The 72,089-nt window shown below is 43.7% G+C and overlaps 2 protein-coding genes and 1 long non-coding RNA gene across 13 annotated transcripts; 1 reads left to right on the top strand and 2 right to left on the bottom strand.

Annotated features, from left to right (window-relative positions):
• Positions 1-813: 813 nt before the first annotated feature.
• Positions 814-4,327, bottom strand: LOC146365096 (uncharacterized). Its single transcript, XR_014798833.1, has 3 exons — positions 3,664-4,327; positions 3,461-3,565; positions 814-3,378 (listed from the first exon to the last, which is right to left on the bottom strand). It is a non-coding gene; the product is annotated as an uncharacterized LOC146365096 (long non-coding RNA).
• An 8,520-nt stretch (positions 4,328-12,847) lies between these two features.
• On the top strand, positions 12,848-32,240 carry tcea2 (transcription elongation factor A (SII), 2). Of its 4 annotated transcripts, none has more exons than XM_084918364.1 (10): positions 12,848-13,054; positions 18,185-18,247; positions 18,513-18,618; positions 18,783-18,864; positions 18,974-19,125; positions 19,329-19,386; positions 19,612-19,765; positions 23,739-23,885; positions 23,957-24,028; positions 31,696-32,240. In XM_084918364.1, the coding sequence occupies exons 1-10, from the start codon at positions 12,986-12,988 to the stop codon at positions 31,834-31,836; spliced, it is 1,044 nt and encodes a 347-aa protein (XP_084774490.1). In that variant the 5' UTR covers positions 12,848-12,985; the 3' UTR covers positions 31,837-32,240. The 4 variants fall into 4 exon arrangements, with proteins under 4 accessions (XP_084774490.1, XP_084774488.1, XP_084774486.1 ...); XM_084918362.1 differs by lacking the exon at positions 31,696-32,240 and adding an exon at positions 17,919-17,959 and having other exon boundaries at positions 12,849-13,054; positions 23,957-25,140; XM_084918361.1 differs by lacking the exon at positions 31,696-32,240 and adding an exon at positions 24,843-25,140 and having other exon boundaries at positions 12,850-13,054.
• On the bottom strand, positions 28,609-64,694 carry LOC146365094 (regulator of G-protein signaling 17-like). Of its 8 annotated transcripts, none has more exons than XM_084918370.1 (7): positions 56,311-61,363; positions 55,696-56,194; positions 53,852-53,959; positions 33,120-33,292; positions 32,892-32,981; positions 32,267-32,501; positions 28,609-30,766 (listed from the first exon to the last, which is right to left on the bottom strand). In XM_084918370.1, exons 3-7 carry the CDS (start codon positions 53,864-53,866, stop codon positions 30,572-30,574), a joined length of 708 nt encoding a protein of 235 aa, XP_084774496.1. In that variant the 5' UTR covers positions 53,867-53,959; positions 55,696-56,194; positions 56,311-61,363; the 3' UTR covers positions 28,609-30,571. The 8 variants fall into 8 exon arrangements, with proteins under 8 accessions (XP_084774496.1, XP_084774497.1, XP_084774494.1 ...); XM_084918371.1 differs by having other exon boundaries at positions 56,315-61,363; XM_084918368.1 differs by lacking the exons at positions 55,696-56,194; positions 56,311-61,363 and adding an exon at positions 64,447-64,560 and having other exon boundaries at positions 53,852-53,962.
• Positions 64,695-72,089: the final 7,395 nt, after the last annotated feature.

Below are 72,089 nucleotides of genomic sequence, written 5' to 3'. Positions count from 1 at the left end.
CACAGACACACACAGACCCACGCACACACAGACACACACACGTACACAGACACACACACAGACACACACAGACCCACACACACACACACACAGACCCACGCACACACAGACACACACACAGACCCACGCACACACAGACACACACACACACACGTACACAGACACAGACACGCACACACACACACACACGTACACAGACACACACACACAGGCCCACGCACACAGACACACGTACACAGACACACACACACACGTACACAGACACACACACACAGACATACACACACACACACACGTACACAGACACACACACACAGACACACACAGACCCACACACACACACACACACACAGACCCACACACACACACACACAGACACACACACAGACCCACGCACACACAGACACGCACACACAGACACAAACACAGACCCACACAGACACACACACACACACAGACCCACGCACACACAGACACAAACACAGACCCACACACACACAGACACACACACACAGACACAAACACAGACCCACACACACACAGTTTAAAGTCGACAAGCTAAAAAATCTGAAAACAAAGCCACATTAAAGCTTCAGATTAATAATCTTTATCTGCAGTGTTTCACTGCACCAGGCTTCACGCCTCAGGTCAGCTTCTGCTTCCTGTTTCTGTTTCTTTGATGTTTCAAACCTATCACAGCTGGACTTCCCTGCTATAATGACATTATTGTCTTTCTGCAGTCATTTCAATAGAAGAGCTGCTCAAACACTGAATGAATCAGAATCAGAATACTTTATTGATCATTAGGGGAAATTATTTTTGTTACAGTGCTCCATTGTAAACAAACATTAACAAAGACAGACAATACACTAACTAAGAATAGCACAATATATACAGGCATATATATACATAAAAGTCACTTATTAATAAATAGCTGAAAAAGAACATGTGCAAGAAGGGTGTAGCTGTTGCAGTAAACAGTGTGTTAAGTGGAGGAGTTGTACAGGGAGCCACAGGCAGGAACGATTTCCTGTGTCATTCAGTGGTGCTTTTCGGTAATCTCAGTCTCTCACTGAACGAGCTCCTGTGACTGACCAGCATGTCATGGAGTGGGTGGGAGGTGTTATCCAACATTGTCTTTATCTTGGACAACATCTGCCTCTCCGACACCACCTTGAGGGAGTCCAGCTCCATCCCCACAACATTACTGGCCTTACGAATCGGTTTATCGACCAGCCTGCTCCCCCAGCATGCAACAGCATAGAGGATCGCACTGGCCACAACAGACTCGTAGAAAATCCTGAGCATTTTCTGGCAGATGTTGAAGGACCTCAGTCGCCTCAAAAAATAGAGACGACTCTGGCCCTTTCTGTAAAGTGCTGTGGTGTTTGTAGCCCAGTCCAGTTTATTGTCAATGTGTACTCCAAGGTATTTATAGTCCTCCACAATGTCAACACTGACCCCCTGGATTGAAACAGGGGTCAAGTGTTTCCTGGTCTTCCTGAAGTCCACGATCAGTTCCTTGGTCTTTGCCACGTTGAGCTGCAGATGATTCTGCTCACACCACGTGACAAAGGAGTCGACCACAGCCCGGTACTCTGTCTCATCATCCCTGCTGATGCATCCAACCACCGCAGAGTCATCAGAAAACTTCTGAAGATGGAGGTCTCTGTGCAGTGGCTGAAGTCTGTGGTGTAGAGGGTGAAGAGGAAGGGGGAGAGGACAGTCCCCTGTGGTGCCCCTGTGTTGCTGATTACCTTGTCAGACACACACTGTGGGAGACGTACATATTGTGGTCTTCCTGTCAGGTAATCAACAATCCAGGACACCAGAGAAGCATCCACCTGCATCGCTGCTAACTTATCACCCAGGAGGGTCGGCCTGATGGTGTTGAAAGCACTAGAAAAGTCAAAAAACATGACCCTCACAGTGCTCGCCGGCTGGTCCAGATGGGTGTAGACACGATTGAGCAGGTAGATGATGGCGTCCTCAGTTCCGAGACGAGGCTGATAATCAAATTGAAGGGGATCCAGATGTGGTCTTACTATGGGTCACAGCTGGTCCAGGATGAGCCTTTCCAGGGTCTTCATGATGTGGGAGGTCAGTGCCACGGGCCTGTAATCCTGGGGGCCACTGGGACGTAGCGTCTTTGGAATAGGGACGAGGCATGATGTCTTCCACATCACTGGGACCCTCTGCAGACTCAGACTCAGCATAAACAGTTTATGAAAGACTCCACACAGCTGGGGGGCACAGGTCTTGAGGACGAGGGGACTCACTCCGTCTGGTCCGCCTGAGTGAAGTCTCCTCATTTGCATCTCAACCTGGTATTGAGTGAAGGTGATGGGTGGGGGAGGGGTGTCAGGACTCTCCCAGGAGGCAACAGCGCCATGTGAAGAGAGAGGCTGGCACAGTGGTGTGGCTCTGGGTTCCAGGCTGACTACAGGTGAGGTTGTGGGGGTGGGAGCAGACACTGTGGTGTCGAATCTATTGAAAAAAAAGATTCAACTCGTTAGCTCTATTCTCAGCTCCCCTGCTGTTGGTTGGCCTGAATCCAGTGATGGTCTTCATGCCCCTCCACACCTCTCTCATGCTGTTCTGCTGGAGTTTCCACTCCAGCTTCCTCCTGTAATTGTCCTTAGCCTCTCTGATCTTGAAACACTTTTGTTATGGTTCTTGTGAATAAATGCAGCCTCTTACTGAAGATGAATCTGAATGTGTTTTTTTGGTTTTATTGTTTGGCAGAAATTAGCAAAGTGTTGCTTCAGTTTCAGCTCTACAGTTTGTGGGAGAGCATGAAGAGAATTTTCAGAACACATGGACATCCTTTTGCCTCTCTCTGTGTCACTAAGCACAAATTTTCTTTGGATTTAACTTGGGGTTTTTAGGTTGAGAGTAATCACATTAAAACTTGACTTCGTGTTAATTCTGAATTCAGCATTTAGGAAAAGAAAGCTCTCACCGTCATTAACGACAGCCCACCGTCTTCAGTGCAGACAGGGATTAAAGCATAGATTAGATTTATGTGAAGCCAAACCTGCCTGGGAATGACAGGTTTCCACTGGATGACCATCTGATGTCTGCAGCAGCTTTTCTTCCACATGATCAGCAGATGAAATGACACTCCTGAGACTTTACTTCATATTTGACCTCTGCAAAGTAAAATAATGCGCTCACACACGTGAGCTCGTTTCATATTTGAGGATCAGTTTTTCAAAATCTGATCATCTCTCTTTAAAGGAAGACATGTCAGGACTTCTTGGTTCTTCCTATTAACCCTCCACTGCCAGGACTCGGGAGGCAGACAGGTTATCTGCTGATCAGAAAGTTGGTGGTCCAATCCTCACCTCTGTTAGTCCACATTCTCATGTTCAAAATCTGAAAAGATGGAATGAAATGTGACTTGTAGTGTTAGCTATGGGTAGACGAGCTCAACATATATGCCAGTCTAAGTGAAAACCTGAATTCAGAAAGTGTCCTCTTCTCCTGATGTATGGACGTATACGAAATGACCTCTGACGCCAGGAAGTGTTTCTCTGCTCCAACCTGATCTATGAAGTGTCATCTGAAACAGGAAGTGAACACTTTCCTTCATTTGACCTTCGGCACCAGGAAGTAACATTTCTACTTAAAATCAATCTATGGAGTCACTGCTGTAATGACCTGAGACAGGAAGTGTCCTCTCAGCTGGATGGATGGAGCCATTCTCATTTCCTTCAGAAAGCTTGCCAAGTATTGTGTGGAGCTGGCTCCTTCATCCTTGCTGGTGGGAAACGGGTCTGCATCAGTAAAGACAAGAGATTTTTTCAGGATATCACATGTGAGTAACACACAGGGCTGGGCTGGTAATCTGGCACACCAGTCATTTTGACCAACGGACCGACATACTTTCGGGCTGATGGGTCAATTAAAGGGCCGCTGTGCACCGGCCCCACACGCACCGAGAACAGCCAGTTGGTTCATTTTCATGACAGCGTATTGCCAACAGAGCATTCTCATTCCCAACGCGTAACATAGCGACGATTTGTCACGTGCCGAGGCGTCTCATAGTAATGTGAAAGGTACCCGTCCTTATGAGGCGCTCCAGATTGTCAATTGAATCCAACAGAACACGCTCCAGTCCTCCATTCCAGCCCTAACCCTGTCAGAGAGTGTTTTCCAAAGTGATTCACGATCAGAACCTAAAACACATTTACATGTATAGATTCGTTCCAAACGGCTCTCGTGCCTCCGAACGCATAACATACCGATGATTTGTCACATGGTGTCGGTATGTGACGCGTTGGGATGAGAACGTGTTGATTGCCAAATTAAATTTCCTAATGTAACTGGGCCCTCTCCGACCTTCACTGTGCAGAACAAAGTTTGGAGTGGAAGAGTGGCAAAACGGTGCAGCTGAAAAGCTGAGACACCAAAAGAAAAAAGAAACTAAAAGCAAAACAGGAAATGTGTCAAATTAACAACATGTTGGCTGTTGGTGCTGCTGCTGCACCAACTGTGCACCAACGACAAGTAGTGACAAGCCCGGAGGACATAATGCAGTGCAACTAAGAACTAACCCAACAAAACGAAATATTTACATACGTAAAATATGTGTATGCCTGACATTTGATCTCTCTCTCTTTCTAGGTAAATACCAAACAGATGAATACGACTCACTGGAGAAAAACCTCAGAGACATCAGTGAAGAAGAAGAAGACAAGAACAAAGGCAGAAAAAACAGTGAAGAAAGAAAAGAAAAAAGAAAAGTCAAGAGAAAAATAAAGAAGAAGAGCGATTAAAGAAAGAAGCATCAAAGAGAGAAACTCTGGAGACAGCAGGGAGGAGTGATGAAGAATCAGGACAAGATTCTCTTCTTCAGCTTTTCCTGTACACACACACACACTTATTTATTCTCATGAGGATGTACACATCTTGGACAGGTAGGAACGCTGGTTTAAGCGTGGAGTCTTTCCCTTTTCACATTTACGTGAAAAGGGAAAGACCATCTCTGATTCGAGGAGGGGGTCTAAGGGTACATCTGTCACCATCTTACAATGCTGTGATTGCAGCCGTTCCCCAACTCTCTGTGAATGGGACTCATGACCATCAATCAATGATGAGTGGTTGCTGATCAATAGCCAAGACAATTTGCATATTAATGATCATAAAGTGAGCTCACAGCTCCCTGTTCCTTCAGTGCACTGGTGTCAGTCATCGTGCAAATGTGCTGTTTATAAGGTTGGAACCTGCAGTCAGCTGAGACTGAAGGAGTCACAACATGTTGTTTCAGCTGACTAACATAGCGCTGCACCTCTGAAGGGGATGGAGCGTCTGCACACAGGCTTTATGTTTAGGAAGACAGCGCCCCCCGGAGAAACCTCTTCACACCCACAATTTAAACAAAACAAAAAACAATCAGTCAGTCCTCTTTGTTTGTCTTTGAGCTGGTCAAAGCTGAAGGTGAGGTCACCTGTAGAAGTGCAGAACACATCATTACTATAAACATGAACATTAAATAAAAAACCTGAAAACACTTCAGTTAAACTGTCAGTTTAGTTAGTTTATTAGGGACAGCTGTGCTCAGCAGGTATATAAAAATAAACTTTAACGTCCTGGTGTATATTAATGAGTGGCCAAAATAATGCGAACACCTTTAAATACACCTGCATCTGTAAACTGATGCAGCAGAGGCGGAGGCAGACATTTGATACACCCGGGGCTTGGCCCTAAAGGATAGTATGCATGTGGGATTGTGGCTGAAAGATTAATAGGCTCTGTTTTGAGTTTTGTTCAAAAAAGAATGACTTCATATAGGAAAAATATACATCACTTATGCAGGACACCTTAAACTAGTTTTTTAATTAAGCAGCAAGGCAGAACAAAGTCGGGACTGTATCAAGACACGAGGACTAAACCCCAATTCAACCAGACCCAGAACTGATCCGGAATTAAAACAGGACTACAACAGTTCAAAATCAGGACTATTTAGAACTTAACCAAGACAGAACCAGAATCAAAACTAGATGATAGTAGCACTAAAAATCATCATAGACCTGCACTACACTCATTTTTTAATTCTACCAAAGTCCACTATTTAGATTCAGAAAAGTTTATATAATTATTTAGCCTTGTTGTGCAAACAAGCCTGCAGAACTTAATAAATATAGAATTTGAAAAATAACAAACCTAAAAAGAAACACTAGCTACGAGATACATGAGGACCTATGATACGGGGATACTTTTGGTAAACAACCATTTGACTAACATGTGTGTCTCACCTGCTCTTGTTCCTCTCTCTCTCCCTCTGTTCCTCTCTCTCTCTCTGTTCCTCTCTCTCCCTCTGTTCCTCTCTCTCTCTCTCTGTTCCTCTCCCTCTCTATTCCTCTCTCTCCCTCTGTTCCTCTCTCTCTCTCTGTTCCTCTCTCTCCCTCTGTTCCTCTCTCTCTCTCTCTGTTCCTCTCCCTCTCTATTCCTCTCTCTCCCTCTGTTCCTCTCTCTCTCTCTCTGTTCCTCTCTCTCTCTCTGTTCCTCTCCCTCTCTATTCCTCTCTCTCCCTCTGTTCCTCTCTCTCTCTCTCTGTTCCTCTCCCTCTCTGTTCCTCTCTCTCCCTCTCTGTTCCTCTCTCTCTCCCTCTGTTCCTCTCTCTCTCTCTGTTCCTCTCTCTCTCTCTGTTCCTCTCTCTCTCTCCCTCTGTTCCTCTCTCTCTCTCTGTTCCTCTCCCTCTCTGTTCCTCTCTCTCCCTCTCTGATCCTCTCTCTCTCCCTCTGTTCCTCTCCCTCTCTGTTCCTCTCTCTCCCTCTCTGTTCCTCTCTCTCTCTCTCTCTGTTCCTCTCTCTCTCTCGCTCTCTGTTCCTCTCTCTCTCTTTGTGCTGACAATCAAGCCAAACACCAACATCATCAAATATACAGTCGAAACCAGATATTTACTCTTCAGATAAAAACACTTTTTTAATTGTAACATCAAATCAGACTAAATGTTTAATTTTATTAGATTGATAAATATAAAGACATATTTGTTAACTTTAAGAGTAAAGAGATAAATTGTCTGTATTTCTTAATTGTAAATGGCACCAAATTGTATTCAAAATTGAGCCACACTTATGGAGCTCCACAATTCTCTTCCAGGTGTTTTGGTTGACATCTCTTGATTTTCCCATGTCACAGAAACAGGCTCTGTGTTTTGCCTTATATGCATCCACAGCTGTGCCACCAGTTTACTCACATGGACTCTACTAACCAATCAGAAGCTTCTTCAGCTCAGAATGGAATCGTCTGGAGTTTCTTATTAATTAACAATACACTTAGTGTACATGTACTCCTACATTTGATGAAAGTGATAAAAATAGAAGCTCTGTCTCTCTTTATTCTGACATTTAACTAATTCAAAAGATATTTCAATATTTATTTATCCAAAACAAAACAAGTTTACTCTAAATTGATGTTTAACAGTAAAAGAATGTTTTTATGTTTTCTCCCTAAAGTGTAAATATCTGGTTTCAGCTGTGAATATACTGCTGTGTATTGAAATTCCTCGTTTTGCATAGAAATATACTGAACAACATACAAAGCATAATATATCAAATAACATTACCAGAGTTTTTTCTTTGAAAGAAGCTCCTTATGTCCATTCTTGTATATCAGTGCATTACTGAAACCGGTTTGTTTAGCCGTGGAGGGAAACAACTGAAAATATGAAATAAACACACATGTAAGCTGAGACTCTCTAAAGAAACAGCTTTGTTGTTGTTCGGCTTTTCATTTCGCCATTTGTTGATTCACTCGAAGAACAAGTAACGTAATATGGGTCAAGTGATCAGTTTGATATCAATCTTTTGTGATTCACCGTCATATTTACATTATTTGTACAGTACCAATGATTTGCTTTAGTACCTGGTCGAACTTAAGTTCTCCTCTGTCTGCCTGGCTGCGTTTCTCTAACAGCGCACTCACAGGCAGCAGCTGCCCCGCCCCCTCACTCAGTTGATTAGTGTCTGAGCTCGGATCATACCAATATTAGGGGGGATTTACGCACAGTCGTTAATTCCCACAGTGTGCACTATGTGCTTCGAATATTGTGTGTAGTTTTGTTTTATACAGTTGTCAGCCAGGCATCTAACTATGAAAAAATTACACTCCAAAAGACCCCGGGCTTCTGAAAAAACAACCCGAGCTTAAGCCCCCCCCGCTCCGCCATTGTTCTGCTGTAACTCGGAACAAAGGTTCAGCTAAGAAATAAAATGTTGTATTTACTTAATCAAGTTATACCAACCAGTCCCACAACACTCGCTGTTTACATGGGAACAGTAATTACATTTAATTGTAATCATATATTTTAAGTAAATGTAAGCTGTGTTAATTAAATACTAAAGAGAATATAGATAAATTACATTAGCTAAAATCATCTTCTTGGATCTACTGACAACAGGTTCAATTAACTTGATTAATGATTAAGTTTAACTCACTAAATACAAATGATGAGTATTAATATTAGAAGCTTATGTTCATTGTACAGCGTAGCTGCGCCGTTTAAGTTTTCAGGTCAAATAAACTCAAGTTGCTTTAGTAAAGCGACAAGTCAACAGACAAGTTTAAGTCTGTTGGTCCAACAGACCTAAACTCCTTTGTCCCGCACGCCATCGCACTGTTTAACTCCTTGCTGGAGGGGAGGGGGAACAGGAGGACAAAGGAGGGCAAAGGAGGGCGGGGACAACTGAAAAAACAAAACTAAATAAGAACCAATCACTGTGCAATACACATTCTGGCTGCTACATAGCTTATTTATATATGCTGTATTTAAGTTTATATTCCCGTTTTCCCCCTTTAATTTTTATTCTAATTTTTTACTACTATGCAAATTTCTGTCGGTGTTCTGCTACTGGAAACTGAATTTCCCAGAGGAACCTACCCAAGGGATTAATAAAGCTCTATCTAAACCTGACTTTATTAAACTCTGATTTAGAACATTGTCTAACAAGGCATCTAACAGAAAAGAAAAACATGCACACAACATGTATCGGTAGTTAATGCATGCTATGTGTACTGAGAAAAAAAGTATACAGTTAGAAAAACTGCATATGTACCTAAGTATACCCCATGTGAAGAAAATAAAGATGTATAAAAATGAAAGTTCCTTATCAGTGAATGTCTCACTTGATGATCTGATAATCAAGTTTTATTATTTTTAAAGGTTTTACACCTGAATCAGTTCAAACTAGCCCACTGCTCTCTTAACTATAGCTAACTCCGAAGGTTTAAGTTGTTTACACTTAGACTCATTCTGCCACTTTAAACACAGCTATAGTCTTCTGTAACACTTGCGTCACTTTATGCTTTCTCATTGTTATCTCATTAAAATCCTTCCTATAAAATACACTTAAATATTTATATTTCACGACAACTTACCGAAAATGCAAAGTAGAGCCAACTGACGTGACTCTCTGTGCTGATTTACAGTAATGTGAAAAGAGTCTAGCATGAAGACAGTTGGCATTAACAAGGGAACATCTCTAACGCCTGGTTACAGAAGCACAAGTTAAACAAAATATTCGATTAGAAAAAGTAAATGTTAAACACATTGTTACCCATCCTATTTTAAACTTTTTTTTCTGTTCACAGGTGAGATGGACAGAACATGATCATTACAGATCAACCAAATATTTGTCTTTAGATTAGATTTGGGGTTTTTCCCTGGAACTCAAATTGGGCAGGGATAGCTCAGTAGGTAGAGTGGTTGCCCCATGATCGGAAGGTCGGGGGTTCGACTCCACTGAACAGCTACCCTGGGGCACCCCTGAGCAAGGTACCTACACGCTGCTCCCCAGGCGCTGCATTGGTGGCTGCCCACTGCTTCACTGGGTGAATGGGTTAAATGCAGAGGAGTAATTTCCCTACGGGGTCTAACACATACACATTATTATCCTCAGTTTACTCTGCCGGGTAAGCATCACTGGTCCACTCTCCTTTGTTACAGGATATATATTTTACACAAGTATTTGGAAAGAAATGTGACCCTCAAACCCACCTGCATTGTAGGCAATCAATTATTCATTACAGTCATTACAGTCAGCTTAAATGCTGTATTGAGGCTAAACCAACACATGGACTCTGTGGGAGACAGTTTTTCAACAAGACTTTTTAAAAGCACTGCATGGCCCATATTTATCTTCCCTTTTAACTGAAAGAGAGAGACAGTATTCAAGCAAGAGAGCAATAGATGTAGAGCAAATACTGTAACATCTAAGAAGTCAAGAAGTCTTACCTTCTTGACCCTTTGCATCTATCGGGTGAGACAAAGCTGAAGCATCTAACATGTGTTGACATTATGATTGTTGGCAGATCTTAAGCTAAAGCAGTGTATCAAGGGACGCACAGGCAAGCAAACCAAATCAAAGAAGCCCCCTGTTAACGTCAGCTAGTTTTTGCTTTTGCCCGAATTCAAGAGATAGAAAGACCCCGCCAGTTGTATAGTACTGCGCATGTGCGAGACCGTGCAGTTCAAGGGCCAGTCCTTCTGAACTGAGACGGTAATTTGAATAGCAAAGATTTTGTAGCCTTAACATCTCACGGTATTACTTTAATACTAAGAAGCCTGCTTATCTTATTTTGAGAGTAAAAAACTAATTATGTAGCGTAAAGTCACCGTAAAAAACATGTATCCTGTAAACAACAGCAGTATTTCATTTCTTAGGGTGTGGGTTTCTACAGGTTTTCCTAATAATGTGCTCAGCGAGAGTTTCAGGTCACGTGTGAGCTCTGGAGAAAAAACAGAATTTACCTGCAGAAACAAATAAGAAGCGTAGAAAGCGTTTCAATGACGTCATCAAGTCTGCACGTTCATCAACGCCGTCTATGAAAGATTTAGTTGGGGGTTGTGCCCATATGTAAACCAGGAAAGGATGATACGAAGAGCCTTATCATCTAATGTCTGTAAAATAATGGAGCGAATGATACGTGAAAGATTCATGTACCATATAGAAAATAAGGGATACATATCTAAACATCAAAGTGGTTTCAGAAGAGGATCCATATTGTGTTTGGAACATGAAGTCAGGAAAGCACAAATAAACAAAGAGAGTGTAGTTGAGGTGTTTGCTGACATAGAAAAAGCCTTCGACACGATGTGGAGAGAAGGCCTCAAAGGCCTCAAAGTCAGGAAACCGGGTATCAGTGGGTGGATGTTCAGATGATAAAGGATTTATTAAGGGGAAGACAAATACAAGTGAGAATTGGGAAGATTCACTCGGAGAGGTTTCCTGTAGAAAACAGTACACATCAAGGGAGCAGAGTGAGGCCTTTGTTATTTCCTTTAATGATAAATCATGTGTTTAATGACATGCAGGGTGGGATGGGGGTTTCACTTTGATGGAGTGATGGGGAAGAGAGGGAAAACATTTTTATTCTTTACAATAAAAATGTTTATTGTAAAGAAACTACAGGGGGCAACTGGAAAAGTTGAAGAGTGGTCGTATAAACAGGGTTTTAAATTTTCGGTTTATAAGACCAAGGCAATGATTTTACGAGGAAAAGAGTTGGAGAGGAAGTCAAGCTTAAGTTATACGGTCAGGAGTTAGAAAGAGTGAGTAAATTTAAGTTTCTTGGATTGTGGTTGGATGAAAGGGTAACACGGGCTGTACACATTCAGGGAATAATGGATAATAAATATAATGAGCTGTTTACTTGGGATGGGCTGGGGAGCAGATAGGAAGTCTTTGAGGGCCATATACACTGGGTTAGTCAAATCAGTGTTAGATTATGTGTAGCATATAATTCAGTGGCAGACACAAACCTTTCAAAGTTAGACCATGTTCAGTATCAGGCACTGAGACTCTGCACAGGTGCGTTTAAAACAAGCCCAACAGCAGCTTTACAGATGGAGATGGGTGAGATGCCACTAGGAATGAGAAGAGAGCAGTTAACACTTAATGGCAAATCTGGACGGCCATGGACAGGATCACCCAACAGAAGAGGTACTAAAACCTTGCAGGAAACAAAGAGCTTCGGGTGGACTGTGACTAGGAGAGCATCAGTTCAACATCAGTCAAAGAGTGCCGTTATCAGCAATACCTCCATGGATACTACCTGATGCCACAGGAAGTATCCATTATTGGAAAAGAAGAACAGGGACAGGGTAGTTCATTTAAACGCACATACAGGACAGGCTTATATCGACCAGTATTATAATTATGTACAAATATATACAAATGCATCAAAGAACACAGCCGGTCAAACCGGTGTAGCATTGGTTGTTCCGGAGTTTAAAGTCAAAATAGGGAAAGGATCAGTGACGGACTGTCAGTATACAGAAATGCTCGCAATACTGTTAGCTGTTCACTGGGTAGAAGACATGAGGCCGTTTAAAGCAGTAATTTGTTAAGACTCTGGCTCGTCATTGGTCAGTTTACAGAGTAGCCGCTCAGAAAGCAGAGCAGATGTCCTAGCAGAGGTTCAGCAACACTTCACAGAATACACATGACGGGACTTACAGTTGTTTTTTATGGATTCCAGGTCACTGTGGAGTCAGAGCAAATGAAATGGCAGGCAGAGCTGCAAAGGAAGCCACAAAGCATGGGGTAGTGGACCTGGGTATTAGCCTCTGTCAGACAGAGATAACGAGTATGGTAAGGCAAGAAATGAAGGAAACCTCAGTGATATGTAAATGAAACTGGATCTTATTGATTTACTGCAAAAGGACCCATGAAGTGAAAGTTATCAGGCCTTATTCCAGTTTGTCAAAGAGGGTAAATTGTTCGGAAGGATTTGTTTGTTTGTTACCGCCTCCACACCAGTTGGAGGCGGTAATGCGCCGTTTTGTTTTTTGCCAACCGCCAATAAAAGTAAGAAAAATAAGAAGAACTTTAACCTGGAGAGACAAGAAGACTCCATCTCCCACAATGCCTCGCACACAACGACCGGCCGTGAGAGGAGAGAAGAGGACGGAGAAGAGTTTGCGCTCCATCCATGGAGCTTTCCTCCGCAGCGCAGTGACGCAGAGGCAGCCGCAGACATGGTGAAGGATCAGGAAGTGGAGCGCATCGCCAGAAAGTTGGATAAAATGGTGCAGAAGAAGAGCACGGTGAGTGAAAGCAGCCGACAGGTGATGATGAGCGAGGAAGGTAACACTTTGAAATCATGACACAGTTCAGATTTTAAACGGACACACCTGGAATCAGCTCAGAGCTAATCACCTGCAGTCAGGTGATTAGTGATGTCATTACATCGCACAAAATATTCAAACTGTAGTTTCCTGAACTCCAAATGTGACCAACGTGTGCAGCATGATGCAGACAGACCTCTGAGGCTGGACTGACGGAGAGGCTGTAGGCTTGAATTTAAGCTGTCAGAGCAGAGCACATGCTCTGTTTGTGATATCAGGAGGTTTACTTACCATCAGCAACGTGCCCCACAACCACTTCCTGTTTTACATCTTCTCTACATTTCCATCATCACTCAATGAACCGTTATGAGAAACTGTAGTAACCCGATTTATTAGCTGATGTCAGTCGGGCTGGATAAAATTCTTTAAAATCCATTAGACGTTTCAGTTTGAAGCTTGAGTGTCAGTGAGGAGCAGCTCTGAAGCCTTCCTCTGTCCTCCTGTCTCGTGCTGAGATATTGGTCGAGACCCGGACACCCTGAAGCTCTTCGGTGGTGGTTTGTAGCACTTCTTCAGTTTTATATCATCTCTGTTCATGTGCAGCATCTTTAAACTGCGGGTTTAAACCTCATGGAGTAATTACAGCTCGGCTCCAAAATATCTGAATGCTTCAGAGTGGAATCAGGAATTTATTTTATAGAGTAAAACCAGGCTGCAGCAAACTAATGACTGACCTTGATGGATCATCTCAGACCTTTGTTTTCAGTACCTTCTTCCTGTCATGATGGTGTTTGTGTCCCCCCCATGAGAGAACAGTGTCACCCTCGTCCTAAGTTGTCCTGTGCTGATAAGTTTAAATTAGCCTGACTCTGCAACCAGGCACCAGAAAGCACATGTTTGTCAGCTGACCTGACTTAATGAGCCCTCCTGTTGGCATCGCTGTTCATTTTTTGAGCTGAGAGAATTTTGACTATTTTTTAACCCTTGTTGTGTTTTGGCGTTGGAAAGGTTGTCGTCAGACTGAATGAGGACTGCTGCCCCTGCTACAGCGTGAGTTCTTTGTTGTCTGACTGAAGGTGGCACCATCATGTTGGATGAGGAATTGGTGAGGCTGTGATGGTGGTTCTGGTTCTGTGCAGGATCACTCACACCAAAACCTGCCGTAGGTGCAGGACTGGGTCATGAAGGAGAGGAATCTGATGATATCGAGCAGTTATTTACTGATATTGAGGACCGCCACAACAGTGAGCCAGCTGATTGGGAGACATGTTAGGGAGGGGCGGGACTTGCTGGATAGGGTTATATGATAGCAGATGTATTTCTGATGGTTTGTCACTGACTTTGTTCTAATGTTTTTCTGCCTGTGAAGCCCTTTGAACCTTCAGATGTAATCCTGGAATGAGTGATCTGCACAGATACAGGGAGTGCAGAATTATTAGGCAAGTTGTATTTTTGAGGAATAATTTTATTATTGAACAACAACCATGTTCTCAATGAACCCAAAAAACTCATTAATATCAAAGCTGAATGTTTTTGGAAGTAGTTTGTAGTTTGTTTTTAGTTTTAGCTATTTTAGGGGGATATCTGTGTGTGCAGGTGACTATTACTGTGCATAATTATTAGGCAACTTAACAAAAAACAAATATATACCCATTTCAATGATTTATTTTTACCAGTGAAACCAATATAACATCTCCACATTCACAAATATACATTTCTGACATTCAAAAACAAAACAAAAACAAATCAGCGACCAATATAGCCACCTTTCTTTGCAAGGACACTCAAAAGCCTGCCATCCATGGATTCTGTCAGTGTTTTGATCTGTTCACCATCAACATTGCGTGCAGCAGCAACCACAGCCTCCCAGACACTGTTCAGAGAGGTGTACTGTTTTCCCTCCTTGTAAATCTCACATTTGATGATGGACCACAGGTTCTCAATGGGGTTCAGATCAGGTGAACAAGGAGGCCATGTCATTAGTTTTTCTTCTTTTATACCCTTTCTTGCCAGCCACGCTGTGGAGTACTTGGACGCGTGTGATGGAGCATTGTCCTGCATGAAAATCATGTTTTTCTTGAAGGATGCAGACTTCTTCCTGTACCACTGCTTGAAGAAGGTGTCTTCCAGAAACTGGCAGTAGGACTGGGAGTTGAGCTTGACTCCATCCTCAACCCGAAAAGGCCCCACAAGCTCATCTTTGATGATACCAGCCCAAACCAGTACTCCACCTCCACCTTGCTGGCGTCTGAGTCGGACTGGAGCTCTCTGCCCTTTACCAATCCAGCCACGGGCCCATCCATCTGGCCCATCAAGACTCACTCTCATTTCATCAGTCCATAAAACCTTAGAAAAACCAGTCTTGAGATATTTCTTGGCCCAGTCTTGACGTTTCAGCTTGTGTGTCTTGTTCAGTGGTGGTCGTCTTTCAGCCTTTCTTACCTTGGTCATGTCTCTGAGTATTGCACACCTTGTGCTTTTGGGCACTCCAGTGATGTTGCAGCTCTGAAATATGGCCAAACTGGTGGCAAGTGGCATCTTGGCAGCTGCACGCTTGACTTTTCTCAGTTCATGGGCAGTTATTTTGCGCCTTGGTTTTTCCACACGCTTCTTGCGACCCTGTTGACTATTTTGAATGAAACGCTTGATTGTTCGATGATGAAGCTTTGCAATTTTGAGACTGCTGCATCCCTCTGCAAGATATCTCACTATTTTAGACTTTTCTGAGCCTGTCAAGTCCTTCTTTTGACCCATTTTGCCAAAGGAAAGGACGTTGCCTAATAATTATGCACACCTGATATAGGGTGTTGATGTCATTAGACCACACCCCTTCTCATTACAGCGATGCACATCACCTAATATGCTTAATTGGTAGTAGGCTTTCGAGCCTATACAGCTTGGAGTAAGACAACATGCATGAAGAGGATGAAGTGGACAAAATACTCATTTGCCTGATAATTCTGCACTCCCTGTAATATCTGTAAGGTGAAACAAACAGACTGTAACGTGAGCATTAGTCCATCAGGTGGTTTAAAGAATCTGCGTAGTTCTGTCATTCTTCAGGTTTCAGAGCCAGTTCCAGTCCAGGACCACAGCCCCACCCTGTTAATCCAAACAGCTGATGTTTAGTGGAGGGTGGTGAGCCTCAGTGCTCTGCTCAGAGTGAACCAGCTTGTTTCTACTTTTAGTTTCTGAGTTTTAAAGAGTTATTGCACCGTTTCTGTTGGTTGCTTTGAGTAAACTCAATTTGGCTTCAGGTTAATCGCTGGTGAACCACCTGGTCCAGCCCTAACTATATGCTTTAGCAAAAAGGAAAGTTTGAAGCCTGATCTTAAAAGTAGAGATAGTGTCTGTCTCCTGAATCCAAACTGGAAGCTGGTTCCACAGAAGAGGGGCCTGAAAACTGAAGGCTCTGCCTCCCATTCTACTTTTAAATACTCGAGGAACAACAAGTAGGCCTGCAGTGTGAGAGCGAAGTGCTATAATAGGGTGATATGGTACTACAAGGTCATTAAGATAAGATGGGGCCTGATTATTTAAGACCTTGTATGTGAGGAGCAGGATTTTGAATTCTGGATTTAACAGGAAGCCAAAACAGGAGAAATCTGCTCTCTCTTTCTAGTCCCTGTCAGGACTCTTGCTGCAGCATTTTGGATTAGCTGAAGGCTTTTCAGGGAGTTTTTAGGACTTCCTGATAATAATGAATTACAGTCGTCCAGCCTGGAAGTAATAAATGCATGAACTAGTTTTTCAGCGTCACTCTGAGACAGGACATTTCTAACTTTAGAGATGTTGCACAAATGGAAGAAAGCAGTCTTACATATTTGTTTAATATGTGCGTTGAAGGACATGTCCTGGTCAAAAATGACTCCAAGGTTCCTCACAGTGTTACTGGAGGCCAAGGTAATGCCATCCAGAGTAAGAATCTGCTTAGATACCATATTTCTAAGATTTTCAGGGCCGAGTACAATAACCTCAGTTTGATCTGAATTAAGAAGCAGAAAGTTAGCGGCCATCCAGGTCTTTATGTCTTTAAGACATTCCTGCAGTTTAACTCATTGGTGTGTGTTATCTGGCTTCATGGACAGATAGAGCTGGGTGTCATCTGCATAGCAGTGTAAATGTATGCTATGTCTTCTAATGATGCTGCCTAAGGGAAGCATGTATAATGTAAACAGAACTGGTCCTAGCACTGAACCCTGTGGAACTCCATAATTAACCTCAGTGTGTGAAGAGGACTCTCCATTTACATGCACAAACTGGAGTCTATTAGATAGATATGATACAAACCACTGCAGCACAGTACCTGTAATACCTGCAGCATGTTCTAATCGCTCTAATAGGATATTATGGTCGACAGTATTGAACGCTGCACTGAGGTCTAGCAGGACAAGCACAGAGATGAGTCCACTGTCAGAGGCCATAAGAAGATCATTTGTAACCTTCACTAAAGCTGTTTCTGTGCTGTGATGAGCTCTGAAACCTGACTGAAACTCTTCAAATAAACCATTCCTCTGCAGATGATCTGTTAGCTGTTTGACAACTACTCTTTCAAGGATGTTTGATATGAAAGGAAGGTTGGAGATTGGCCTATAATTAGCTAAGACTGCTGGGTCTAGAGATGCTTTTTGAGTGAAGGTTTAACTACAGCCAGCTTGAAGGCCTGTGGTACATAGCTGATTGTTAGAGATAGGTTGATCATATTTAAGATTGAAGCATTAATTAATGGCAGGACTTCTTTGAGCAGTCTTGTCCTGCTTTCTGCTGTTACTCTCTTTTGCTTAACTTGCGCTCTTTGACTGTACTGAACTTTCTTCTGTTTGTCTGTCGTCTTGTCATGCAGCTCCTCGAGTTCTTGGTGAAACTTTGTTTGTTATCAAAGAGGTAAAAGATAAAAGAAATATTAGCTGTGTTTTTATTCCACCTGAATGTAAAGGTGTGCTGACCAAAGAAAAATAGTATTGCACAAAGATTCAAATGTGAAGCTTTACTGAAAAACTTTAATAGTTTTTTAACATTCAGACAGAAACCTTCTTACAGTTTTTCACAACACGTTTATTTAGATCAAGTAAACGACTAGGTACAATAAAATGGTGGTTCTGTTTACAGGACAGTGCTCTGGACCTGCTGAGAGAACTGAAGAACATCAAGATGTCTCTGGAGACACTGCAGGTGAGCAACTCCACAAACAATATGGCGAAAAAGCCTGAAATTCACTTGCGTGTCTGATTTAACTGAACTGAAGGTAACACAGGACTCAGTGTTTATGACTTTCAGTGTGCAGTAACACACCGGTGAGATTAAAGTCCACGAGGTTTATGAATACATTAGACCAAGTCCATTTATCATTGCTGTGAATGTTTTCATTTAAATCGCTGCAGAAACTCGTGTGTGTGTGTGTGTGTGTGTGTGTGCGTGTGTGTGTGTGTGTGTGTAGTCTACCAGAGTGGGTATGTCGGTGAACGCTGTGAGGAAACAAAGTTCAGACGAAGAACTTCAGACTTTAGCCAAAACTCTCATCAAGTCCTGGAAGAAACTGCTGGGTGGGTAAAGAAAACCGAAACGTCACATATAATGTGCCTCCAGGTGACTGTTGTCAGTTCGCATGATTTAAGTTGCATCATCAAGTGTTAGAAACCGTAATCCCGAGTGTACAAACAGGAAGTAGAATTATGGCTGCAGTCATTTGTTAGTTTTTATCTGACAGATGGTTCAGAGGAGAAGAAAAAGGACAGCTCTCCGGTGAGGTCTTCATCCACCTCCAAGGATTATGGCAGCAGTGAAAAAGGGTCTGTTGCACACTGGCGGCGGCGTCAGCGCTCGTCAGCTTGTTTACATGTTTGCGATCAGGAGAAAGTTTCAGTCAAATAAGAACTCTTCCTCTCTCCTCCTCCTCAGCAGTAAATCTTCTGAGGGGCCCCCGTCCACCCCCACTTCCCCAACTACCACCACCCTCTCTCAGGTCACCTCCTTCCCCCCTGCCCCCGTAACCATGGACTGCGTGAGAAGCAAGTGTCGAGAGCTGCTGGTAGCGGCGCTGCAGACGGACGGTGAGAAGATGATGAAGTCTGGATCTTTTCAGACTCTGAACCCTGCCTTGATCAGATTAATCTGATCGCATCACTGTCTAAATGAGGAATCTGTGTTTCAGTAATCTCCTGTTTACACAAAGACCTGGAATCTGTCAGAGTTGATAGTCAGGTGTTTGTGGTGCTGTTTACGAGCATGAAGCTAACCAGTGTTTGTGTTTTAGATGACCATAAGGCCATCAGAGTGGACTGCGAGCACCTGGCGGCTCAAATCGAAGAACATATCCTTCCGTGTTGCTATTGCTGAAACCTGACCACTGAACAGTGTCGGAGGGAGCATCCTCACAGGAAGGATCTCGCTTTACTGGAGCAGATTTCATTCATGATTACATAAAAGCTTCAGTATTAATGAACACCAGCAGCACTACAATAAATGTTCTGCACGTTTTTCCAGTTCCAACACATTTCGCACACACTCTTGGTCCTTGACGGCTCGCCGTGTGCACAGATCTTCCAGGAGTTTAAGTCGACAGACATGAAATATAAAACCCGTCTACGAAGTCGAATCTCCAACCTGAAAGACCAGAAGAACCCAGAACTGCGCCGCAACGTACTGTGTGGAAACATCTCGCCACATCGCATCGCCTGTATGACTGCTGAGGTCAGTGCGTCTTCCTCTTTAAATAGGGGTCAGGGGCGGAGTTTCATGATACAGTGCAGTGTAAATGTATAATCCTTTATTACTTATACAGTTACATCCATATATATTTGGACACTGACACAAGGTTGTTTTTTTTTTTTTTAACCTGTTTTTTAGTTGTATAAAGGACATAATGTGCAGACTCTCAGCTTTCATTCGAGGGTATCCACATTGAAACTGGATGAAGGATTTAAGAGTTTCAGCTCTTTAACATGTGCCACCCTCTATTTAAAGGGACCAAAAGTAATCGGACAATCGTCTGAAAGGCCGATGGATGGTGTGGGGCAGGGGTCGGCAACCTGCGGCTCCGGAGCCGCATGCGGCTCTTTAGTCCTTGTACTGCGGCTCCGCGTGGTTTGGGTAAAATAAATTAGAAGTATTTAGCTGAAGTGTGTTTTATTTGTGTTTAGTTCTTTTTTTAACTTGTAGTTCTAAATTGGAAGATTATTGTAATTTTGAAATATAAAAATAAAATTATATTTTATTATTTTTCATCACTCAAAATAAGCGTCACACTCGTGGAAGCCGGTATACCCGCAGAAACGCCGTGCATCGAGACTTTCAACCCCAGATAGGCCAGTTATGGATCTTCGGATCCACATTATGTCAGCAGCTGTTCTCCACCGTGAACTATGTTAAAAACAAACACCGCTCACGCCTCACAGACGACAGCTTACAGTCCTGCGTAAAGATGAGGTGACTTCGTACAGCCCCGATTTGCAGACGCTGTGCGCAGAGGTTCAGGAGCAGAAGTCCCATTGTAAACATATCACGGCAGACCCGACGATGTTTGCATGAACACGCTTTTCAGCATCTCTTTATTGACCACTTTTCACACACGGTTGCTGTGCGCACACAGCCGGTGTTAAAGCTCACAGCCCAACACATACCAACACAGCAGCACAGAGAGCACAGACGTTAAGGCGGCGAGGCGTGATTGCGGGTGCCTCTCAGGTGCGTCCGCCTCCTCTGCAGCGGCGCTGCAGACCACGCCCCGCCGCACCCATTAACCTGGTAAAATACATATGTAGGCAGAATTTTGCAAATATCTATTTTTCATTTTTTTTTAGCAGCATAGTGCTTTTTTCCAAAGTCAGGTCAAGGCTCCAAAAGCCCAAAGGCGATATGAGGGTGGCGGCTCACAGTTTTTGTTTGCTGGATCATTTTAGTTCAGCTGCGTGTTTCCTTTTGTTATATTTCTTTAAGAGTTCAAAATGTGTTAATTACATAATTAAATGTAATTTTCTCCATACCACTTCATGGATTTCATAAGCAACACACCTTAGTTGAAGCATAAAGGTAAAAAAAAAAACCATATATACAGTGTTATCTTCATTTTAGACGTCAAAAAGTATTTGCGGCTCCCAGTGTTTTATTTTGCGTGGAAACCGGGTCCAAATGGCTCTTTGGGTGTTAAAGGTTACTGACCCCTGGTGTGGGCAATTCCTTTGTTATGTCATCATCAGTTAAGAAGATTAAAGATTTGATTTGATGTTTGGTTCTTGCATTTGGAAGACTTTGCTGTGAACAGACATCATGCAGTCAAAGCAGCTCTAAAACAAACAAAGACAAACCGTCTGAGAAATTGCTGCAATATTAGGAGTGACAAAATCATCCTGAGAAAGAAAGCGAGCACTGGTGAACTCAGCAAGGCAAAAAGACCTGGACGTCCATGGAAGACAACGGTGGTGGATGCTCGCAGAATCATGGTGCAGAGAAACCTCTTCACAACGTCAGCCAAGGGAACAACACTCTCCAGGAGGAAGGCGTGTCGATACCCAAGTGCAGCATAAAGAGCAGACTGTATGACAGAAAGCACAGAGGGTTCACTGCAGGGTGCAACCATTCATAAGCCCCGAGAATAGAAAGGCTCGATCGGCTACAAACATCTAAAAACGGCGGCACAGCTCTGGGAAAACATTCTTTGGACAGATGAGGCCAAGATCAAGAGAAAAGTATGGAGAAGGCGTGGAACAGCTCGTGATCCAAAGCATACAGCATCATCTGTAACACACGGCGGAGGCAGTGTGATGGTTTGGACGTGCATGGCTGCCAGTGGCACTGGGACACGAGTAGGGATGGGTATCGAAACCCGGTTCTTGTTGAGAACCGGTTCCCATTGTTTCAATTCCTTGGAATTGTTTGCCGTTTTTGCAAACGATTCCCTTATCGATTCCAGTCGCCCCGAATGACGTCACCACGTTGCGGAGCGTCATTTACCTGGCAGGAAACATGGCGGCTCAAACGCTCAAAAGTTTGGTTCTACTTTACGAGAATGGATGACAACAGGGCAACTTGCAAAGTAGATATTTCATTTAAGGGAGGAAACACTACGAATATGCAAAAGCATTTGCTCACAAAACACACGATGACCTTAAATGAATGTCGTGTTTTTAATTCCGTTCCGGACTCGTGAATCTCAACCCAGCAGCAGCGGTAACGTTTGCACGTCCTCTCCCGTTAATGCGGCAGGTAAATAATCAACTAACAGTGCGTATTATGTTAGTGATCGCGCTAACATAATGCCTTATTACAAATCTGCCATTACTGTGCATTTAGGTGACCATGATGAGAGACAGAGTCTGGCTCAGATGCTGGCAGTTCTCGCTGCAGTCTACCGGTAGCGTCTCCTTTCAAGCCAGGATAGACGAATGTCACCGAGCAGTGACTCAGTTTGTGGTCAAAGGCTTGCAGCCATTTGCCACAGCAGATGATTTTCAGTAAGTGAATGTGTTTAATTGTAGGCAGGGACATTACTGGATATTCTTGTGTAATTGCTACAGAATAATTTATGTTATACTTTGTTATTGCTACAGAAGAATATTTATTTTATTATTTTACATTTACCATTTTTTTTCCTGGGGACCCTGTGACACCCCATGGAAGAGCCGTAGGCTGGATCTCTTAAGAGCTCACTGTTGGGTTTGTAAGGCCATGTTACTCCTAAATGTCTACCTTGTTCAAAGAGAAGATAAAAAAAGATATATAACAAAGTTCTAAGCTAGTCGACCTTAGTGTTCTCTGTTTTTAAAAAGAATCGATAAAGAATCGAATCGTTAAACAGAATCAAAAATGGAATCGGAATCGTGAAAATCTTATCAATACCCATCCCTAGGCATGAGCGTTTATGATGATGTGACCGAAGCAGCAGAATGAACTCCTGAGGTGTTCAGAGACAGACTGTCTACATGCAGTCAGAGTCAGTGTGTTTCATAATACAGATGACCCGAAACACACAGCCAGGAGTTTATTCAAGCAAAGGAGTGGGAGATTCTTCAAGGGCCAAGTCAGTCAGCTGATCTTAGCCCAACTGAGCGTTTCACTGGTTGGAGTCAGACAGGAAGTGAAAGTTGCTGCAGTAAAGGCCTGCAGAGCGTTAAAAAGCAGCATCTGGTGATGTCCAAGACTTCAGGCTGTGCCACCAGAGGGTCTTCAACCAAGTATAAGAAATGAACATTTTATTATATGTAATTTGTGTTTGATTGCATTAAAATGCTTTAGTTCCTCACATTTATGCAGTCTTTTTGTTCAAACCATTGAATTAAACTGAAAGTCTGCACTTCACCTGCATCTCAGTTGTTTCATTTTAAATTGATTGTGGTGATTTACAGAGCCTAAATTAGAAAAAAGTTGTCTCTGGCAAAATATTTATAGGCCTAATATTGTTTTATTCTGAAAGTCTAAATGGGAAGTAATTTGTTTTGGTTTCACGTTAGTGAGATGAGGTCAAGAGCCCACTGAGCTTATAGAGTGAAACGGTAAGAATCCCCATTTGCGCAGCGGTGGTTTGTATGAATGTAAACTGGATAACTACAAAAAGGAGTGGAGTCAGTGGGTCGAAGGAAGCAGTTCAAGTGTGTGTGTGTGTCCGTGTGCGTGTGTGTGCGTGCGCGTGTGTGTGTGTGTGTGTGTGTGTGTGTGTGCGCACGCGCAGGAAATGGCGAGTGCAGAGCTGAAGCAGATGAGAGAGGCTCTGACAAAAGAGTCGATCAGAGAGCATCAGCTTTCCAAGGTCGGAGGAACTGAGACGGACATGTTTATCTGCAGCAAGTGTCATGGAAAGAGCTGCACGTACACACAGGTATGAGCACATCTTCAGGCTGATGGTCGCTGTTCTCTGACCAGTTTTCACCACCTCATTCTCGTGTTCAGGTGCAGACCCGCAGCGCTGATGAGCCCATGACCACTTTTGTTTTGTGTAACGACTGCGGCAACCGATGGAAGGTAAGGCCCCTGACTCTGAGAAATACACAGGACACGTGGACTGGCGTTGACACTGATCAGTGTTACAGACGGCGCTGTCTTGGAAATATTTAGGGCCATATAAAAGTTTCTCTTCTGCAAATATTTGATAAATAGCTAATCGACCTACCCTCTTTCTCATCACCCTTCTTAGAGGTCTCCACAGCAGTCACACCAACCCTCCTTCCTTCAGTACATCCATGAATCCTCTCTGAGGTCTTCCTCTTTTGTGGAGCTTTTGTTCACTTGGTTTGTGCTGTCTGTTGCTTTGAATGTTTGAGCTCAGGTTTGCAGCTTCTGCCTCCAGATGGTGGCAGCAGAGGCTGAATTACAGCTTCCCCCTCTTCCTCTCAGCTCTATCTGCATGCTAACCTTCTTTATCTGACCTTCTGATCTTACCATACCCTCTCACCCCGACTTAGCTGATTTAGCTGCTGACTCAGGTCAAAGTGAAGCAACTAAATGGAGAAGCAGGTGATTTATGAGAAGAGCAAAGCTTCAGTTCAATTCATTTTCATTTATAAAATGCCAAATCACAACAGCAGCTGCCTCAAGCCGCTCAAAGCGAAAAGATTTGAGTTACCAGATCTGCATTTGTTTGTTAGCTCTGTGGTGTGTTTTTCCACTGCAGGTGTGCACTTTGATCTTTTTCCACTGAGCTTCTGCCTCTGATTTCTGAGGTGCTGAGATTCATAGTGTCTGTTTAGGGCCAGGTGACAGTCTGATCTGTTTCTGACTGTTTCAGGTTTCTCTGCATTAGGTCTGATTGGGGTGTCTCTTTGTATTTGTCTTTCAGTTCTGTTGAAGAAAACTCGGCCGTTTATTCTTCTGTCAAGAAGCAAATTGAAGTTATTGAAGTTGATTATTATTTATTTATTTTTTTTGGTGTAATTTCTTTTTATATATCAAACTAAATGCTGCAATGTATTTGGAGAGATAAAAGCCAGCTGATGTTGTCCATTGGTTGAATTGGTTTTGTATTGATGACTGAGACTTCCTTTCTGAAGACGCTTGAGCCAGATTCAAATCACAGCTCATAGTGTGTCTTTCTTTGCCATGATGTGCTGAACATATTAAATCTGCTCTTGGATGAAGACCATCGAATCACTGTTTTTATTGTTTTGGCTTCAGAAATCACCATCATCAATAAAAAGGGAAACCATCGCTGCTCCCTGGTGAACCTTGAAGTTTACTCACAAAGAAATCAGCAGTCTTTCTTTTAGAATTTCATTTGAATGGAGAGACGCAGAATATCAACCAAAAATCTAGAGAAACACATTAGACAAAACTGATGTCATGTTATTGGGTGAAATAAGTATTTGAGCCTTTACAACCCAGCTAGAATTCCGGTTCCCACCGTAGACCTGCCCAAGGCTGGAATGAAGTAAAAGACGACCACCATGAACTTGGTGAGGCATTGAGTTTGAGTATTCAGAAATTGGACTGAAATGTTCAAGCAGGCCCATCTGACGTTTGCAGTGAACATCTAAATGATTCAGGAAAGCCGGGTGAGCGAGTGCTGTGGTCAGATGAAACCAAAATGGAACTGAGCTCTACCCGCCGTATGACCCAAAGAACAGCATCCCCACCGTCGGGCATGGAAGTGGAAACTTGCTTGAAGTCGTTTTTCTGAGTGTACAGGCCCTCTGTCTTCAGAGCACAGGGCCATGTACCATTAAAATCTTGGACCAGAACCTCCTCCCCTCAGCCTGAATGCTGAAGATTGGTTGTGGGTGGGTCTTCCAGGAAGACCTTAAACATAGCACTAAGAGAACAAAGGACTGGCTAAAGACGAAGATCCAGAATGAGGTATTATGCACCGTCCTCACCAGTTTCCTGTCCTCAGGTCGATGAAAAGTCTGTGGTGAGAGTTGAAGCTTCGAGTTAATGCAGAATATTTTGTCTCCTTTGAAATGAACCAGAAACCATTTCTTTCTTTGTGGGAAAACTTTCATCACATAATGATTTCTCTCACTGTAATTTCCCCAAAGACTTGTTAGACTGAGTCAGTGGTGGTACGATGTCATCGGCACTTGGGTTTGATTCTAATAAATGATGTGTTGTGTTTTCAGTCATTATGTAGGTTGGACTGGCTTCCAATCTGAAAAATGTTGATTAATACGAACTGAGAAGAATTCGGCTGGTTTACATGCCATCTGTAGAAAAAAAAATCTTGATGGTTGTTTAGCTGAGTGTGACTTTCAGCTCATCGAGACGAACGAACGATGACCTCGTGCAGCGTTGAGGTACCAGCATTGTCTCTCCACTCCTTCACAGTTCATCTTCACTGTCGGTCAGTGAAAATGAGATTAATTTACCCTCAGACTATTTGCAGAGTTACTCTAATCCTCTATTTAATGGATTATAATTCCCATTGTTAGTTTGTGCAAAACAGCCAACGAGTGACAACAAACCTTCTTCCTCCACTTGACTGGTTACAGTACCAGTGAACCCTGATGATTGCTAATCCTGGTTATATCACCCCTGAAGGTGTTCAACGCCTCAAATTCAACACAAATGTTCACACAGACTCGGGAAAGGTTTTTCCACCAAGACTCAACAAATATTTTTCAGGCTATAACCGAAAGGAGCTTTATGCCCCCAAATGTCAAGGGCAAGTCTAAACGGACGAGGCTGGTTGGCTGATAGGCAGATTAAACAGATCTGTGATGGTGGCAGTCGGATGCATATCTAACCTGGCCTGGACAGACCAACACGCTCTTACTTTCGAGAAGTTAAACAGTATTCGTCTGAATAAATGTGGACGTTAACACTGTTCCACGAAGCTTCCAGCAAAAGACAGACTACTTAAACAAAGAGCAGAGGCCTCGTGCTGTTTTTCTAAATGCTGCTGGTGTTTGGAAGTGTGTTGACGGGTAGGATGAAGAGTGGTGGGGAAGCAGAGCTGAGAAGGATCCTGTTGTGTTTGTTGTGGAAACACCGCTGAGCTCTTCCCATACATGAGCATGAAGAGAGACAGAGAAAACAGATTGAATGTTCCATGTGATAAAAAACTAACAGTTTACATTTTAAAAACTTGCAAATTATACAGGAAAAATATGTACAAATGAATCTTTTCACAAGTCTATTTTTGTCAAGAGAACATAATTGGTGCTCAGTGGAAACTGTCTGAGATGATAGAGTTCAGGAAGCTGGTTCATTATTTTCTGTGTTCGTGGAAACTTTATTGAGTTGTACTCTTGGCTCCTGTCGGGCTCTCAGAACTGTTTATTAGAAAGTGTCTGACCTTAACCCAGCAGCAGAGAAGTTGTGTCCTGGACTCCAAAGAATTCCCCTCGTTCTGGACACGACACTGAGGATCAGGATTTTGTCACAGTCATTCAAACCAGGCAGCAGCAGATTAGTGACTGACCTCGAGCTGTGGACGGACACGTTTGCGTCATTTTAAGTTTCTTCCTGTCATACAATGGTGTTTGTCTCCATCCTTCACCCAGCGTGATCTTTACTGGGAACAGTTTAACCCTTACCCTCCTGCTTCCTGTGCTGATGATTTTATATTAGCTCTGTAGCTAACCGTGAACTAAAGTTCTATATATCCTGACTTCCTGGACTAAAATCTGAAACTCCAGTCAGAGATAACAGGTATCGTGATTACCAGCCTTCTCTGTTAAGCCAGGCTCTTTGCTTCAGGCTCACATAAAAAAAGGTATTTGACACGTCACGTCAGTCTTGTTTCTTATCAAATGATCCCTGTGAGCACCCCCTGCTCAGATGCTTTATCAGATGAGGATAAATAAAAATACAACACCTCTGGAAAAGACAAAATCTAACAGTAAAATTTTTATTTTTTAACAGATTTTTATTTTTTAATTTATTGTCTATTAATTGTAATTGTATGTTTTGTTGTAAAATGTATCTATTTTGATTGTAAGCCCAACAAGGGACAATTGTTGAAAATTAGCAATAGCTATAAACTTATGTGCGTTACATCAGTTTCATGTTTTGTACTTGGACTATGTTAAACTGCACTGTCTCTTTTTAGATAAATAAATTAAAATAATCTGACAGCAGCAGAAACTGGTTCATTTAATGATTTGAATTATTTTGTGTCTGAACGCGCTCAGTGCTGTTTGTTTTTAAGCTGTGAGACTTTAGACTGTATCCATGGAAACATCAAAGCTTCCTGTCACACAGCCTGATGGACGATTTGTCACAGATCAAAGCGAAGTCTGTGACTTTACCACAAAGTCAGATAAACGTGTTGGTGATCTGTGGCGAGCGTAGAGCCCTCAGGTTCATCATCACATCAGCTGGACCGACTTCACCAGCCCTGCAAACACAGTTAGGTTTTCCTCTTCATCGAGGCCGAAGGTTAGAAAGAAATCCTACCATCAGAACACGGGAAACCAGCGAGCTAGCACCCTGACATGGTTAATGAAATCTGTGTGTGTGTGTGTGTGTGTGTGTCGGTGCTGGTCAGTTATCATAATAACAGCGTTTTAGCCTGGGAGATTTTATTGATTCAGTCCTTGGTGTTAACACAGGTGTGAACACTGTCTGACCTCTCAGGTCATTTCTGTCACAAAACAAGCAGCCTCTCGTTGGATCTTCAGTTTTCTCTTTATATTTGTACAATTAAAATCACAGTTTTAACAAAATAGAAAATAAATAACATCAACAATACGAAGAGAAATGCATCGTGTGACTGGTCTGCTGAAGAGGGAGGCATCTCCTGTTTGGAACCTGTGGCCTCCGCCTCCATCTACCAGCGTTCCCATGAAGCAGTGCAGGAAGCGTCCGACTCACAACATGGGCTGCTTTTTTGCACCTGGGATTTCCTCCCGCCCCCCTTCCTGAATGGACCAACCACAGATGAGCCCGGTGGCCTCCTGCAGCTAATCAGGAGCCACAGACAGTGATGAGGTCAAAAGTGAGAGGTCGCAGAGGTCAGCAGCAGCAGCAGCAGCGCCCAGGTAGGCAGCCCCGGTGTGTGTCTGTGTGTGTGTGATACTATACTTACAGGGCCTGTTATAAATTTGTAAGAAAACAGATGTGGCGACCATAAACATTCACGTGATGGCGGCGTACGTCTGACTTAAAGAAGATAAAATTCCAACTTCACCTGCACGTTATTCTTGGTCGGTGAAACGTTCTCCACCCGCACAAACAAAACCTCCTCTGTGTCATTTTTAACAGGTCCTTCTTCTTGTGGTCTCTGCGCCACGAGGCAGACACAATGTTCATTTATTACAACACAAACGTCCGCCTGCAGCTTTGCACTCTTTACATTTCATCTCTCAGTGATAGTAGTTTTTGGTTGCAGACTAATTATGAACAATAATCATTATTACTGATTATCCATTCATTTTAAAGACAGCGGTCACAGCAGCTTCGTTTACTCCGAAACTCAAATCTGTGTCTTTCTGACCATTAATGGAAGGAAAGTATTGATTATTGAACGGTCCGTGTAAGTAAAGTAGCACTGATTCTGTGTGTGTGTGTTTTCTAAACTCCAGTGTTTTTATTGCTCTGTGTGTGTGTGTGTGTGTGTGTGTGTCGGGTGTAATCAGTCTCATTGGGTCATCCTCTTCTGGAAAAACCAGGACGAGGAGAGACCACGACAAACAAAAGTAGGTGAAATGTTCCACGTTCAGTTCTGTGATATAAAATATTCATGTAGTCGTTTGTTAATCAGTAGTTGGAGGAAGCGGCGCCCCCCTGTGGTCAGGAGTAAAGTCATCGATCCAGCGAACTACCAAAGATGAAGCGTCTGAGGAAGCGGCGTGTTTCCAGTTCAAAAGCAGAGAAAGGGAACGACGCAGCATTCATCTTTTTCTTTGAACCGCATCATTCCTGAAGTGCGAGGTGGAGTCAGCTGGCTCTGTGAAAGGAGATGCTAAGGAGCAAGGCTGGTAAAAATCCACAAAGAGCTGATGGCACATGTGAATGTTTCTCCCACTGAAAAAACAATCACCCCAGTAAAACTTCAGTGTCATTCGCTGGTGCCCTCAGGAGCGGATGGGAAACATGAACCAAAGCAGAGGTGAACCGTGAGGAGGAGGAAGGCAGGGATGGATCAGGGATCAGCTTAGTCTGATTTCAGTGACGTAAAACTCATAAATCACCTAAAATCAATAAGTTCATTGCTATTAAAATTCATCTGTTTGAGCTCAAAGCCTCGCTGAGCTGAAACTGTTGGCCAGGAGTTTGTCTTAATATTTAACTGCTAGTTTTTAATCACTGCACTGCACTAACCCTGCACATAACAAGGTCTAACTGACGTCGAAGGCCTGATTAAGATTTCAAATTTGAGAAAAATATATATATTTTTATAAACATTGTAAATCTGTTTCCAGGGTTTTTTTTCTTGTTTTCAAAATGATTATCTGATTATTAAGAGAAGGTGACTACAAAAGAAGAAAGAAGTGAGCAGGAGTGTGACTAAAAGGAAGAAAACATAAAGTGGAGAGACGATGAAGATGAGTACGTGGGAAGAGCTGAGGATGGAGTGATGACTGCTTGAAAGATTTGGATGGAGGCGGAGCGCAGGTTGGATGAAGATGTTTAGGAGTAGGACTCGGAGGGCGTACGGGAGCCGCCATGAACCAGCGCCTTGTAGATGTTGGAGGCAAGGAATCGTGGGTAGGAGTCCCTGTGCATCAGCGTGTAGATCTGCAGCTGGGCGTCGTCAAAGGTGTGTGGCGTCGGATCCTGCATCTTCCTGTTGATCACCTCTCGAACCCGAGCATCCAGACTCACCTGGAGGGAAAAACACACTTCGATGCAACAAAGCAGTTCAGGTTTCACTGCATAAAGAAACAGTGTGACTAATGAGCCAGCCAACCTGGAGCTGGAGACGTGACTGATAGGAGCTCACGGGAGACTCTTAACCAGGCACACTGCATTGAACAGCTGCTGCTAAACCCAACTCAGGCTACTGTGTCGTCTCCACATGTCTTTAACATGGAAATAACATTTCACTAGCTGAGCCCACGTCCTCATTTTAGGTTTGACAGCGTTTTAGTAGGTAAAAGTGATGCTTTGGCATGAATTGAGCTGCGGTTTGGGGAAGGCCTCGAAGGAGACTGGCGATGGCTCCCGGGCCTGGCAGATCCCCAATGCACTAAATAGAAGTGAAGAAGTTGAAGAATGGAGAAGACGGAGAGAAGGAGGGTGAGGCACGTAAACGAGAATGATCGGCTTGCAGAACTGGGGGAACCTCTGTAGATGACAGCCGGAAGGAGCGTTTGGAGGCGTGGTCCTGCTCCTGAAATTCCGATACATAATCTCCAATAAAAATGTTGGATGTCTTGATGCTCAGTCAGCCAGGTAAGTAAATCCCAAAAGGCTGATTCTGTTCATCTGGACGTTTTCGGTGGGAGAAACGTTTCATCACTCAAGGAACCGACCTCTCAGCCCATTGTTCATTCAGTGGGCTGGATTCAGTCATTGTGCAAATGTGCTGTTTATAAGGTTGAAACCTGCAGTCAGCTGAGACTGAAGGAGTCACTTAGACGATCGTGAAACGTTTCTCCCACTGAAAACGTCCAGATGAACAGAATCAGCCTTTTGGGATTTACTTACCTGGATGACTGAGCATCAAGACATCCAGTTTGTCTACAGTTTGACTCATTTTGAACTGTCAGAAGCAAAAATGATAACTGAAGACACATTTCTGCTCCCCACAGCTTACATCCACAGGTGTGGCTCGACCGACAGATCAGCTGACTCAGAACCCACGGAGCAGACGCTCCTCCACAGCCAGAGGTTGGAGAGAAGTCTCCAGAAGCATGGCCTCAGCCTTGGTGGTGCTGTCCAGCGTGCTGTAACTTGTCATTTCAACTGCTGAAATCAATTAAATCTTTTCTTTACCTCCTTAAAGAAAGAAAACCCGAACACTGAGAGTGCCAGTGCTGAAAATCCAAGACGTACGGCTGTAAGGTGCACCTGTAAACACCTGGATTTTAGAAGCTAATGTGGGAGAAATACGCACTCTTTCTGTAGTGTTTGGGATTAAATGAAGAATTTTTTTCCAAAAAAGTCTGGAGTTGGTTTCTTCGAGGATAGCAATGAGAATGCGTAAACAGGAAGTGAATCCTGGTGTCAGAACCTGTATCCAGTGTTTTTGTAACAGAGCGATCACAGCTCTGACTTAGACACACCTTACATCTTACAGCTCTGTGCACCTGTTGTATAGTTCACACACTGGTCCTCCAAACAGTGAGCACTGGTGTAACCCCAGCTGAAAAACAGTCATACCTCTTTTGGTGACAGAATAGAAATGTAGTCTTCATAGATGGAACGAGCTTTCTCCTCAATGGCGCTCTTGTTCATCTCCTGTTTGAGGTCCTCGCAGGCGAGCCAAAACAACATGTTCTCCTCGCTGTACTCTGTCCGCAGGAACTCCCGGAAAACATTTCGACCTGCCGGATTCCTCATCAGCTTGTCGAAGGACTGAGACCACAGCCGGATCTCTTCTAACGATGGTTTGGTGCTGAGGAAGAAGCGGGGAAAGCTTTGTTCATCTTCATCTGTTCATTTGTGTATGTTCCTGGTCTGCAGTTAGCTGATATCAAACTGAACGTATGAATATTTGGATATTTCTGACTTAATTGCAGTTGTGAGGCTAAACACTGAGAGTCTGTAAAGATCCTAGTTAATGCAGGATAAACTGACGTAGGCACGGTCAGACCACATCTGTGTTTGAACACGTTTCCTTTGCAGGTAAATAAAACTCACACTCAGGCTCAGCTTATTCCCAAACTGCGTACTACTCCCATCAACATGTTTCACGGCTCGCTGAGCTCAGCTGAGGTCATACTGCCTCCTGGTGGCATTCATGTTTTTGAGGTCGAGCAGAGAACGATCGACCGCAGTGACTCACCAAGCTTCACAGTTTGGTATGGTTTCCATTTTTGTGTCCGGTATCTTCTTCCTCCTCCTCTGCCTCTCCTCTTCATTCCTGACAGTGAGACTGACATGATAAAACAGCCTTCAGACAGGAAACACGCACACACACAAACTTGCACAAACAGCACAGCCACACACGATGAGGTTAAGGGCAGCACTGACCACAGGTATGTTTGCACCAGGTAAGGCAGGTGTGTCTCACCATGAACAGCTGCAGCAGCAGCACCAGCAGAAGCAGCAAGCGTTGGGCCGCTGGGAATTTTGGGTAGTGGCCGTGCCCCGACCCCCTCCCGTCTCGGTCAGTGCAGAGGTCTCGCTGCGACCTCCACCCATGGTGAGCTCCGCCCCTCGCTCGGCCGGAATCGGACCTGTGTACTGTACAGATACATACTCAGGGTGATCAGTGTTGGGAAGGTTACTTTTAAAATGTATTCCACTACAGATTACAGATTACATGCCCCAAAATGTATTTTGTAACGTATTCCGTTATGCGACTCAATGAGAGTAACGTATTCTGAATACTTTGGATTACTTAATATGTTATCATGCTTTTTACAACTACATGAATGTATTGCTGTGTGATTTATTACTGAAGGTTACTCTCCATACCAACACCAACTAGATGTTTAAATCTTAATATAAATGAGTAACAGTAGGTGGACATTAGGTAAGGCTGCACATTTTGCAGTGATCTCGTATAGAAAACTATTCCACGCGTATATAAAACAGGTCCACAGCTCTGAACCGTAGTAAAGGGACCTCTGGCTAATACGTCGGTTTCGTGTCGGGCTTGTAGCTGAAAACTAGCTTTACTTTGTTGTCTGGGTCAACTTTGCTAGCGAGAGACAGAGAGAGGCGTTGAAAGGCTGCTGCAACTGAACTTATTGTTTCAGAGGAAAACACGAACACAGCGTACAGTCGAGTCTTAATAGCTTACTTACAGCTGGGCTCGTCAGGCACTCTTCTTGGCTGCAGTGGTTATTATTATATTTACATGCTTCCAGCTCCCGTTTCTGCTCGGTGACAGCTCGTACTTTTCCTTTTTCTCCCTCCTCGCTCACAGACACATCACGGGTATGGCAGTCCATTCTCCCTGCAGCACAGACTACACTGCCCATCAGGCTGCATGCTTTAGGGCGATGCCTGTAACTAGGGCTGCCACAAACGATTATTTTGATAGTCAACTAATCAGATCATGCATCCATTGAACGTAAAACGTACAGCTTATTGCACCAGCAGCATCTGCTCTTATATAACTATCATTAGCTGACAGTTTTAAGTGTTTCAGGTATGTGCTAACTAAAAATAAAGACAAGATGATCATTTATTAAATTTAAATGAAATTTGCAGATTGTTTCGGTGGAGTTTAATAAACTCACCGGAGTATATTCTCGAGCATCTCACACTTCTGATGATCAGCTATCTGCTTGACGTTGATTCAGCTGTGTAAAAACTTTAATCTCAGCCAAACCGATTTACTCAGGAACAAATAAAACGTCGGAGCGCTTTTGAAAATATGTGGTGTCTTGATAAACTGAGCAGATATTTGAAGTTTACACAGCTACATTCTGCCTGAAAATATGTTAAACGTTTATTTTGTGACCCAGAAAGAATAATAAGAGTAATATTAAAACTAACTAGCTGCCGCCATTGTTGGAAACTGAGCAGGGCCACGATGGGCGCGCTATGAATTCTGGGACACAGCTTCTTCTTCTTCTTCGAGGTTTAACGGCAGCTGGCATCCTTGTACATGCAGTGCTGCCATCTTCTGTTTCAGTCCGTTATTACACTCTTAAATCCTACTACTTATTCCTGCGTCTTTTGTGATCTTACAAAGCTTCAAACGACGCGTCGACTATTAAATTAGTCGTCGACGATTTTGATAGTCGACGTAATCGTGACTAGTCGACTAATCGTGGCAGCCCCACCTGTAACACTCTGCCTATTGCCTTCATATTAAAACATTTTTAAAAATATCTCTTCACGTCATTATGAGACGCGAGATTGAGACACAGACATTTGAGCCTCTTAATGCGTGTTTTCCTTGGGTTTCCACCGGCGTGTAATTACCAAAAATAGAGAGGGGACAGCCTAACATATGAAACCGCTGTGTAATCCCTTTATTTAAACAAAGTAACTGTAATTTGAATACCACCTTTTTTAAACGGTAACTGTTAGGGCTGTGCGATATGACCAAAATCTCATATCCCGATATAAGAATGCTATCGTCCCGATAACGATATAAATCACATAAATGTAACATTTTCTGTAAATTCTGTGAATCTCGGGCAGCTCATCTTGCGTGAAGTGTTTCCAGCTGCGCGTCATGTAGCTGGAGTCGAGTGTTTTAACAGATGTATGAAACGATACATTTTTAGACATAAGTTGTAACAGCCGCCGTTTTCTTTGTGAGTATTTATTACACGCCGTGCTGCGGGGAAAAGCCTGTTCTAACGTTTGAGTCTAAGGTTTATTTTTTAGCACCTGGCGGCTCTTTTTTTTTACTTCTCATCCGGAAATAATCTGCTCTTTCACGTGATTCCATTTATTTTGAAAAGTCTCAACAGGATCTTGAGCTTTATTGTGAAAGGTTTATGTGGAACATAAACAAGCGGACACACGATGGTGTTACCGTCGTTGCTGCTAACGACAACGCATAAAAACAGGCGCTTGTTCGTCCATAGTGTGGTTATATTAAATATAAGAGAAAGAGAGAACTTTAATAAATTAATATAGCCACTACAGTGACCATCAAAACGATGAAAAAATATTGCCGTAAACAGTTTATTTTGCGACACCACGAAACAAACGATAGCGTAAAATGAAACGATCGACATTTTTATATCGTCATCCGATATATATTGTTATATCGAACAGCCCTAGTAACTGTAACGGAATACAGTTACTCATATTTTGTATTTTAAATACGTATAGGCGGTACATGTATTACGTTACTCCCCAACACTGGGGTGATACCAGAAAAGACGTTACAGTTAATGTGGAGGTGATTTTTGATCTTTCTAGCAAAAAAAACATTTTTATTCATTTTATAATATTATTATAATCAAGTAAGAAGTATAAATCATGTGTTACAAGGGCGATCGTGGCACAAGAGTTGGCAGTTCGTCTTGTAATCGGAAGGTTGCTAGTTCGAGCCCCGGCTCGGACAGTCTCGGTCGTTGTGTCCTTGGGCTAGATACTTCACCTACCGCCTACTGGTGTTGGCCAGAGGGGCCGATGGCGCGATATGGCAGCCTCACCTCTGTCAGTCTGCCCCAGGGCAGCTGTGGCTACAACTGTAGCTGCCTCCACCAGTGTGTGAATGTGAGAGTGAATGAATAGTGGAATTGTAAAGCGCTTTGAGGGTCTCGAAAAGCACTGTATAAATGCAATCCATTATTATTTTTTATTACATTAATTTGTGCTTCACAACAAAACTATCCTTCATTACAAAGGCTGGAGTTTTAAAGAAGAAGGAACATTCAACGTCTGCAGCCGCATGAAGACACTCGTAAACACTCGCAAACGTATTTCCAAGAGTTTCACTTTCAGGAGGAGAATATTTCACTCAGTCGCCCAACTGTGAATTAAAGTCTGTGACACACAATTTACTGCAAATTGAACAAAATCTAAGAGAAAAAAGTCATGGCTGTTGTGTTTGTGATAGCTGCTGCTCGGACTGTTTGTTATCAGAAGGAAGGCATGATCTGCACTTGGATGCTCAGTCTTTGGCCTTGTCCTGACACTCAGAGCTCACACTCAGTCAGTACAAGTTAGCCCCACCCACAGAAGCCATGAATGCATAAACGCATGTGGCACAATAACACAGTAATTTTAGCATGTACCCTATGCTAAAGGAAGTACTGAAGCTCCTTTCCTTAGTGTTTGGATAACTGGAACACCACAGATACTTCCTGTCACATGTCTCAGTTCGATACCTTCCTAAGCATATTGGTCTATTGGAACGCACTCTGTTTGGCCTACCTGCACAGGTACTATAGTGACTGAGACCACTTGAAAAAGCTGGGAGGAGACCGTTAACAGTTTGAGTTTAAAGCTGCTTCAGCTGATGATCTTGGGCTCAGTCAGGATGTGACGACTCAGAGAAATGACGCTGCTTCCTGCTCAGGTCACAGGACGAAACTTGAGCTTAAAATCTCCCTTCCCAATAACCTTTGTTTACAGTAATGACAGCGAGCTTGCACCTGTAAACAAACAGTGACACATTCTTTTCCATTTGCACCATATTGCGCGGATATTAACAATTGGTGTTCGCTCTCTCTGCGGTAGAGTGTCACTTCCTGTTACTGCTCAAACACAGTGATGTTTTTGAGTAGCTTATCTGCTTAGCAATTTAATTAAAAACTTAGATACCTTCTTTTTTCATAGTATAATCTTTACGTGCTTCATCCGAAGCACACTCTCTGTGTACTCACTCCCTAATTTATAGCCAAAGTATTCACTCACTGTCTCTGTACTGTTTCGCTAGCTTAGCTTAGCTCGTAGCCGACTCGTTAGCACCATGGCTACTTCACCTGTCCCCCCTTCACTTTCCTGCTCATTGTGTCAGATGTTTAATTACTCCTCGGCCTCCTTTAGCAGTAATGATATCTGTAACAAATGTAGCATATTTGCAGCTCTGGAGGCCAGGATTACTGAATTGGAGACTCAGCTTCGCACCCTTCATTCACCTGTAGCTAGCCAGGCCCCTGTAGCTGGTGCAGCCGAAGATAGCGTAGGCCCCACTAGCTGTTCCCCGGCAGACCCCAAGCAGCTGGGGAAAGAGGGCGGCTGGGTGACGGTGAGGAGGAAGCATAGTCCTAAACAGAAGCCCCAGGTACACCACCAACCTGTTCATGTGTCTAACCGTTTTTCCCCACTCGGCGACACACCCGCCGGGGATCAAACTCTGGTAATTGGTGATTCTGTTCTCAGACATGTGAAGCTAGAGACACCGGCAACCACAGTCAATTGTCTTCCAGGGGCCAGAGCAGGCGACATTGAAGGAAATTTAAAACTGCTGGCTAAGGGTAAACGTAAATTCAGTAAAATCATAATTCACGTCGGCAGTAATGACACCCGGTTACGCCAATCGGAGGTCACTAAAATCAATATTGAATCGGTGTGCAACTTTGCCAAAACAATGTGGGACTCTGTAGTTTTCTCTGGTCCCCTCCCCAATCAGACCAGGAGTGACATTTAGCCGCATGTTCTCCTTAAATTGCTGGCTGTCTGAGTGGTGTCCCAGAAACGATGTGGGCTTCATAGATAATTGGCAAACCTTCTGGAGGAAACCTGGTCTTGTTAGGAGAGACGGCATCCATCCCACTTTGGATGGAGCAGCTCTCATTTCTAGAAATATGGACAAATTTATTAAACCCCCCCAAAATATGACTATCCAGAGTTGGGACCAGGAAGCAGAGTTGCAGTCTTACACGCCTCTCTGCAGCTTCTCTCCTCCTGCTACCCCCACAAAAACCATCTCCATAGAGACTGTGTCAGCTTCCAAAAAGACGAAAAACAAACTAAAAACCAGCAATAAACAACTTAAACATAAACAATTACAAAGAAAGAACAATACAGTATCCACATCTGAACCAAAGAGTAAAACAGTGAAATGTGGATTATTAAATATTAGGTCTCTCTCCTCCAAATCTCTGTTAGTACATGACTTAATAATTGATCAACAAATCGATTTACTCTGCCTTACAGAAACCTGGTTGCAGCAGGATGATTATGTTAGTTTAAATGAATCAACACCCCCGAGTCATTCTAACTACCAGAAACCTCGAAGCACAGGCCGAGGGGGAGGTGTGGCAGCAATTTTTCACACCAGCCTATTAATCAACCAAAGACCCAGACAGACTTTTAATTCATTTGAAAGCCTGATGCTTAGCCTCGTCCAACCCAGCTGTGAAACTCAGAAACCAGTCTTACTTGTTATCATCTATCGTCCACCTGGGCCTTACACAGAGTTTCTCTCTGATTTCTCAGACTTTTTATCTGATTTAGTTCTGAGCTCAGATAAAATAATTATTGTGGGTGATTTTAACATCCATGTAGATGCTAAAAATGTAAAAGAACCCACCCACCACTTTAATCACACTCTAGATCTTGTTTTAACATATGGCATAGAAACTTCATGAACTTCTTCACAAATAAAATTTTAATCATTAGAGAAAAAATTACCAATAATCATCCCACAGATGTAATATTATCTACAGCTACTCTTAGTACCATTGATGTTAAGTTAGACTCTTTTTCTCCAATTGCTCTTTCTGAGTTAACTTCAATAATTACTTCCTCCAAACCATCAACGTGTCTTTTAGACCCCATTCCTACAAAACTGCTCAAAGAAGTCCTGCCATTAATTAATGCTTCGATCTTAAATATGATCAACCTATCTCTAATAATCAGCTATGTACCACAGGCCTTCAAGCTGGCTGTAGTTAAACCTTCACTAAAAAAGCATCTCTAGACCCAGCAGTCTTAGCTAATTATAGGTCAATCTCCAACCTTCCTTTCATATCAAACATCCTTGAAAGAGTAGTTGTCAAACAGCTAACAGATCATCTGCAGAGGAATGGCTTATTTGAAGAGTTTCAGTCAGGTTTCAGAGCTCATCACAGCACAGAAACAGCTTTAGTGAAGGTTACAAATGATCTTCTTATGGCCTCTGACAGTGGACTCATCTCTGTGCTTGTCCTGCCAGACCTCAGTGCAGCGTTCGATACTGTCGACCATAATATCCTATTAGAGCGATTAGAACATGCTGTAGGTATTACAGGTACTGTGCTGCAGTGGTTTGTATCATATCTATCTAATAGACTCCAGTTTGTGCATGTAAATGGAGAGTCCTCTTCACACACTGAGGTTAATTATGGAGTTCCACAGGGTTCAGTGCTAGGACCAATTCTGTTTACATTATACATGCTTCCCTTAGGCAGCATCATTAGAAGACATAGCATACATTTACAGTGCTATGCAGATGACACCCAGCTCTATCTGTCCATGAAGCCAGATAACACACACCAATGAGTTAAACTGCAGGAATGTCTTAAAGACATAAAGACCTGGATGGCCGCTAACTTTCTGCTTCTTAATTCAGATAAAACTGAGGTTATTGTACTCGGCCCTGAAAACCTTAGAAATATGGTATCTAAGCAGATTCTTACTCTGGATGGCATTACCTTGGCCTCCAGTAACGCTGTGAGGAACCTTGGAGTCATTTTTGACCAGGACATGTCCTTCAACGCACATATTAAACAAATATGTAAGACTGCTTTCTTCCATTTGTGCAACATCTCTAAAGTTAGAAATATCCTGTCTCAGAGTGACGCTGAAAAACTAGTTCATGCATTTATTACTTCCAGGCTGGACGACTGTAATTCATTATTATCAGGAAGTCCTAAAAACTCCCTGAAAAGCCTTCAGCTAATCCAAAATGCTGCAGCAATAGTCCTGACAGGGACTAGAAAGAGAGAGCAGATTTCTCCTGTATTGGCTTCCCTTCATTGGCTTCCTGTTAAATCCAGAATTCAAAATCCTGCTCCTCACATACAAGGTCTTAAATAATCAGGCCCCATCTTATCTTAATGACCTCGTAGTACCATTTCACCCTATTATAGCACTTCACTCTCACACTGCAGGCCTACTTGTTGTTCCTCGAGTATTTAAAAGTAGAATGGGAGGCAGAGCCTTCAGTTTTCAGGCCCCTCTTCTGTGGAACCAGCTTCCAGTTTGGATTCAGGAGACAGACACTATCTCTACTTTTAAGATTAGGCTTCAAACTTTCCTTTTTGCTAAAGCATATAGTTAGGGCTGGACCAGGTGACCCTGAATCCTCCCTTAGTTATGCTGCAATAGACGTAGGCTGCCGGGGGATTCCCATGATGCATTGAGTTTTTCCTTTTCAGTCACCTTTCTCACTCACTATGTGTTAACAGACCTCTCTGCATTGAATCATATCTGTTATTAATCTCTGTCTCTCTTCCACAGCATGTCTTTTATCCTGTCTTCCTTCTCCCACCCCAACCAATCACAGCAGATGGCCCCGCCCCTCCCTGAGCCTGGTTCTGCCGGAGGTTTCTTCCTGTTAAAAGGGAGTTTTTCCTTCCCACTGTCGCCATAGTGCTTGCTCATAGGGCGTCATATGATTGTTGTTTTTTTCTCAGTATGTGTTACTGTAGGGTCTGCCTTACAATATAAAGCGCCTTGAGGCGACTGTTGTTGTCATTTGGCGCTGTATAAATAAAATTGAATTGAATTTTCAGCCACCCCTCTTTGGTTTTATTACTTTCTTTTAATCTTTAAAGTGCTTTTGAGCAACAGTTCTCCAGCTTTCTGAAGCTCTTCTTCTTTGGACATCGGCTGCTTTTTTTTGTTTTTGTTCAGTCCCTGTACCTGACCCTTTTCACGGGAGTGTTTTTAACCCCTGAACTCTGACGTATGAAGCACTAAAGCATAAAAAGTCTTCTAACTCAAGGATGCACACAGCAGACACCTTAGCAAAGACTTCAGACTTTTTGTTACCAGCAGCTGGTTTCTTTAGTCAAATCTGTGAAAAATACCAACGATGACAAAGTCTGAAATAAAATAGTGTTTTTGCACCAAAGGTGACTCCCAAACAGCTGGTAGGTGAAAACTGAAGAAAGAAGAACAAGTCCAGCAAAGACCTGACACAGGACACTGAGCGATGATCATCTACTTTCCACTGAAGCCTCATCAGAAATGGTCTGAGTGGAAGGGCAGCATCAGGAAGCCATAATGAAGGGAAACACAAGGAAAGGCTGAGGTATGGAAATTGCACAAGAACTCAGAAATCAGAGGAACAGGTCTGATGGAGAGATGGATCTTTGATAAACTGATGAGTCTGATCCACCGTGCAGCAACATCTGGAAACATCACCTTCATGTTTCAGCATGACAATGATCCAAACACAGTGAAAGCACAGCTGGATAGAAACACACGGGGGAACAGAGCCAGACCTCAGCAAGACTGAAGCAGCGTGGGATCATCCTGACAGGGAAACATCCAAAGAAGAGCTTTGAATGTCCTTCAAGGAGCCTGGAAAACTGTTCCTGAAGATCCTCACAGAGCTGACAGGAAGTGAACTACACTGGTTGTTTGGCCTTATGAAGCATCCTCCCAGCTCTGCTCAGGTTAAATCGTTCTGGCTGTTTTGCACAGCCAGTCCTAAATCTTAAATATTTGAGTGGGATGATCGGGAAAGATCGAGGATGTTTCCTACTTCATAAATCTATTATGCAGTAAACAAATGTGTATTCACTGCATGCACAGAAACAGATGCACGACTGGTCATTCATTATTACTGCGAGTCCGACACCAACAATAAAAAGTTCATCTCAGTGACTGAAGGCTGCAGGCAGCTGAAACAACACTGAACAAGTAAAAATCAAAAATCAGAACCACAATATGAGAGATGGGAAAAAGACACGCTGATTAGAGGAAGAGAAATACACTCACTGTTTGGGAGAAAGAGAGAAAAAAGCAGGAAAGAGTCAAAGTAACATCAAAAAGGAGGAGAGACAAAAACAAAAGAGGAAACAGAAACCAGGGTTTTACAAAATAAAGGGCGTGAATAGAAGAGAGGAAGAGCAAGAGGAAGTGAAAGAGACCCAACATGTGACACACACTTGTGTGTGTGTGAGTGTGTGTGAGTCATGTTTTTATTTCTCACAGTTGAAGAATATCTCTGATTTAGAGTTTTTCTTCCCCCAAAATAAAAGTTAAAAGTGACTGTGGGTTTTTTCTGTGCCACTTTGGGCTCCCACGGTTCAACATGAATGTTAGGGTTACTCTGTGATTCAGCTCGAGGTGTTAGTGTGAATGATTATCTGTCTCTCTGTGTTAGACAGAAAAGCCACCTGCCCCCGCCTCTCCCCTCGCGGGGGGGCTGGAGGCTCCAGTTTGGATGAGCGTCTGGAGATGGATGGATGGAAATTCGCATTACTCTGAGATAATCTGGAGGAGAATCACAGCCGCAGTAACATTCATGACAGTTTGCTGACATGATGATTTAAATCATTTCTGTGGGTCTGAACGATCGGATGTCTCCAATACTGGACCCACTTCAGTTTGCCTACCAGGCATTGGAGCGGACGATGCCGTCATTCACCTTGTGCATCCTTCCCTCTCTCACCTGGAGACCGCTGGGAGCACTCTGAGAATCATGTTCTTTGATTTCTCCAGTGCCTTTAACACCATTCTTCCCACAGTCCTGAAGGACAAGCTGAAGAACTCAGGAGTGGATCATCACCTCACTACATGGATTTTGGACTACCTCACTGACCGACCACAGTATGTGAGAACTCAGGGCTGTGTGTCGGAGAGAGGGTTGTCTGCAGTACGGTGGCCCCACAGGGAACGGTTCTGGCTCCGTTCCTCTTCACCATCTACACTGCAGACTTCTCCCACAACTCCACCCAGTGTTTCCTGCACAAGTTCTCTGATGACTCTGCAATAGTCGGCCTCATCACTGATGGGGACGACAGGGAGTACAAAGGACTGACCCAAGACTTTGTGGACTGGTGCCAGCTGAACTACGTCCAGATCAACACCAGTAAAACCAAGGAGCTGGTGGTAGACTTCCGCAGGCACAAACATCCTCCACTGCAACCACTGAACATCCAAGGTATGGACATCGAGGCTGTAGACAGCTACAGGTACCTTGGTGTTCATCTGAACAATAAACTGGACTGGACTCATAATTCAGACGCCCTCTACAGGAAAGGGCAGAGCAGGCTGTACCTGCTGCAGAGACTCAGGTCGTTTGGAGTGGAGGGCCCACTCCTGAAGACCTTCTATGACTCTGTGGTGGCCTCAGCCATCTTTTAAGGTGTGGTCTGCTGGAGCAGCAGCATCTGTGCTGGGGAAGAGAACTGAACAGGCTGGTCCGGAGGTCCAGCTCTGTTCTAGAATGCCCTCTGGACTAGGGCTGGGCAATATCATACCGTTCACGGTAATAGCGGTATAATGTTGGCCAACGATAAGAAAATAAAATATCGCGATAGAATATGGGTAAAACGCGCATGTGCAGTGCCTTTGTTTTCATACGCACATGGCCGAAAAAGCATGGCGGCGACGGAGAATGAGAAGTGGGAAAGTGGATCATTGAATGAAACAGATGAACCAGAACTGGTTTGTAAAAATGGTGCAACTTCAGTGATGTGGAACTGGTTTGGTGTTTGTCTGTCAGATACACACCAAAGCAAATTTTTTTGTATAACATGCAAGCGGGCCGTCGTTATTGCCGTATTTGTTGGACTAAGGTGCTCGTAAATCTGGGAGCAATCTGGGTCCTAAACTCTGTCTGCTTCAGGTCCTAAAGTCAAATGAACACTGCAGCATCAGAGTTAAAAACTGTCTAAATTCTTTCATCTGTAATAAAATGATCAGTGTTGCTGCTTTACCAGGTGTAACAGTTAAGTTTAACATCCAGGCATCCATGAAAACAGAATTTATTACACTTAACGGAGTTAGAAGCTAGCAGGAAGTTAGCGGTTAGCTCGCTAGTTTCGCTAGTTACCTAAACATGATATAACATGTTCTGACTGAGAGATTTCTGAAAAAAATTCAAAAGTACAGCTCTTCTTCTTGCACACTGCAGTTTAATAATAATAATAACAATAATGGATTGCATTTATATAGCGCTTTTCTAGGCACCCAAAGCGCTTTACAATTCCACTATTCATTCACTCTCACATTCACACACTGGTGGAGGCAGCTACAGTTGTAGCCACAGCTGCCCTGGGGCAGACTGACAGAAGCAAGGCTGCCATATCGCAAAAGGTGCTTTGTGGACGCGCCATCGGCCCTTCCACAAAGCACCTCTTTTTAACTTCGGTGGATATTATACATGGTTATGCTCAGGATATGTCAGCCCATTTCTACTGGAAATGCCTTTTGGTTAAACCTTCAGCAAGGAATTTGCATTTGCACTGTTCAATTTTTATATAGCTTTAATGCACATAAAAAACAGCTGCTTGATTAAGTGAAAATAAATGGATGGGTTTTTGCGCTAGTAAAGTTGTGGAGTTGTATTGTGTCTCGCATCAATTATATCGTCAGTTATATTGTTATCGCAAATTTTCAAATATATATCATGATAAATATTTTTGGCCCTATTGCCCTGCTCTACTCTGGACCCAGTGGAGGTGGTGAGTGACAGGAGAACGGTGGCTAAGCTGTCATCCCTGTTGGACAACATCTCCCACCCCATGCAGGAGACTGACAGCACTGAGCAGCTCCAAACACGCACACACACACAGACGCAAGCACACACATGCACAAAAACACACAAACACACACACACAAACATGCACACACACAGACGCACACACACACACACGCACACATGCACACACACACAAACACGCACACACAGGCACTAACACGCACACAAACGCACACATGTACACAAACACACACACACGCACACATGTACACAAACACACACACAAACACGCACACACACATGTACACACACACACACACACACACACAAACACGCACACAAACACGCACACACACGCGCACACGCACACATGTACACAAACACACACACACATGTACACAAACACACACACACACACAAACACGCACACATGTACACAAACACACACAAACACGCACACAGGTACAAAAACACACACACACAAACACGCAACACGCACACATGCACACAAACACACACAAACACGCACACACACGCACACATGTACACAAACACACACACACAAACACGCACACATGTACACAAACACACACACAAACACGCACGCACACACACGCACACATGTACACAAACACACACACAAACACGCACACAAACACACACACACAAACACGCACACACACGCACACATGTACACAAACACACACACACAAACACGCACACATGTACACAAACACACACACACAAACACGCACACACACGAACACATGTACACAAACACACACACACAAACACGCACACATGTACACAAACACACACACAAACACGCACACACACGCACACACACGCACACACGCACACATGTACACAAACACACACACACAAACACGCAACACGCACACATGCACACAAACACACACACACAAACACGCACACACACGCACACATGTACACAAACACACACACACAAACACGCACACATGTACACAAACACACACACAAACACGCACACACACGCACACATGTACACAAACACACACACACAAACACGCAACACGCACACATGCACACAAACACACACAAACACGCACACACACGCACACATGTACACAAACACACACACACAAACACGCACACATGTACACAAACAAACACACAAACACGCACGCACACACACGCACACATGTACACAAACACACACACAAACACGCACACAAACACACACAAACACACACACATAAACACGCACACACACGCGCACACGCACACATGTACACAAACACACACACAAACACGCACACATGTACACAAACACACACACACGCACACACACGAACACATGTACACAAACACACACACAAACGCACACATTAACACAAACACACACACACGCACACAAACACAAACACGCACACACACGCACACATGTACACAAACACACACAAACACGCACACACACGCGCACACATGTACACAAACACACACACACAAACACGCACACATGCACACAAACACACACACACACGCACACATGTACACAAACACACACACACAAACACGCACACATGTACACAAACACACACACACAAACACGCAACACGCACACATGCACACATGCACACAAACACACACACACAAACACACAAACACGCACACACACGCACACATGTACACAAACACACACACACGCAAACACACGCACACAAACACGCACACACACATGTACACACACACACGCACACATGTACACAGACACACACACACAATCACGAAGACACGCACACACGCACACAAACACACACATACAAACACGCACACACGCGCACACATGTACACACACAAACACACACACACGCACACATGTACACAAACACACACACACAAACACGAACACACGCACACAAACACTCACACACACGCAAACATGTACACAAACACACACACACAAACACGCACACACACGCACACATGTACACAAACACACACGCACACATGTACACAAACACACACACACAAACACGCACACACACACAGACGCACGCACACATGCACACAAACACGCACGCACACATGTACACAAACACACACACAGATGCACACACACGCAGACAAACACACGCACGCACACATGTACACAAACACACACACACACAGACACACACATACACACACACACACGCACACATACACGCACACGCACACACACACACACACAGACACACACACAGACACACACACGCACAGAGCTGTGTTTACATAATTAAGTGCTCATTTCAAATATTAATCTGAGAGATTAGCGCTTCATAATTTCACCATCTGATCAGCAGCAGCACTCTGCATGTGTGTGTTAGGGAGAGGTCCTAATGACAAAAACAGATTAGTGTTGTTCTGTTTTCAAACTGTGTTTTTTAAACAGCAGACATGTGGACAAAGGACAAACTTGGAGCTATAAGGACATGAAGACATGGAGTGTGATACAATGAAAGACATAAATGCAGAAAAAGGGAATAAATGTTTGAGTCATGGTGACTGTAGAGAAAAATGTGAACAGCTCTATGTTTCATCATGACACCAGGCTGACAGCAGCGGTGGACTTGAGCCTGGGGCAGAAAGGAAAGGAGCTGTACCGACATGTTGGACGCACAGGCTTAGTTTCCTTTTCGAGCGCTCACACTCGAACACAGTCAGCAGTGTCTAAATCAGCCGAACCGTTCTGAGGTGACACATTTGAGGTTTTTCAGCTTCAACAAACTGCATCAGACTCAAGATTCAGCCCCTGTCCTTATTAGGAGAAGCCTTTCGAAATATACACACGTTTATGCTCGTGCACGTGCACTCAGAGCGCGCACACACAGCGTAACCAAGCAGGCTGCCACACGCCCATTTTAAGACTACAAGGATGTTAGCATTGACTGAAAGGGCTTCAGGCCAAGAAACAAACAGACAGAATCCTATAAAACACTTAGAGTTTAAGAAACAAACACTTTCTGCAGCAGCTACAGAAAGAAGTAAAGACAGTCTGTATGCATGTTTTTACCTGGACACGCTGGGATCTCCTCCCAGATGGACTTGAAACACACAGGAGACTTCGGCACACTCTCTTAGTAGGAGCAGCAGCTCTAATCTTTTCAATTCAGTTTTAGTTTTTTAGCAGCAAATCACAACGATAGTCACCTCAAGGTGCTTTACAGAGCCAATGAAGAAAAGCCAATATTTAGGACATCCCGATAATAATGAATGACAGTAGTCAAGTTTACAAGTAATAAATACACAAATGCACAAATGGAAGAAAGCAGTCTTACATATTTGTTTAATATGTGCGTTGAAGGACATGTCCTGGTCAAAAATGACTCCAAGGTTCCTCACAGTGTTACTGGAGGCCAAGGTAATGCCATCCAGAGTAAGAATCTGCTTAGATACCATATTTCTAAGGTTTTCAGGGCCGAGTACAATAACCTCAGTTTGATCTGAATTAAGAAGCAGAAAGTTAGCGGCCATCCAGGTCTTTATGTCTTTGAGACATTCCTGCAGTTTAACTCATTGGTGTGTGTTATCTGGCTCCATGGGTAGGGGTGGCTGTAGCTCAGGTGGTAGACAGAACGAGTCTTAGCCCACAACCCTGTGGAACTATCTCCACCACCAAACACATACTGTGGACCTTTTTGTGTTTTTCACCACGTCTTCCTAAAATGCACTGATGTTTTTCGGGTGTCACGAACTGATAGGCATTGGCCTCAGCCTGAACTCGGACTCTTCTTCGGATTGGTACGCCAGTATCCCTGAGATTGCGGGCTCACCGGGCCCCCTGTAGGTTATTGTTGGGAACAGCAAGAAAGACAGTGCAGGGAGAGGTAGAGTTTGAAGTGGAGATGCGGCTCTTGCGTCCAGCTGTGAAAACATTAACGCAATCTTCCTCAGCAACGCCAGATCCCTCACAAACAAAACAAAGGAGCTACAATCAGACAACTGCTTTGTCCTGAGTGCTGTCTACTCACTGTAGCTGTATGCTGGATGCATCCAAACATCCCTGATTCCTCAGAGGAGTTTCCGGGCCAGACGTTACACCCCCAGGACCACAACAAAGACTCTGGTAAGGGAAGGGGTGGTGGGCTCTGTGCTCATGTGCTTCAGGACAACAACAGTAGAATCACAGACGGTCACTGCACACTTAGAATCCATTCAGTGCAGGTGCTTTTATCTACCTCACGGGCTAACGGTAGCCACAGTTACCATTGTTTACAACGCTAGCTCAAGACTCATCCATCTCCAACTTCCATCAGCAGAAAGCAGAGACCCCAGAGCACATCCATGTTGTTGCTGGGACTTTAATAAGGCATTTTTGAAATCATTACCCTGCAAATTCCACCAGCATGTTAACTGTCCTAGCAGAGGGGACAGGACACTGGACCATGTGTACAGGAATAGAGCCACACTCCTCCCCACATGGGACAATCTGACCCCCTCTCTCTGCTCCTTATCTCTGCATACACCCCCTCTCAGGAAACAAACTCCTCTAAGCACCGGGGTCATTAAAACAAGGCCAGATGTTGTTCTCTTGATCTGACAGACTGATCCGTCTTCGAACCGCAGGACCTGGAAACCTTCACTCAGTCTGTCCTTTTCTACAGTAAGTGCCCTGTAGAGAATGTGACAGTCACCAAACCATCCAGGTTTTTCCTAACCCATGACGAGTGAAGTCCAGGCTCTGATCACAACTCGTAACTCAGCCGAAGGCTGAGAGACAGTTCTTTATACACGACTGCCAGAGCCAACCTGGGGAGGAGGTACAGGAGGAAGACAGAGGGCTTGCTCACCGACAGCAACCCCCATCAGGTGCGGAGAGGTGTGCAAGCCCTCATCAACTACAAAGGCCAGAGTCCCCCAACCCCTGACAGCAGCCTCAAACTCGCAGAGGAGCTCAACGTCTTTTTTGCTCTGTTTGAGGCCACCCCGCTAATCTCACCCGGACCCACAACCAGAGATGGGCAGTAACGCGTTACTTGCAACGCGTTACTGTAATCTGATTACTTTTTGCAGGTAACGAGTAAAGTAAGGGATTACTATTGCAAAAACGGTAATTAGATTACCGTTACTTTCCCGTAGGAACGCTGCGTTACTGCGTTACTAAAACCGTGATTTTTTTGCGAGAATGTCTCATGACAGTGACGTATGCGAGTGTAACGTTCGTGACAACAGCTGTGTGCAGATCAACAATGGATCATATATCGAGTGCGGAGAGAGTATGAGCGTGCAGCGTTTAAAGCGTGGAAGTACTGACCTTACTTTGAGTTTGATTCCATAAAAAGTGACAAAAACATTAGCGTCCGTTGTGCGTGGGAAGAAAACTTCTTTTTACAGCGAAAAAAACCCCCTAAACTTCCGAGCAAGCACCGAGTAGCTACGACGTAATGGGAAACTCACAGAGAAACTCGCGGATTCTTCCACTGACCGCTGCGGCACACCTGCACCAGAGCACACCTCCGCCTAACCCACTCCTGCTTTACAGGTGAAAATAGAGCAACAGGACCGCTAGTCTGTGACTTTATTTATTTTCTGCTGTGTTTTACTTGCATCTATTTGAAAGACTGAGTGTAAACACAAAAAAATGTGCTGGAATGTGCAGAAAATAGGTTTAAATGTTAAACAAATTTCTTCCAGTCAGAGAATGTTGCATATAATTAAATTTTAGCTTGATGCATAAAGTTAAAAGATTAAAACTAATAAAACAAGTTTTAAAAAGAGACTTTTCCATTTGAATACATTTTATATGATGGATTATGCAGAAAAAGTAGAATTGGGCTGAAAGATCTATCGCTTTATCACCTATTCAGGTTGTAAATCGTGTTTTTAAAAAGTAACTAAGTAACTAAGTAATTAATTACTTTTGAAAATAAGTAATCAGTAAAGTAACGGGATTACTTTTTTGGGGAAGTAATCGGTAATTAGTTACTGATTACTTTTTTCAAGTAACTTGACCAACACTGCCCACAACACCACCACCTGGTAAAGAAGGCCCAGCAGCGGCTGCACTTAGAATAAGAATAACCTGGAGCAGGAGCTGCTGCTGGCCTTCAGGCTCTCCTCCTGCCTGGTGTTTGGTACTTTTTTTAAACTTGCTTTTGGTTGATTTTTATTTTTAGGTTTTAGCTTCTGTGAAGCACTTTGTGATTTTTATCTTGAAAGGTGCTATATAAATAAAGTTTTACTTACTTACTTACTTACTCAGGGGGACAGACAGGCTGCACAGAGGGTCACTAATACCTCCAGACTCACTAACAGCTTCTTCCCCGGGCCATTCGGACTGTTAACACTACTTACCTGTTTACTCCTGATGTTTTTACTATTTCTATGATTCTTACTGCTGCTCAGTCAGCGTGGAGTAGCCACCATACTGTTGTACATGTACAATGACAATAAAGGGCCATTCAATTCTATTGTAGTGACTGATTTTAACATGGATTATTACTCATATATATATTAGAGATTTAAAAAATCATATACAGAACTAAATGGGAGCCCAACAAAAGCAGCGGCTTCAGTGCTCTTCCTCAGGGTCCTCAGACGGGTACCACTAATGGTATTAAGGTGGTATTAACGGACCAAAGACCACATTCAGGCTCAGGAGCAAACACACTCTGAGGGAAGACCTGCCTGTATTACCCCCACTCAGAATATAAAATCAACCTGGTGGGAAACATTTAATATGGAAATCTCCACAGCCCAGCACAGGTGGGAAAAATAAAGTATAAATACCTTATTACTATACTTATGTAGAAGTTTTAGGAGCTGTACTTTAATTTAGTTATTTTTTTAACCGATATGAGCGTAAACTGTAACACATGAGGCAATCCTACTCGTGTATGAATCACCGGGGTACGTCGCATAAAAAGAGATGAAAGAGGCACATCTGAAGTCAGGGGTTAATGTGGTTTGTTTTGGACCTAACCCCTCACCGAGGGGCGATGTCAGCATCAAGCTGAGAAGCAGGGAGTGAGAGGAGCATAAAGTAAAGTTTTTCAAGTCAGAGACAGCGTTTCTGTAAGCGCAGCAACAGGACAACGTTTTACACGTGCAGGTAAATCCAACCGAGTTCATGCTGCCGTGTACACACACAAGCCCTTACTGCCTTTGCTCACATTTGAAAAACAACTATTAAGCATTTCTTAGTTATGTGTTAAACATTTCCCTGTTTATGACTTACTCCACAATTTTACATCTTTATTCTAACAGACCATGCTTTATAATCAAAATGATAATCAACTCTTTACAGTTGGGGCAGATTTATATTGAGCATAGTTCAGGTTATTGTTGGCCCGCTCCCGGCACCAGCATGTAGGCAGCTGCTCATGTTCTGCTTCAGTGATTCAGGCTGACTGCATTTATTACAATGAAAATTCATCTCAAGTAGGTTTATTTTCTCAGTTTTATACCACAAGGTTGAGTTATGTGTGCGCAGCTGTCAGACGTCCTCCAGGGAGCTACTCTTTCATTTCTTACTCTGTATCAGAGCCGGTACTTCTTCAAAGAGTTTATTTAGTACTTCGACATTTACTGGAGTATTCTCAAAACTACTATCTGTACTTCTTATTTAAATACAGAATGTCTGCCGCCTCTGTAGCTTTCAAATATTCAACTTGAGAATCTGCTGGGCCCTTTCATTGTTGTTTATAAGCCAACACACGAAAATCAGCATTTCCCAGACTGTTCAGCTTTTCAGGAACTGAGAAATACAGTTGACCATGACGCATTTTCCACTAAAGACCTTTGCCTTTCCTCAAACATCCACAGATCAGAAATCATTTCTCAAATCTTAGTTATGAACCTTCAGTTCGGTCGATAATCAACAGTATCGACAGCATGGCGTGACTCACGCCGTACCTGCATCCATCGTCTTTAAGGTGACAGGAGTGCCCACGGCAGCACGCTAAAGCTCCAGCACACAGAAAGCATTCAGCCACACAGCTCACCAGAGACGGGACGATTCAGCGGCGAACGATCGACAAACCAGTCCTTCTTTCTCCTTCCTTTCAGCCGCTCGCTAACAGCCACGACGCCTCCATCAATCAGCACGCCTTCACTCCCGTAAAGGAGGAAGAGACGAAGGGTGGGGGGCAGGAAGCAGAATCAGAGGTATTGTGACACACAGGGGTTCTTGGTTTCTCTCTGAAACTTGATGAATCAGACCTGGCGTCCACACACACACACACAACTAACCCTGCCACGAGGACTGCACGGACCTCTTCACACCACCAAGGCAGGAAAAGGAGGAAAAAGCTGCTAAAAGCAGTGTTTACATTCTTGAACTTGTTCATCTCTGGAATCAGTCCAGTCTCGACTTGTCAAAGTTTCTCTCTTTCACAGGAAAACCAACCTGACCACATCCCTGAGGCTAAATCCCCACAGCTCATCACAACATCAGCCCAGCTGTCGCAGTCCAGCTGCTCGCTCGGCCTGTGCCCTTGTTCTTCTCAACACATTACGGACAAAACCCTTTACGTGCTTCTGGTCCGAGATGAGCGTCACATTACATCCAGTTTCAGCTCTCGTGCATGTTACAACATGACAGCACCTTCCCTGGTCTGCTGCTGCAAAGTCCATAAAGAAATGATTGTGTGGTGCGCGAGGACAACTCTCACACTGCTGATGGTGATGTGACCTCATTACGGCTAGAAGAGGACGTGTTTGTGTGGCACACGGACAGACGGACACAGAGAGGACAAACAGTCAGAGGGCTTTACCAGAACATCCGCCATGTCGAGAGAGCGGCCGGTCGGTTAGAGCGCGCGTCGTCAGCGGTGTTAGCAGGCCGGGCACACGCATGTCATCCACTCTTCAGCCTCGGACCTCTGCTTTACACACACACACACACACACACACACACACACACACACACACAGCGAAATGCACAAACACACATACAGTCCAAACACATGGAGATGTTCACAAATGCAACAGCAAACAGCACCAACAAATCCACCAAGAGGCAGATTTATTCACAAGGTGTCCACACACACACACACACACACACACACACACACACACACGAAGGAGAGAAAAAAGACCACAGTGAGTGTGTGTGTGCAAAAGTGTGAAAACAGCAAGGACACTGAAAGATTCTCAATGAACTTTATATTTAAACGATTCTGACACGTTGGCGTGTTTTCTGGGCGCTGTGAGGACGAGATGACATCATCACCTGTAATCTGAGCTGTGCTGCTCTTACTGACCAAGCATCATTAGGCCGCCTGGATTTATTTGGTCATTTTGGCTGTAATAGGGGCAGAAATCACACTATAAGTGAATGCTTTTGCCCCTTTTTTCAGAATAACCCCAGCTTTAAATATCTGTCAGTCATTTTACATCACTGTATTGTTGTGACAACGCAACAACAGTTTACAGTGGACGAAAATAAAAAACAGACTCTGTGTTTTCAGATTTATAGTTAAGTGGAAACTGATATTCCACAGAAACAAAATGTAACACATCAACTCTAAAAATGAACTATACTAAATATGTACAATGACGTTTTTGAGCCTAAGCCACTCAGTTTTTTTAAATCTGCAGGCCTTTTTTGGGGCGCTGCCACTTCTTCACACCCATGCATCATCAATTCTTACATGTGATTGGACCGTCGGTTGCTCGTGCTTTCTAAAGATGCACCATAAAGTTTCGTGAAGCTCATCTTCTCGTCTTTCAGTAAGCGTCCACATTTTCTCTCTAGCATAAACGATGACTGAGTTACCGTCGTTTAAAGAGCGCTTGTAAAATGGGCCTGTCAGCGGGCCCATCGTCAATAAAGGGTTAAACCTCGAACATCGAACAGCAGAGACGAACGAGCTCCTGATGCATTAAATTAGTTGTAAACATTTGGAGGACGTGAGTGTGGCGAGTGTAAAACCATATGACCAAGAAAGCAGCAGAGGGAGCAATGACACCTGTACTAAACAGTCAGATTTTAATCCAGTTCATCAGATTCCAGTTAACGAACCATTCAGGCAAACACAGTTAAGTTTTTGTGCACCGTGATTTCATGCAAAGTCTCCGTAAAGACGAGAACTTCACCCACCATCAGAGGTGGAGCTGAGGATGTTTCCACTGTAACACATGGACAGAAAAAAACGAGTAACTGAAATTTCTGGTTCTGAAAATACTTTTTCTCCAACTCTGGAAGGAAGAAGTTCTGTTGAAGGTTAGAATCAGTGGTCAGCCATCATGCCACCGCTCTTTATCACTTTCAATAGGAAAAGCTGACAATGGGGGAGGTTAGGGTTAAGGCTGGGGGAGATAAAGGCTGTAAACGGACCCTCACTGCTGTTAGCTTTTCTATATTCACACCCTGACACACCAGCGCACAGGAAACCTCTGTGTTCAGGGGTTTGTCCAAGGACAACATCCAGGACTAGGAACAGGGATCAAACCACTGACCTCACATTAAGGAGGCACCACGATGAGTCACAGGCTGACTCCATGTGTATTTTATCATGTGAAGAACTACACGATGTTTGTGTGTCTATTTGTGAACGGAGAGGAGATGGAACTCTTTGAAGCCACTTGTTTTTTCTTTAGCAGTTTCCTCACTTACATGTTGGGTAACACAGAGTCACTTTGATCGTCATCTTGGGTAATGTCGGCTTATCACAAGTTTCTCCGTCAGTCCCACATCTGCTTCATGTACTGTCCAATCTGTCTCCATCATCATCTTCCAGTTATTGTGTTCAATACCTGCTGCACAATCCACTTCGTATTGCCTCTGTCCTTTGTTTATTGTACAGTTAGTATTGCATAGTTAGTAATAGTACCTTTTTATTTTATAAGTTACTATTTTTTTGTAATTCCTAGATTTATATCTCTTGGAGATTTATCTTTTATATTCTTATAAATGCACCATGGGGGGTGAAACGGCATTTCGGCACGCTGCATACTGTGTATACTGTTGTACTGACAATAAAGTTCTTGTATCTTGAATCACTGCTGCGGTTCTCTGAGTGAATATGACCTTTACTTTAACAGGCTGATGAAGCAGCATCGTCTGATAAAAGCCCACAGACGTACGCATCGGTGAAGCAAAGATGGCCGGAGTGCTAGAAACACAAGACAAAAGGAGAAACAGACAGAAGGGAAGAAGATGAGCAGTCTGAAAAAGAGGAAGTAAGCAACAGACATAATGAAGAAAGACACAGGAAGAGGAAGTGTGTACCAACTGGCAACAGGAAGACAGAAAAAGCCGTCCTGCTCCTCGTCCTCCGGCGGCTATCTGAGAGGTGGCTTTATTTAAAGTTCACAAGAGACTTCAAACAAACCAGCAGAGGCTTCCAAAGACTTTCACATTAAGACACATTATTGCAATGACCCACAACCCTCACCTCCAACATGCTTTTAAGCCTAATATGTAAAACCAAGAGTGACATGAAGGGAGGGCTGGGTGTTCAGACAGAAGGGAAACGCAGTCGAGGCGAAGCACCCGCAGGTGATCAGTAATGATTACAGACAGGTGTTTGCTCCACTCTGAGGGACTTGGATGTAAAAACTGCTGCTCGAAATACGATTCCTTAAATGCAGAAACACGTTATTTCTGCTTTTCAGTGTCTCTTCCTCCTGAAACCAGAGCCAGCACCCTATATGGTCATAATGACAACATTCCCATAAATCCCCATACTGCAGTTTATCCTGACGTAAGCTATACGAGTCATCGACACACCAAGAAAGGAAGGAAGCACGAAGGAACACTTTGTGTCTGTTTGTTCCAAATGCAGCTCTAAATTTAAGGAACACGGTTCAATTCTCTCACATGAGCAAGGCAGCAACACTGCTTGGCCTCACGTTTGAATTCCAGGTTAGCAACACATGATCAGGGTTAACCTGAGAAATTCAACAGACCTCATAGTCATTATGAGAGTAAATGGTAAATGCTGGGGCTGGGCTATATCATACCGTTCACGGTAATACCGGTGTAATGTTGGGCAACGATAGGAAAATGAAATATGGCGATAGAATATGGGTAAAACGCGCATGCGCAGTGCCTGTGTTTACATACGCACATGGCGGCGACGCAGAATGAGAAGGGCGAAAGCGGATCGTTGAATGAAACGATGAACCTGAACTGGTTTGTAAAAATGCTGCAACTTCAGTGGTGTTGAACTGGTTTAGCTTTCGTCCGTCAGATATACAACAAAGCATTATTTTTGGTAGCGCATGCTAGCGGGCCGTCGTTATTACCGTGTTGTTTGGAAAATACGGCGCACTTAAAATCAATCCTTTGATTTTTCTGAAAGTCGACAGAGCCCCTTATAATCCCGTGTGCCTTATGTATGAACTCTGGTTGTGTTTACTGACCTCGAAACGATTTTATGTGCTACACGAAAATCTGTCAAATGTTTCAGTACGACTTTGCTAAGCTACGAAGCCGCACCGCTCGATGGATTGTCGGAGCATTACGGCTATCGTAGGCGGAGCCTCGCGGAGTGATACGTACTGTGCTTCAACATAATATTACCGTATTGTGTGTGTATAACCTCTTTTTAAGTTTTGTGGATATTATACATGGTTATGCTGAGGATATGTCGGCCAGTTTCCACTGGAAATGCCTTTTGGTTAAACTGTCAGCGAGGAATTTGCATTTGCACTGTTAATTATTTATATAACTTTAATGCACATAAAACAGCTGCTTGTTTAAGTGAAAATACATTGATTTTTTTTTTTTGCACTAATAAAGTTGAAGAGTTGTAAAGTATTTTGTCTAGTGTCAATTATATCGTCAGTTATATCGTTATCGCAAATTTTCAAATGTATATGGTGATAAATATTTTTGGTCATATCGCCCTGCTCTAGTAAATGCACTGATTCTTATATAGCGCTTTTCTACTCTCCCGGAGTACTCAAAGCGCTCTATACAATCTATACAACAGACCTCATTCACCCACTCATACAAGCACTTCCTTCTGTACTCTAAGCATTCACACACATTCACACTCCGATGCATCGGAGAGCAACTTGAGGTTAGTTTTAGGTTCTTGCCCAAGGATACTTGGCATGCAGACCTGGGAAGCAAGGATCGAACCACCAACCTTCCAGTCAGTAGCTGATCTGCTCTACCACCTGAGCCACAGCCACCCCAGAGAGCTACCCCAATATTTCTAACAGACATGGAGATGTGTCAGGCAGATCACATCACCATGAGGACCTTGCAGTCTCATGTAAAACTTGCAGATGTGGGCCACATCTGGTCCAAGCTGTGTGTGCCCTTTTTTGGGGAGTATTTTGGATTTATGGATTTTTTTGGCCATATCATACCGTTCACAGTAACACCGGTATAATGTTGGGCAACGATAAAAAAATAAAATATCGTGATAGAATATGGGTAAAACGCGCATGCGCAGTGCCTTTGTTTTCATATGAACATGGCAGAAAAAGCATGGCGGCGACGGAGAATGAGAAGGGCGAAAGCGGATCGTTGAATGAAACAGATGAACCAGAACTGGTTTGTAAAAATGCTGCAACTTCAGTGGTGTGGAACTGGTTTAGCTTTCATCTGTCAGATACACAACAAAGCACAGTTTTTGGTAGAACATGCAAGCGGGCCGTCGTTATTGCCGTATTTGTCGCACTATAAGGTGCTCTTAAACACCTTTAATTTTCTCAAAAATCAACAGTGCGCCTTATGTATGAATTCTGGTTCTGCTTACTGACCTCGAACCGATTTTATGTACACGGCGTGCAGAAATCTGTCAAAAATGTTTTAGTACGCCTTTGGTAAGCGACGAAGACGCACCACCTGATGGATTGTCGGAGCATTACGGCTGTCGTAGGCAGGAGCCTCGCGGAGTGATACGTACTGTGCTTCAACATAATATTACAGTAGTGTGTGTGTATAAGGACCACAAATGGCTCCTGTTAAGAGACATGCTTATGAAGTGGATTTCAAACTTTATCAGTCATGCAGTAGAACATGGGACTAGAGCAGCTGTGAGACAATTCAACATTAATGAATCAATGGTACAGACGTGGAGGAAGCAAGAAGAATGAGTAAAGTTTGACTGTTTGGTTTTCTTATAATCCCGTGCACCTTATGGTCCGAAAAATACCTATTTGACTTGTTTATTTGGCACACTGCAGTTCCATGTTGCAAAGCGCCAGTTTTTAACTTGTGTGGATATTATACATGGTTATGCTGAGCATATGTCAGCCCATTTCCACTGGAAATGCCTTTTGGTTAAACCGTCTGCGAGGAATTTGCATTTGCACTGTTACATTGTTATACAGCTTTAATTCACATAAACAAACAGCTGCTTGTTTAAGTGAAAATACATTAATGGGGTTTTTTGCACTAATAAAGTTGTGGAGTTGTAAAGTATTTTGTCTTGCATCAGTTATATTGTTATCACAAATTTTCAAATATATAAATATACATAAATAAATTTTCAAATGTATATTGTGATAAATATTTTTGGTCATATCGCCCTGCTCTACGTGCGCGTCTCTGATCATTTTCCTGAGTTGTTCACTTTAACTTTGGGCTGTTTGTGGATAAGCTGTGCACTGCAGCCCACAAAGGACGAGCCCTTAATACTTTGATAGCACCTAAATTTTCTGTTGCATTTATGGTTTGTGGAAAAATGAACTCCGGCTGTGAAAGCGCTGAGGACGTTCTGACATCTTTAATTCAACCTGCACTTATATCTTGGACTGAATCGCTCCACTCAGGACTGTGCGTGCTAAGCCATTATCAGAGCCATGGCTGAATGAACATACGCACAGCCTTAGACGTGGCTGCAGACACGCTGAGAGGAGATGGAAAAACGATAGGCTTCATGTTTGTGTCTCTGCTTACCAAGAGGCTGCACAGACTGCAAACACTCAGCTTGTCTCAAATCTGGTGTCCACAAACAGCCTCAGGTACTTTATAATGTTTTAATCCTATTTTTTGTCCATGTGGTGATGTCAGATTTATAGTTGATGACTTTTCAGCATTTTTACTGATAAAGTTTCTTATGTCTGGTCGCCCACTGCCTCAGACCTCAGTGTTCCTCCTGCGTGCTCAGCTGTCTCAGTTTGAGTGAACTGTCTGTGGTAGTTCATCACCGAAGATCATCACACTGCACATCAGATCGGCTTCCTCCAAATCTGCTTAAAAATACTTTTAATACTGTTGGGCTTTTATCCACAGATTAATCAACACTTGCCTTGCTACAGGCTGTGTCCCATCATGTTTTAAACAAGCTATAGTTCAGCCTCGTCTTAAAAATCACAATCTGGACCCAACTGTTCTGTCCAATTACAGGCCAATCTCAAAGCTCCCCTTTCTTTCAAAAGTTCTGGAGAAACTGGTCTATTTACAGTTTACAGTTGCGGGCTCACCTCGATCTTAAGGAGATCGATGAAAAGTTTCAATCTTGTTTTAAATCAGTACACAACACTGAAACGGCACTTTGAAGGGTTGTTAATGATATTCCCTTAACTCTGGAATCTTGTTGTTGGACCTGACAGCAGCCTTTGGGTGTAGGCAGGTGAGCGCAGTAGTCCAGTGCAAGGCAAAGCCACACCTTCCAGCTGATGTCTTTGAACATGTTATTCATGTGTTCATTAGCTGCAGACTGAACTACTGCAGTTTTCTGTACTTTGGTAACTGGACCAGGCCTCTCTTCATCGTCTCCAGTTGGTCCACAATGCAGCTGCTCGTCTGCTGACTGGCACTAAACTGAAGGAGCCTGTAACCCAGTGTTGGCCTCTCACTGGCTCCCTGTTCCTCACAGGATCCAAATCTTACTTTTTGTTTTTAAATCACAAACCGGACGAGCCCCTTCTCACCCGTCTGAGCTCCTGTTCGTTTATGCTCCAGGAAGAACCGTGAGGTCCAGGTCAGAACTAACCTTAACTACTCCTGGACTAAAGTGTGGTGGTGACAGAGGCTTCTCTGTGGCAGGACCCAGACTCTGCAACAGTCTTCCTCTTAATATTAGACCTGCACAAACACTAACACTTTAAATCATCACTAAAGACACATTTTATGGTCTGGCTTTTAACACACGTTGACCTAAACATTTTGGTTTTAACAGCCTTAGTTGTTGTTTTTATTTACTTGTTTTATTTTTTTTTCCTCTCTTCGATGTTTTACCTGCATCACTGTTGTGCATCTTATTTCAGTGGTATTTTACATTGCACTTTGTCTGTGAAGGTTCTCAGTCATCCAGGTCATCGTAGTCAAAGGAGCTTGCAAAGAAAGGCGTCTGGACTTCTTTAAGTTTACTTGAAGACGTTTCACCTCTCATCCGAGAAGCTTCTTCAGTTCTAAGGTCAAATGGTGGAGAGTCCCAGATATAAACCTAGTGGGAGTATCCCCCCACAGAGGGACAAAAGGACCCCCTGATGATCTTCTAATCGCCTGAGCCAAGGTGTGAAACTGGGTGTGGGTCCCAATCAGCCAGAGTTTCGGGTGTGTATGCTGTACAGTGCAGCGAGGAATGCCCAGACCTCTACATTGGAGAGACCAAACAGCCACTTCACAAGCGCATGGCACAACACAGAAGAGCCACCTCCACAGGACAAGACTCAGCAGTCCATCTGCATCTTAAGGATAAAGGTCACTCTTTCGAGGATGCCAATGTTCACATTTTGGACAGAGAGGACAGATGGTTTGAAAGAGGAGTGAAAGAAGCCATCTATGTTCACTGTGAGCGACCATCTTTGAACAGAGGCGGGGGTTTACGACACCAACTCTCTGCCATCTATAATCCAGTTTTGAGATCCCTTCCCAGACGCCTTAACGCCCACTCACATCCTGGGCCATCTGACCTCAGGAATTCGCATGATAAGGTGGGGCCAGGTTTCACAATGAACACACTCGAAACTCTGGCTGATTGGGACCCACACCCAGTTTCACACCTTGGCTCAGGCGATTAGAAGATCATCAGGGGGTCCTTTTGTCCCTCTGTGGGGGGATACTCCCACTAGGTTTATATCTGGGACTCTCCACCATTTGACCTTAGAACTGAAGAAGCTTCTCGGATGAGAGGTGAAACGTCTTCAAGTAAACTTAAAGAAGTCCAGACGCTTTCTTTGCAAGCTCCTTTGACTACATTGCACTTTGTACAGCATGGACTGTTGGTAATGTGCTACATAAATAAACTTGACCTTGATTTGACCTCACAGATAATGAATCTTCCTTCTACGTGAACATACCTGTCACTGTATTACAGCTTCATACAGCTGTTTTTCTTACATTTACACCACCAGTCGAACATTTGGACACAGCTTCTCATTGAATGGTTTTTCTGTATTTTTACTACTTTACACATTGTAGATACAAACATCAAATATATGCATCGAGATTTATAGAATTATGTAGCAAAGAAAGATTGATAAAAACACTAAATGTGTTTTATATTTTAGATTCTGAAAGTAGCCATCCTTTGCTTTGTTGACTGCAAACCCTCGGCCTTCTCTCAGTGAGCTACATGATGTCGTCACCTGACATGGTTTCACCTCACAGGTGTGCCTGTCAGGGTTCACAGTTGTCAAACACAGCCCTATTTGACAACTGTTAGAATTCATATTATGGCAAGAACCATAATAACTGAACCAGCATGGCTACCACAGCATCCTGCAGACACATGCCAGGACAGCACAATGAGCCCAAACACACCTCCAGGCTGTGTGAGGGCTGTTTGACCAAGAAGGAGAGTGATGTGAGGCCTCCACAGTCACCTGACCTAAACCCAGTGGAGATGGATTGGGATGGAGCGCAGAGTAAAGGCAAAAGGCCAACAAGTGCTCAGCATCTCTGGGAACTTCTTCAGGACTGTTGGAAAACCATTTCAGGAGATGACCTCATGAAGCTCATGGAGAAAATGAGAAGAGTGAGCAAAGCAGGAATCAAAGCAAAGGCTGGATGTTACCAAGAATCTGAAACACGGTTTTGAGTTATTTCACCCTTTTTTGTATAAAGAAGAACCATTCAATGAGAAGGTGTGTCCAAACGTTCGACTGGTAGTGCACAAAAAGTTTTTGAATGCAGTTTGCACTTCTGTTATAAAATGTCAGTTTTACTTTCACCATGTTTAACTAACATTATTTGGACTTTTTTAACACTGTTGTAAATATATTAAATCTTATAGTATAAGATGGCACCTTTAAGTGTGTTGTGTCTTGTTGTGTATTGTAGACTGGACTCTTTATCAGGCTCCTGTAACACAAACATTTCCCTTGTGGGATCAATAAAGTATCTATCCATCAGAGCCTCTTTCAGAATACCAGAACATATTTCCTGATAACAGAACCTGTGTCAGAACACTAAAACATCAGTGGCATCAACACCTCTGTCAGAGAACGAGAACGTCTGTCAGAACACCAGAACCTACGTCAGATCTTCAGAGCCTCTCTTACAAGGTCAAAATCTTTCAGAACACGAGAATGTCTTTCATGACAACAGAACTCTTGTTAATGCACCAGAATGTCTGTCAGAACATCTGTCAGAACATCTGTCCGGACATGTCAGAACATCTTAGCCTTTGCTAGAACACCAGAACGTCTGTCAGAACATCTGTCAGAACATCTGTCCGGACATGTCAGAACATCTTAGCCTTTGCTAGAACACCACAACGTCTGTCAGAACGTCTGTCAGAACATCTGTCTGGACATGTCAGAACATCTTAGCCTTTGCTAGAACACCAGAACATCTGTCAGAACATCTGTCAGAACATCTGTCCGGACATCTGTCAGAACATCATAGCCTCCGCTAGAACACCAGAACGTCTGTCAGAACATCTGTCCGGACATCTGTCAGAACATTTTAGCCTTTGCTAGAACACCAGAACGTCTGTCAGAACATCTGTCAGAACATCTGTCTGTACATCTGTCAGAACATCGTAGCCTCCGCTAGAACACCAGAACGTCTTTTCATGAAAACAGAACCCCTGTCAGAACGCCAAAACATGGCTAACAACACCAGAACATCTGTCACAGCAGGAGAACAGAAGTCCGGCCTAACCCATTAAAGTTTGTCCCTGCTGGTCTGCACCGGGCCTTCCTCACTGAGCCTCCGCAGGTCTTTGGCATGAGAGCTGAAGGAAACAAGCACGGAGTGAAGGAAAGAGGACTAAAGAGCTGCCTTCCTCTCCTCACTCCTCCCCCAGAGCTGTCGGTCCAATGTCACTCAGAGAGGAAGCAGGAAAGGAGACACGGGTCCTCCCCACCCCCGCACACTGGCCGCTCGTTGGCAGGGGGGGAGGGAGGAATCACCGACCTTCCGGCGGAGCAGCGTGGCCGCGGACGGGAGCCCGCACGGGGGCTTGAAGTGAAAGCGCGCCCCCCGCCCCCCTCCTCTGCAGCTCATACTCACAATCTGGGCTTGAAGGAGGTCCGCGGGGCGGCTTCCGCTGCGCTTCCGGAGACACATCCGCGTGCGTCTGTCTGCCTTCACCGCCGCGCACCGGGAGCTTTTTATCATTTACTCCAATCAGCGCTCACCGCCGCCGGAGCAGAACAAGACGGAGAAGAGGAAGGAGTCCTCCTCCTCCTCCTACTCGGGTTTTTCCCAGAGAGAGAGAGACACGCAGAACAGGAGAGAGATCACCGCCCTGACGGACACGGGCGCCACGGCGCATGCGCATATACATAACGTCCATGCAGGCAGGAGAGCTGGAGTTGAAAAAAAACTTTATCAACTGTTTACTCACGTTATTGAAGCACGCGGTTAGTTATTACACACAGGACAGCAAACCACACCTTCCTGTCCAGTAATACACACACTCCTGCAGCTGTGTCATGATTTCTATACAGCACGACGTTTGAGTAAAACAGGAAACATTTGTATCTGATCCGGTGTTTAAACTCTGGCCAGCGCTGATCCTTGGCATTAATGTCAGAGAGCAGTTTGTTTCAATCAGATAACGGAGATAACTAATAGCCTCGGTGATGTCACTGCCTACACACCTGTTTTTGTTGTTGTTTTACCTTGTCTTTAAATCATTGTTCAGTTTCGATGCTGATATTGTTACAAATGTCCCTGCAGCTTAAAGTGGGAGGGGGGTCAGAAAGTCATGTTTAGTCCTGAGTTTTCTGTTTCAATGGAGATGCTGCGGGCTTGAATAACTTTTCAGTCAAAGAACCAGCTGGACAGCTTCCTGTGGCTTGTGCAAACAGACACACACGGTGAACAGCAGGGGGCGCCATCCACCAAGGAGAGGGCAAAGAGCGAGCTGGAAGATGGGAAGTTTTTATGAACTGATTTCCTTCCTGGTTTCCATTCACTGATCATTGTCTTTAACTGGTGCACAGATGAGGTGGAGTCACTGACTCACCTGTGTAACACTGAACGAGTGCACACACCACACATTTGTAAACCACAGCTGCAGGAAACAGGAAACCCTTTCCTGCCTCTGGCTGTGTTTTGGCAGCAGCCTTCACTGACTGATATTAGGGTGACCTTTGAACCCAGCCTGCATTGTGTTTCTGATATCAAATTTGTTTCCACCACCTGCAGCTGATCTGCTGCTCACTCTGACTCAGTAGGCGGTCTTTCTCAGGTGTTCTCAGCCTGTTTTGACACACACCGACTCACAGGTGAGCTGCCACCAGCACACTGTGCAGTTTACCCTGTCACCACATGAGGGCACTGACAATGCACACTGAGTTTCTGACACGCTCGCAGTGTTTAATGCAGGTTTGTTTCTGCAGCAAACATCAGCTCAAACAGCTGATCCTGGGTCAGTTTATGAATGTAACTCACCTGAGAGCATCAGCTCAGAACAGGGCTGGTTATTGCTCAGGTGCAAATGTCTCCTGTCATCGTCACAGAACTTGACATATCTGGCAGCCAATAAAAACTAAACATGTTAGCTCCGCCTACACTGGTTCTCCCCTGACTTTGCACTAAGTGAAGGCATGTCCATGTTTCAGCTCTGTTTCGCTTCCAGTGTGTGTGGTTTTCAGAGCACGAGGCACGCAGTGTTTGTATGGTTTGTTTTACCATAAACCAGAGTTTCCTGCACAGCCAGACACATGTTTATTCATATGCAAATATCTGTTTTTGGAAATTATGGGGACAAATTAAAGGTTTGGAAAAGAAGAAAAATTAAGTCTCTGCATGAACATCCTGTTTGGGTCAGATTGACTCAACAGTGAAAGCAGAGAAACATCCAGAAACAACACACACACACACACACACACACACACACACATACTGCAACTTTAACTCATCTGCCACATTCACAGAACCGGAGTCCAACCAACTCTTCTATTTTTTTATCCACAAAGCTGCACAAGCCAAGGTGGAAGTGAAACCTGGACACAAACACACACACACACACACACAGCACTACTCTGTTGTGTTGATTGTGACTCTGCAGCGGTAAACAGTCAGACATCCCAGTGGGAGAAGTCTCAGTGAGCTAACATTGTCTCCTGCAGCTCCTGTGTCTGGGCAGAGCCTCCTTTGCTCAATAATCTGTATTTTCTATCAAAGTTCTGAGATGTGGTTCCACATTAGAGATAGAAGGTAAGCAATCACAGTCTGCTGACCAATCAGATCTCTGAAAAATAGTGTCATTAAGATCCCTCAGTGTTCTAAAGTCTTTGTGTTTGATGATGGACATCAGTGTTTAATATACACTGTTACACTTGCTTTAGTTTTATTGAACTATAAACATTAATATCTGATCTGAGAACATCAGCTGGTTGCACCTGCTGGCCTCAGATCAGGTTTAGTCTGATCTTGAGTTTGATTACAGTTTTTATTGTTTCAGAGTGTTAAACTCCAGCTGAGAGAATAAAAACTAAAAATCCATTTGATCGAGCTGTGACATTGACCAGTCCGTTCACTCACAGTCCTCATTTTTACCAGGTTTCTTACAAATATGCTAAACTTCTTCATAAACCAGCTCTTTTACAGTCTGAACGACTGAAGGCTATAAAGAGCTCAATTTTAATCACTGAACCAGACACTGCTGTCCTGCTTTCAGTCTGTAGTCTGTGTAACATCTTCATATCTTTCTATTATTACAGCTATGCCACTCCTCCATAATGATTGGTCAGATGCTGCCAGCCCGGCCTCTTTCATGTGAACTGCAGGTTAAACCCTTGTTAGCTTTGCCAGCTGATGACCAATTTGCTGTGATCATCCTGATGTTACTGGAGGTGATCCTGGTGGAAACTGGACTTAATATTTCATATTTCCTCCAAAGGTTCAGACAGATTTTGTTCCTAAAATAATTTAAAGCTTATTTTAGGAAGCTTATTTTTAGCTTAAGAGCTCCTCGAGCGCGAGTCCTCTATGAAGAGCAGCCTTTCCTTATCGCCAGCAGCCATGGCCGTTACAGAGCGCTGGTGGGCTTGTTTCCCTGGGACTTAAAACTGCAAAGGTGCCACACCGCTGTCACGCAGATGGTAAAGACACTGCCCTTTTCCACCGTGCCACGATGCCAGCCACAATTGATGAGTTGGAGGCTCCCAGGAGAATCAGTGTGGGCGCAGGAGATGCTGTCGGTGAGTCGGGAACTATTGCCCGGATGCCGAAGCTCCTGGTAGCCAGTTGAATGCGATCCGCTTCTTCAGCGAGAGGGCGGTAATCCTTTGCAGCCAGCAGCGGGGAGTTGGCGAGGTCACACCGGCAACTGTCGGAGGAAGACGTGAGTGAAGAGGAATCCGCCGTCATCCATTCCTAGCAAGGACAGCGTGCTCTCCATGAGCTTGAGAGCGGCACCATCACCCACGCCCGAGAGAGAGAGAGGAGTTTCACGGCCCGCTCTGTGTGAAAGAGGGAGTAGCGCCGCAGTAGCGGTGTATTGAGAGCTTTGTATTTCCCTTGGCTGGGGGGATCCCGGAAGAGGGTCATCACATGGTGGGTGGACAGTGGATCCAGCAAGGCCCCCACATTTGGTGTCGTCGGCTGAAACGCCACGAAGAGCAAACGGAGCTTTGACGTACACGAACTACGAAGGAGGGTCGTGAAGCCAACATTCCTGCAGCTTAGCTGCAACAGCAAAAATTCAAACGTACAGCTCTGCTATCACTTCCAGCATAAATGAAGACAGAAAACTAAACAGCAGTGACGTTTGTAGGGTTACTGAAGTTTGGCTAGCTGGTATATAACGATGTGCTACGTGATCGCTAGTGACACAGCTATGTTAGCATAGCATAAACAGTGAAGCTGGAGGATGAACGCTAACTTTTTTCCACTCAATAAAAGTTAACGTGAAGGTTCCTGATGGTTAGAGACAAATGCAATCGCATGGCAGGAAGCTGTAAACGGACCAAGTCAGGAGAACAACTGCAATATAAGATAGTCATTCTACTGCTGCTGGGCTGGAGTTACAGCCTAAGGGTTTAAAAGCTGAGCTTTAAAATGAACAGTGGTAATAAAAACCGAGAGAGGCCGACAGTGATCACTGACTGTTTTTAGGGGCTGGTTCAGATTAAATAGAACAAGAAACAAAACACTAAAACATGTTAAAAACACAACAGCCTTAATAAACGCAGAGTAGTTTGGAGTCATCCAGGGTTCATACATCATCACTTAAAGATTGGCTATCCCACCTGCTGTGAATGTTTTAATGCAGTACAGTTGTTATTATTATCACGTGTCACATCCTGTTTATGACATTTACAATAAATAATATTCATATAAGAAATAAAAGTGTCTTGTGTAAACTGTATGTGGTGTTAAATAGGCCTATACTACTGCACTTTAATGTCGGTCATTAGGATGGTACTTCAAGAGCCATTTATTTTATGAGGTGGTACTTGCTGTGAAAAGTTTGAGAACCACTGAGCTATATCACATTGTTTTGGAGTTATGACGCCCTCTAGTGGTCAAACTTTGACCTAATTATAATGCAGATGTTTGCATCATCATTACTGAAGTGAAAACTCCACATGTGTTAACTGGATGCATACATGTACTATGTATGCACATCATCATCTGTAAAGTCAAATGAAGTGTGTACACACTAATCTGCACTAATAAAATGCAATTCTAAAGCAGATTTAAAACCCAGCTTTCACTGTACAAAGTAGCTATACCTACAGTGTATATATACACAAACATGTAATTACATTAAAAAAGTCAGAAGGGAACACACAACACAGAATTAAGAGGCCTTCAACAATAAGCAGATACATAAACACAAAAACACATCAGGAAACAAACAGAGTTATAGCTATAACAACACATGAGAGGTTGGTGGGCTGAAAGCCCAAAGAGTAAAGGTGGGTTTGATCCCACATGTAAGGGCAAAGAAGGAGGACACTCTTTTTACATCAAGTGGTAACTGATTCCAGACTCGCAGCGCAGCAGGTTTTTATTTGAGGCATGACCTTGAGAGATGTAAGAGATATTTGCCAGTGGATGTGAGAGACCCGAATGTAAATGAATAAGATTTGTAACACAATCTACAGGCAGGCCTATGACAAGCCTCGAAAAACAATCAGTAAAATTTTAAAATGAATTCTAAAATGGACAAGAAGACAGTGCAGAGAGCACAGCGCTGGAGTGATGTGCAGCAGACAGCAGTCGGCTGAATCTGCACCATCTGCAAGGAGACGGAGGTAGATGGAGTTACAGTCATCCAGATGTGAAGTAATAAAGGCATGGATGACTTTCTCCAGATCATGAATAACATAAAAAGATCAACTATTTGTGACAACAAAACAAATTTGTTTGTCAAAGCAAAACAAAACTAGGTCTTTTGCATGAGTTTTTAAATATGGGGCGAACTGACCTAGATGTAGAAGACCCAAAGATGATGACCTCAGTTTTGTTTAATTGGATAAAGATTTTAATAATCTAGCCTGTAATATGTTCAAGACAGTTCAAAGGAGTCTTTCACATGTCATATAATCTTCAGTTCTACTCAATTCAATTTTATATGTATAGTACCAAACGACAACAACAGTTGTGTCTGTCTCCTGAATCCAAACTGGAAGCTGGTTCCCCAGAAGAGGGGCTTGAAAACTGAAGGCTCTGTCTTCCATTCTACTTTTTAACTTGCCTTAGTGTGCCTTATATTGTAAGGTAAAGGCCCTATAATAATAGAAAGAGAACAGGACAAAAAAAAGAGCGCTCATACAACCCCTATGAGCATGTGGCTCCAGCAGATTCAGGCTCCTCCCCTCACCCCAATGGTCCAGCTGGGGTGAGGGGAGGAAGACAGGACAAAGACTATAGAAGACGGCCTGGGAGGAATAATAACTAATGATTAAATGCAGAGTGGTGTATAAACACCAACTGAAAAACAAACGCACAAACATCATGAGAATCCTCCCAGCAGCCTAGACCAATTGCAGCATAACTAAAGGAGGACTTAGGGCTGGATCAGGTGGACCCTATGTCAGTAATGAAGCAAAATGCCTGGATTACTAAATTGATATGCCGGTGTTGTGTCCTGGCTACTACCTGACCTGACCCCACTCTCCATGACTAATGGTATGGGACAACAGTGATGGAAGTCTCAAGACAGTCTCCTCAACTGACTCCTAAATGGTAAGTGGTCCAAGATGAAATGGGATGGCACACAGAAATGTTCCTCAGGGTCAGAACTAGCCCACACCACCAAATACTGAAACCCCCAGCCCTGACAGCGTGACTCCAGAATCCATTGACCAGCGATGGCAGGATCCCCATCAATGATTCTGGGTGGGGGTTCGGGGATGTTATTCTTTGTCCCCACTGACAGGGACTAGAAAGAGAGAGCAGATTTCTCCTGTTTTGGCTTCCCTTCATTGGCTTCCTGTTAAATCCAGAATTCAAAATCCTGCTCCTCACATACAAGGTCTTAAATAATCAGGCCCCATCTTATCTTAATGACCTTGTAGTACCATATCACCCTATTAGAGCACTTCGCTCTCACACTGCAGGCCTACTTGTTGTTCCTAGAGTATTTAAAAGTAGAATGGGAGGCAGAGCCTTCAGTTTTCAGGCCCCTCTTCTGTGGAACCAGCTTCCAGTTTGGATTCAGGAGACAGACACTATCTCTACTTTTAAGATTAGGCTTCAAACTTTCCTTTTTGCTAAAGCATATAGTTAGGGCTGGACCAGGTGACCCTGAATCCTCCCTTAGTTATGCTGCAGTAGGTGTAGGCTGCCGGGGATTCCCATGATGCACTGGGTTTTTCTTCTTCACTCACTATGTGTTAACAGACCTCTCTGCACTGAATCATATCTGTTATTAATCTCTGTCTCTCTTCCACAGCATGTCTTTATCCTGTCTTCCTTCTCTCTCCCCAACCGGTCGCAGCAGATGGCCCCGCCCCTCCCTGAACCGGAGGTTTCTTCCTGTTAAAAGGGAGTTTTTCCTTCCCACTGTCGCCAAAGTGCTTGCTCATAGGGGGTCATATGATTGTTGGGGTTTTCTCTGTATGTATTATTGTAGGGTCTACCTTACAATATAAAGAGCCCTGAGGCGACTGTTGTTGTGATTTGGCGCTGTATAAATAAAGTTGAATTCCAAATTAAATTGTCTCATGGACCTGGTAATATTTGTCGTTGTTTGCTCAAATGTTGTGCTCAGCAACTAATTCCTGTATTTCATTATATTTATAACAAGTCTTTACGGGCACAGCACGTACCTATTGTGTGGAAGGATGTTTTATGTTGTATGTTTTAGTGCCTTTTCCTAAGACAAGTCATCCCAAATACTTTAGTGTCTTCTTCTGCCTTCCCCCATCCAGCAATGTCAGATATGACTGAAGCAGTCTCCACATATTTTAAAGTACTGCATTAACACACACACCCCTGTCTGCACAGGTGTGGGAAACATCTTGAGGGTTATAGATATAAAACACAGCCAGGGCTGATGTGGACAGGATTATCATCTTCACTGCAGACATAAAATGATCTGACCTCCACACACACACTAATCCTGTCTGAATGCAGCTCACAGTGCAGCACAGAACGACACACTGGATCACTGATATCACGTCTTCGAGATGACCCACAGACTGACCATTTATCAGTGAGGAGCTGATGTATCCAAAAATCCTCAGGAA

Source organism: Perissodus microlepis, chromosome 20 (genome assembly GCF_051167445.1).
Source record: "Perissodus microlepis isolate ML-2025 ecotype Zambia chromosome 20, ASM5116744v1, whole genome shotgun sequence".
Taxonomy (NCBI): Eukaryota; Metazoa; Chordata; class Actinopteri; order Cichliformes; family Cichlidae; genus Perissodus; species Perissodus microlepis.
Note: the sequence above shows the minus strand (reverse complement) of the source record. Positions and strands in the feature narration are given on the sequence as shown.

Bases quoted from the DNA above. Each gene is read 5' to 3' on its own strand.
- tcea2 (XM_084918364.1), top strand. From the start codon at position 12,986: ATGGTGAAGGATCAGGAAGTGGAGCGCATCGCCAGAAAGTTGGATAAA. The intron at 18,619-18,782 runs GTGGGTAAAGAA...TTTATCTGACAG, and splicing joins GTCCTGGAAGAAACTGCTGG to ATGGTTCAGAGGAGAAGAAA. The intron at 19,387-19,611 runs TATCCTTCCGTG...GCCGTGTGCACA, and splicing joins GCGGCTCAAATCGAAGAACA to GATCTTCCAGGAGTTTAAGT.
- LOC146365094 (XM_084918365.1), bottom strand. From the start codon at position 64,554: ATGATAAAAAGCTCCCGGTGCGCGGCGGTGAAGGCAGACAGACGCACG. The intron at 33,293-64,446 runs GTGAGTATGAGC...GTATCTGTACAG, and splicing joins ACCTCCTTCAAGCCCAGATT to TACACAGGTCCGATTCCGGC. The intron at 32,982-33,119 runs GTGAGACACACC...TTATCATGTCAG, and splicing joins TGCTGCTGCAGCTGTTCATG to TCTCACTGTCAGGAATGAAG.